This window comes from Solanum tuberosum, unplaced genomic scaffold (assembly GCF_000226075.1).
Source record: "Solanum tuberosum cultivar DM 1-3 516 R44 unplaced genomic scaffold, SolTub_3.0 scf00013, whole genome shotgun sequence".
Classification (NCBI taxonomy): Eukaryota; Viridiplantae; Streptophyta; class Magnoliopsida; order Solanales; family Solanaceae; genus Solanum; species Solanum tuberosum.
In genome coordinates this window covers 3,052,983-3,125,071 of record NW_006238940.1, presented here as the reverse complement: position 1 = coordinate 3,125,071, position 72,089 = coordinate 3,052,983, and the positions used below count along the sequence as shown (strand labels likewise).

At 36.8% G+C, this 72,089-nt stretch overlaps 1 protein-coding gene across 4 annotated transcripts; it reads left to right on the top strand.

Moving 5' to 3' along the window:
- Positions 1 to 13,330: 13,330 nt before the first annotated feature.
- LOC102580668 (ATPase GET3) lies at positions 13,331 to 44,593 on the top strand. Of its 4 annotated transcripts, none has more exons than XR_001475002.1 (12): positions 13,331 to 13,615; positions 21,254 to 21,453; positions 21,580 to 21,642; positions 21,818 to 21,928; positions 22,196 to 22,270; positions 22,369 to 22,437; positions 22,511 to 22,576; positions 23,145 to 23,222; positions 23,308 to 23,406; positions 24,014 to 24,166; positions 43,606 to 43,785; positions 44,176 to 44,593. XR_001475002.1 is itself a non-coding variant. In XM_015314298.1 (12 exons), exons 1-11 carry the CDS (start codon positions 13,480 to 13,482, stop codon positions 43,749 to 43,751), a joined length of 1,188 nt encoding a protein of 395 aa, XP_015169784.1. In that variant the 5' UTR covers positions 13,334 to 13,479; the 3' UTR covers positions 43,752 to 43,795; positions 44,176 to 44,593. The 4 variants fall into 4 exon arrangements, 3 of the variants coding, with proteins under 3 accessions (XP_015169784.1, XP_015169781.1, XP_015169786.1); XM_015314298.1 differs by having other exon boundaries at positions 13,334 to 13,615; positions 43,614 to 43,795; XM_015314295.1 differs by having other exon boundaries at positions 13,337 to 13,615; positions 43,614 to 43,785.
- The last annotated feature ends 27,496 nt before the right edge of the window (positions 44,594 to 72,089 follow it).

The following is a 72,089-nucleotide window of genomic DNA, read 5'->3' as shown; positions in this document are numbered from 1 at the left end:
TTAGTTCCATAATGTTCTTTAGACCCTTGACTCGAGTCGTTCGTGCTCATAAATTCTGCATGAACTCCATACATTGCATATCTTCAAGAGGAGTAGCATCTTCCAGTTCTAAGTCTTTTAGCATTGAGTTCCTAATTCTTTTGAGATTATATTCCTACTTATGAGACTACTACATGTTACCCATGAAGCCCTTGAGTTGAATTGTTCATGTTCATAATTCCGCATGAACCCTATGAGCCGAGCAGTCTAGGGAGTTCTTAGAGTCTTTTCAAGAAGTCTTTTACAAATGCTTTAAACTTGTTTTAAGACTTGAGCTTTGAGTTGAGTAAGATGTTACAAATGAAGTTCTTTTTCTTCAAAAGAGTATATGGGAACTAAGTATTCCCAAAGAGTAAATGTTTTCACATTTAAGCAAGAGAGGAAACACCAATTTTCAAGAGAGCCTTTGAGCTAGTTTTTGAGTAATTATATCAAACCACAGAAAGAGTTATGTTTTTAAAGATATGAACTAGTTACATTTTGGGAGAAGTATTGAGCACTGATTTGGGGACGAGCTTGAGTTCAGATAATTCATAGTCTCCATAAACCATGTAGCCAGCATGGGTAGAAAAGGGTCATACTTTTTAGATGATTTCTTAGTGCTTTTTAGCATAGACTAGTGGATCCACTTAGTAGTTAGGTTTTATACCCCCGACAAGGTATAAGACGGCTCTGGCAGTGTGAGGCAAGACGTTGTATCATCACATAGCTCATAGTGATGGTTGTCGGTTAGAGAAACTCCCACAGAGATATTTTGTATTCTTTAATACAAAAAGATATTTTGTATTCTTTAATACACATAGATATTTTGTATTCAAATACACAGAGATATTTTTTATTCTTTAATACACAGAGATATTTATATATACACAGAGTTTATTTTGTATTTTTGTATACAAACAGAGTTTATATTGTATCATTGCATACAAACTGAGTTATTATTGAATTTTTCAATACATTGAGTTGCTTTCTACTGTTTTAAAAGCTTTCCATATATTGCATCTGTATTGTTGCTTTATATTGAGTTGAGTACCCAGAGTCGAATATCTTATTGTTGAGTTGAGCCTTACTTCATTGAGTTGAATATCTTATCTCTGAGTTGAATATCTTTCTTGAGTTGAGTTTAGTGAGTTTAGAAGAGGTAAGTATGTTTCTTTTTTATCAAGTTCAAACTTATGTTATGCTTTAGAATTCCCTTACATGCTCGTATATTCCATGTACTGAGCCATTTGGCCCACATCATTTTATGATGTAGATACAGGTATTCAGGATCATCAATGAGCGTTTCGTTGGTACCACATGCAATTCGAGTTAGCTATGGTGAACCTCCTTGCTTCTGGAGGGTTCCACTTGTACTTTCAGTTATATCCGTTGTTAGGATGCCGTGAGTCGTGTCCCGACTTCCATCTTTGTCATTTAGAAACTTCATAGATAGACAGTAGAGCTTGAGAAGTCTGTTTCATTTATCTTATTAAATGTTTTAAAGACTTAAGTTGCCTATTTTATGGCAAGTTGAATATATTATTTTATTCAGAGTTATTCATTTGAGTTAAAGATTTGTAATTGAGTAAAATGAATTTTATTCAATTTTTAAGCTTTGTATGCTTGAGTTAGTCTTCCGCTTGTAGTCAGCCAGGATGAGGGTTCGCTTGGGGACCAACAATGGTTCTTGAGTGTCAGTCACGTCCAGGGTGTAGGCTTAGGTCGTGACACAAAAAGTGAGAAAAGATAAAATGACCCTTATTAGAAACCGTCAGAGGCCATCTAGGAGGGTATCTACAGACTTAGTTCCATCTACAGATTGTAGAAATAGAGGAAGATTCTGTGTTTTTGAACTTTCGTACACGAGACCAATCTAAGGTTCATAGTCCAAATTACTGCTCGTATTGATGGCTTGTAAAAATCAGACTGGAATTTTAAATCTATGATGTTTCAGGGCTTTGGTTTATGAGACCTTCCATGACTCGTAACACCATCTAAGACCTGTAAACCTTCCCAACATGTTAGATTAAATTTCCAAGTTTTAATGATGAATCTATGACCCATAAAAGGATTTTACAACCCATAAACCTAACTCGTAGATCTAAGACTTAAATTCCTAATTTTTGAAGTCTCATCTATGAACCCTTTTCCACGAGCTATACTTTTATTTAAATTAGTGATAGCTATAACGTAATAGAGCATGAAAATAACTGCTTATTCGTGTAGATATTTACCTAGAATAGCACCATTAGGTAATTTATCACCATGGTCCAATGATACAAATCCATTAGAGAACTTCTGTGTTGAAACTTCATGGGTAGACTCATTTATGATCGTGTTGTCTATAAGGACAATTCAACTTCTTTATGCACAGAGGAGTAGTTGGGGTTAGCGCGATCTAAGCACCCCTTCACAATGTAGTAACTCTTGTTTGGCTTCAAGAAGTCCTTCCATGTTTCAATATTCTTATTAAATAGTGTTGCCTGAATCTTTATGCTCTATTAATAATAATAAATGGAGGGGTGGCATAAGTACACAAAGCATGGATGATAGTATACAAATGTAGTAAAAGTGTGAATGTTATTACCTCTTCGCAACTAATATTATCGTCCTGAAAGTCCCTTCATGCCTTGAATTCTTGTAAGGTATTATTGAACCCATTCGAATAACTATGACTCTTATCACCGAATCAACGAAGTGTTTGGTAAATTGTTTATTGGTACACTCTATTTTGCTAGTTCCATTTCAGTTATCATGTGGCCCGAATCTCGATGAGTGCAGGTACCTGAAAAGATGAGTGCAACAATGTTAACTTCAGGGGTAAATGTTTATTACTACCATTGATGAGGGTAGCATATGGTAATAGTATGCAAGAATTGGCAGTAATTTGATGCATAAAAAACATGATCCGTAAGATGCAACTTAAAGAGCGCATGTGTAAGATTAAAAGAAAAACATACATGGGAAACATGTAATTACAAATGCAGGTGGACTGTATATACTCAGTAGAACAAATAACAATCAGTGTTATTGTAGCCGCAAGGGGAAGAAACAAAGTGAATGAGTGGGTTGTCCTCTTAGGCAATATTCCATCTGGAAATGTGATTCATATTGTTCACTTTCAGAATGCCGTGAGTAATTGTACAAGCAGTAGTGGTAATGAAAGATTAAATTAATAAGGGGATAACTTACAAGTTGGTAAATAGCACAACAAATTCCAAGATGTTGTGTTTGCGAATAATTTGCGTGCAGGGAAAACAATTAAATTGCCAAAGGAAAAGGTTAGTTTACTAAAGTAGATTTTCAATGAGAGGGTGTATCGTTACATATATGTGCATCAACTGTAATTGTTGGGTGTTTGATGGGGATAAGCATCTGTGTTTATAAGTTATAAATGGTGGAAAGCGATGAATTACGTCTATTTGGGAATGGTGGAAGTTGGTGTTTGTTCAACGTGGTGGTTGAAGTGGTGGCGTTTGTGAATGGAGGTATGTAGCGAACGAAGGTGTAGGTTGAAGGTGCGAGGGGTGGAATGTAACACCCCGGAATTTAGTAGACTAACTAGGTTCAAGTGTGAGGGCAAAAAGCCAAGGAAATAGGGCAACGACCAAGGGAAGGGTCAAGGCTGCCCAAGCTTCCCAAGGCACTGCCCATTTTCCATGCAAGCCTTGACGGCTCGTGGTGGCCACCACGGATCGTGGTGCCACCCGTGGTGGTGAGGCAGTGGCTCCACAAGGCTGCCCCAAGTTAGACTCCCCCACATGAGCCACTTCATGGCTCGTGAAGGCCTAGACGGGCCGTGGGAGGAGTCGTGAAGGTGCCTTAACTTTTTAGGGGCCAAAGAGTGGCTGCCTAGCCACTGGAAAATGACCACAAGAGGGACCACGATTCGTGGAGCCCTTTGTGAAAGGAGGCAGTGCACTGCTAAGTGAAGGGTATTTTGGGACTTTCCAGTTTTAATTAAAATAAAGTGAGGTCATTTTGCCTAAGCCTAGTACACCTATATAAGTGATTTTAACCCTTTAAACTCACCATTCAAGTCATTTTTTCCAAAAACCCCAAAAGAATCCCAAAGTTCTTCTCTCAAATATTTCTCTCTCTAGAACTTGAAGAAGAATAAAGAGTTCAAGATAGGATCAAGGTAAAGTCTCCAATCCTCAAGCATTTGTGGGTATGGTGGATTTTCATTCATGGAGCCCCCATGATTTTTCCCAATTTAGAAGAAGAATTCCCCAATTCTAGTTAGGGTTTCTTCTAATGTTATGGATTTTGATCCAATAAAGTGGATTATGATTGTTTATTATTGAATTGATAGAATTACATGTTTTAAGATGAAATTTCATGTACCCATGCCTAACCCGTGTCTAGAAAAATGAAATTGATATAAATGGATTTTATGCCATGAAAGGGGAAATTGAGGATTTAGATGTAATCTTCTAGGATTGATGATATACAATGTAGATTGCTTGAGATTAGAGTATATAGACATGAATTGCTTAAGAGTAAAGCATATAGACATGAATTGTTTAAGAGTAAAGCATATAGACATGAATTGATTGAGATCAAAGTATATATGATGAATTATGATTTGTAAGGCTTTGAGATTAGAATTGTCTTGAGACTAAAGCTAATATGATGAGTTATGACTAGTATAGCTTTGAGAGTAAAGCTTACTTGATGAATTATGATGATTAGGGCTTTGAGCGTAAAGCTTATATTATGAAGTTTGATTTGTAGATAGAATTGTTGTGGAAGGATTTACCCACATGATCTACTCTTTTAATGTTTGAATGTATAAATGTGAAAGGTTTTCTCACATAGAATGATTCTAGGTTAAAAGGTTTGCTCACCTAAAATGAATCTAAGTCAAAGAACTATGAGATGTGATGAGGCTTGAGGTGATTCCCCAAGACCTTCATATGAGAGAGATGTAAGGTGATCTCTCATATTCCTAAGTTAGAAAACATTAGGTGATTACCCATGTCATGAGGTGATGAATGTAAGGTGACTACCCTTAATATATAACTTCTAGGGCAAGGCAAGAGGTGAATACCCACTAGCTTTTATATCAAGGATATGGAAGTGAATACCTATGATCCTTATAGAATGATGTGGAGGCGAATACCTATATCATATAGTGTTGGACATAGAGGCGAATACCTATGATCCTTGTAAAATGATGTGGAGGCTAATACCTACATCATATAAATGTGAACATGGAGGTGAATACCTATGATTCCCTAAAATGGACATGGAGGCGAATACCTATGACTATACTAATAAGGCAAGATGTGAATAACCATTAGTCTTTATAAGAGGCAAGAAGGTGAATCCCTATGTCTCTAAAAGAAAGCAAAAATAATGTTAATTATGTAAGAAGAATTAATTGTTTGGATTGTTGCTAGATTGGCCTTCCATGAGATGTATGACTAGAGGTGATGACCTAAGTCTTGACTAATGATAAGTGAGGTTAATTCAAGAAGTACTCCTCTTATGATATGATGATTTATGTGTATTGATTATGCTTATGATTTATGTTGTTATCTCTTATGCTTATAGATCATGTCTTATGTTGACTAATGCTTATGCTATGCCTATAATGATGATTTATGCTAGCCATCATATTTAGTACATGTTTGTACTAACAGATACTCTTGTCTACATTCTTACCAAATGTAGGGTCTGGCGATATCGACTTCCATCCCCGTGGATAGGATCATAGTAGAGCAAGATTTGAAGTTTTGGTGAGTCCTCATAGCATTCGAGGATTTGACCACCATGTCCTTATGTCTTTCATTTTATGTTAGAACTATTGTATGGGCTGCGTCCCAAGATATTCATGTTTTAGATGATTTGAGACAAAGTGTAATAGACTTCCACTTTGTTTTATAAAGACTTTGATTATATTGAAAATGTTTTAAATTCCCGTTCATTTCTATTATCTTATGTTATAATATGCTAAGTTGGCTTGTATGAGGCCTCTCGGGGTCTTGTACGCCTTGTTACATCTAGGGGGTACCCCTGGATCGTGACATGGAAAGTGGTGGCTTTTGCGAATGGGTGTGTTTAGCGTGGGGGTTATAGGGTAAGACATGGGTAATTTAGTAATTTAACATTTAAGTTAGGAGTTCATGCTTTTAAGGTTATTCAGGTATAGATTTTATCTTCTACATATTTTCAATTATAATATTTATTTTTGATATAATTGGCTTCTCAATATTGAATGATTTTTCATAGATTAGTCAACTATCACTTTCTCCATTATTTGATACATGTGCATGCAAAGTATACGATACTCAATTTGATGGATCATTATTTAGCCAATAGTAGCTAGTTTTCCTTACTCTTCCATGTCATTGTCCATAAACACCCCTAAATATGCCACAATAAATTTATCATGTGAAAAATATCAGCCCCTCGTATTCTTAAATGTGTGTTCCTTGATTATTCTAGAGCTAGTAAATCATAAAAAGATCTCAGTAAGTTTTTTTTAATTTTTTTTAAATGTTATTTAAAAAACTGAAAATATTTTGAAATATTATTTTTGAGAAAAAAGAACAACTAAAGAATTATGATCAAATCAAGTTACATGTTTGTTATTCTAGAGGGCACCATATAGGAAAACTATAGGAAATAAAAATAATTACAAGTAATTAGGAGAATCATGAAAGGTTACAAACCGCAATAGTTTTAATAAGTGAGTCTCCCCAATTATTTTCTGTATTAACCATTAACAAAGATAGAAAAGTAGTAATTGAAATATTTTAATTTTTCTGAATAAAGAATGTGGTACGTCAAGAAGTAATATGTGAAAAATACATGATAACATCTATCTATCTGTCTGTATGTCTTTCTTTCTGTTTGTGTTGAGACTTTTTCAAACACTTGTGACTTCTCCAATGAGTTGTGATATTTTGAAAGAGTTGTAACATTTCAGAAGGGTTGCGATTATTCCAAAGGGATGTGACTTTTCCAAAGAATTGTGACTTTTCTTAAGAGATGTTACTTTTTGGATGAGTTGTGACCTTTCTGGAGGGTTGTAAATTGAAGAGTTGTGCCATTTCTGATAAGGCACAATAAGCACATGTTCATACTACCTTTGTTGGCTATAAATAGAGGAGTTCCCTCACATTTTTTAAACTACAAATTTTCTAACCCTCACATTTTTACACTAAGAATCTTCTAAGTTTTATATTCCTATTTTTCTTACTCTTCTTAAAACACCCAATTTAGTACATATTCTTGTCACGCCTCGAGCCTACACCCTGGACGTGGCCGGCACTCGAAAACCATTGCTGGTCCCCAAGCAAACCCTTGACCTGGCTCATTACTCAGCGGAAGACTTACTCAACAATATAGGAACCTCAAATTAAAAACTCAACTCATAAAGATCTAAAAAAAAACTTATAAAGGTCTCATTACTATGATAGTTTAACTCAATACAATCTGAAATACTCAATAAACATAATTGTTTAAGTCAAAGTCTTTAAAACATCAATCAAGGAAATGGGTAAAGACTCCTTAACTACTACTATTTATGAAGCCTCTAAATACTATGATGGAAGTCGGGACAAGAACCACTACATCCTATAAAGCAAAAACCATAATGTGAAGCCCTCCGGAAAGCAATGAGGCTCACCAAAGCTAGTTGGAATGCGATGTGGTCAACGAAGTCCCGGTTGATGCTCCTGAATACCTATATCTGCATCATGAAACGATGAAGGCCAATTGACATCAGTACATTGAATGTACGAGTATGTAAGGGGAAAACTGAACATAGGGATACATATTTGAACTGATAGAAGGGGACCACATACTCACCTCAACCCAACTCAACTCAATATGAATGCAACAATAAAAGATGCAATATATATAAAGCTTTTAAAATAGTAGATAGTAATTCAAATGTATATAAAAAAATACAACAATAAACTCTTTACTCTTATTTGAGAGATTTTCTAACCGACAACCATCATTATAAGCTACGTGATGATACAATGTCTGGCCCACGTTGCCATAACTGTCTTATACCTTGCCAGAGTATAGAATATCCTCAACTAAGTGGATCCACTAAGCAATGCTTAAAAGCAATAAGAAATCATCTAAAAAGTATGATCATTTACCCATGTTGGCATACATGGTTTATTAGGATTTTGAGTTGTCTGAACTCATCCCCATATCGGTGCTCAATACTACTCCCAATAATATATAGAACTCATGCTCAAATTTATAAAAACATAACTCATCCTCAACTTGAGATAATTACTCAAAAGATTCTCTTAAAAGAGATACTGCTCAAAAACTTCTCATAGACTCGTTTAGAAATCAAGGTTTCCTCTCATTTTAAATGTAAACATGTTTACACTTGGGAATACTTGGTTGCCTTATACTCATTTTGAAACATGAAACTCAACTTTCCTCATCCTCTTACTCATTCACTCAAGTTTTAAAACAAGTTTTAGAAGATTGTAAAAGACTTCTCAAAATGACTCAAAAAGGTTTCTCGAACTTTACTCTTAATCTTTACTTTAATTTGAAATGAAGATTTGAGAGTTATGGTTAGAATATTTAGGATCTCTCAATGATTAATGAAGTCTTAGATAGTTAGTATTGAGAGGAGAACTTACATACCTCGTAAGAACTAAGTTCTTGGCCAAAATCCTTAAAGCTTGGAAGAACTCTTGAAAATTTCTTTTTTTTCTCCTCTTGAAAACCTTCTCTCAACCCTAAGCGTTTAGGAATGAATGAAAACTGATCTCAATCATTTTAGACCCTTAATTGGGTGAAAAAAATGTGTAGGCCTAGTGGGGTAGGAAAAACACCAAAATACCCCTCCTTAAAACGGATGAAAAAATGCCTTAACTAGAGTTGCTGCATTCAAGCAGGCATTTCTCCTTCATCCGAACTCAAAATTTAGCAAAATCGGCGACGTTGGAAAGAGGACTCAACGACCTTCGATTTGATACCTCATGAGCCACCTAACTCATCTTGTGCTGAGAGTTATGATCGTTTGAAGTTGACCCAAAATTCACAATTGAAAAGTAACTTGTATGACTCTCGATTTAGCTCTTTCAAAGTCTGAGGTGTTACAATTCTATATTTATTTATATTATAATTTAAAATATATTAAAATAAGAAACCTTTTCACATTGGAGGATTGTCACTTTTCCAAAGGGTTGTGACTTTTCCAAAAGAGTTGTAACTTTTCTGAAGGGTTATTACTTTTCCAAAGAGTTGTGACTTTTTCGAAGGATTGTGACTTTTTCCAAAATATTGTGACTTTTTCGAAAGGTAGTGAATTTTTGATAAGACACAATAAACATTTGTTCATACTACCCTTTTTTGGGTATAATTAGAGGGGTTCTCTTACATTTTTAAACCACAAAATTTCTAAGTTTTTTTTATCCTTCTTGTTAACACGCAATTTAGTACATATTCCATATTTGGGAAAATGTACAAGTACCCCCTAGACTATTACCAAAATTTTAGAGATACACCTTAACTAAACTAAGGTCCTATTACCCTCCTGAACCCATTTTTTTTTAAATTTTGTACACCTTTTCGACTTACGTGGTATCCAAATATCTCCCACGTGCTTGAACTGCGTGGAGTCACGAAATGTGCCACATAAGTCAAAAGGTGTACAAACTTATATAAAAGATGAGTTCAGGGGGTAATATGACCTTAGTTTAGTTAAGGTATGTCTCTGGGATTTCGGTCATAGTCTAGGGGGTACTTATGCCATATCCCTTCTATATTTCATACAATAGATAAGTATTAATACCAAAAGCCTTTGCCCAAATCCTACAAAATAATTCATACTATATTTAATTATATTGTAAAATATATTAAAATCAAACAACTTTTTACATTGATGGATTATGACTTTTCTGATGGGTTGTGATTTTTCTAAAGGATTGTGACTTTTACATATCAGTCAAACTTTACAACATTTTTTATATATGATTAATAAAACATTTCAACTCCTAGTAAAATATATTAATAGGTACAAGTACCTTATCAAGTTGTGGCGGAATTTATTCTCTCTTTGCTGTCTTTTCCTCAATTTTGATTCCATCTGCTTAAAAAGTTTTCATAACAAAAAACAAAAGTAATTTATTACAAATTCATAAAAGATAAACATTTACCGATCATTAAATAAAACACTAACGTAAGTTGTCGAACGAAGTGATAACAGAAGGGAAAAGTCCAAAAAAATTAGGTATGAACCATAAAATTGTCATGATTGTGATAAGTTGTTTATGAATTGAGCAATTGAAATTGTATTTCTTTTGAAATGTTGAATAGAGGAAATAACTGCAATGAAATTATAGTATTGTTTCATTATTTTTTTGGTGAAGATCCAAAGTAGACTTCCGAGGAATTAACGAAGTTTCACAAAAATTAGGGATGAAGTTTGTTACGAAGAAGAAGAAGAAACAACAACGAGTATTATTTGCGTAGTTTTTATAGGTAGTTTAATTATATTGTAAAATATGTTAAAAGTAGACAACTTTTTACATTGAGGAATTATAACTTTTTCATTGGGTTCAGATTTTTTTAAAAATTGTAATTTTTCTAAAGGATTGTGACTTTTTCATATCGGCCAAACTTTACAACATTTTTGAGATATGATTAATGCAATAACATTTCAACTCCCAATAAATATATATTAATAGGTACAAGTACCTTAGCAAGTTGTGGCAGAATTTATTCTCTCTTTGATGTCTCTTCCTCAATTCTGATTCCATCAAGAATGCTTTAAAATTTTCATAATTAAAAACACAAAAGTAATTCAATACATGAAAGTTAAGTTTTAAAGATCATTGAATAAAACACTAATGTAAGTTGTCGAACAAAGTGATGACAGAAGGGAAAAGCCCACCAAAAAAATAGGTACCAACCAAAAATTTGTCATGGTTGTGATTAGTTATTTAAGAATTGAGCAGTTGAAATAGTTTTTCTTTTGGAATGTTGAATAGAGGAAAAAAACTATAAGAAAATATAGTTTTGTTTCATTATTATATTTGGGTGAAGATCCAAAGTAGACTTCCAAGGAATTGGCGAAGTTTCACAAAAATTAGGGATAAAATTTGTCACGAAGAAGAAGATACAACAATGTGTATGTTTAGTTCCTGAATAGACGCAATCGAAGGGATACAACAATCTGAAGGGACACAAGAGTTGAAGAAACGGGTTTAAAGATAAAAATAAAATAGGGGTAAAAAACTCTAAAAGTACAAAGGAAAACATTAAAACAATTAAATTCTTGAATTCGAAGGGTGCCACATAGGCAAGCTTAGGATTCTCTTTATATATATAAAGATTGCATGAAACTTTTTAAATTCATTTTCTTCCTTTTTTTTTTTTTATCATTTTAATTTATTTTTTATTTCTGTTATTTTCTTAAAAAATATTTTTGTTATATACTTTCTAAAATTAAATTTTTCATTCTTTATTTTTTATATTTATTTTCTTCTCATTCTCAACCTTTACTTTTTTATGTGATTGCACTCAATTTTTTGTATTATTATTATTTTTTTTCATTAACATAATTTTGTTAGCATTCTAATTTTAAAATTAAGGTAGAATTCATTTTTGAGTAAGGTTATAGACTTACATTTACGTTATGTTGAAATTGGACATAAGAATATTATGTTTTTTTTTTGTTTGGAAAAATGCACAAGTACCCCCCTCAACTATACGCGAAATTCCAATGACACATCTTAACTATACATGAGACCTATTACCCCCAGAATTATTTTAAAAGTGTAATAAATGCACCCTTTCGTGCTGAGGTGGCACAAAGAGTGCGTTCACTCTCTTAGAGGCATATGAGATACGGAAAAAGGTATTAAAATATGATTAATATGGACACGTGTTCATTTTTAATTGAACATTTTTATAATTAATTAGTAGAGATAGTTAATTAACTTTAAAACTTAAATTGATATTTTTTAATAAAATTTCTTTTTTCTTTATGAAATAGAGTCAAATTTTATCTTTTTTCACAATATATTTAAATTGTCAAAGAATTCTTTTCAGTGTTTTAAATTAATTTGTATAGTATCGAGAGAATTTTTTTTCTTTTTCATTTTTTTACTCAAATACATTACTTGAAATTCGCTAATGAGAAAAAAATTGCATATTAGGAATTTAATTTAGGCAACATATAAAAGAGCATAATTTAAATTAGAGTTTTTTTTTTAAAATTTTTTTAAATAAATAATTTAACTATCATCCCCTCCTCAATTATCCATGTCATACCCCTACTCCTACCCCTACAACCAGCCCTCACACACCCCGCCCACACCCCCACTCCTGCCCCCCGCTTCAATTCTCCAACAATATGACATTCCACCTCTACCCCAACCCAACCTCCATGCCGCTTCAGTTCTCCATCAATAACACCCTCCCTCCTTCTCTTCCCTTCTCACTTCAATTAGAAAAAAATGACCCCAATTTTGAATTCTTCTCGAATTAGAGTTCAAAATTTAGGTAGTTTCTTCAAAGGAGATTTTGGACCATGTTTTATGAAATTTATTTGGATTATTTGGATTGAAAGAAAAATAAAATTGATAGTAGATATTGAATCCTATGGTAGTGATGGGATAAATTTGGTGGTGGGTTATAATTTTCATGGTGATTGTTAAGAGTTTTAATGGTTAAATAAGTGGGTTTAGTGGTTATGGACTGGGTGTTGATAATGAAGAAGAAGGAATCAAATGACATGAAATTTTATATATATTTTTTATAGATCTGATCATTTATTGACGTGGCGCTGACATAATGATGACTTGGAGGCGAGTGTAAAACACCTCCCATCATGTGAGTGGCTATATAGGTTTTAGGTTGTGTTAAGAGTGCGTTTAATACACTTAAAAATAATTCAGGGGGTAATATGACTCATGTATAGTTAAAGTGTGTCGTTGGGATTTCACGTATAGTTGGGGGGGATACTTGTACATTTTTCCTTTTTGTTTTGTAATGTTATATTTTCAGTTTAATTTGTTTTAGTATTATTGACTTGATATTTCATTAAATATAAGTTATTTTTTTATAATATATATTAAGAATATATCTTCATTAATTAATATATTTTCATAAAACAATTTATATCTCAAATATTCAATTCAGTATCATTTATAAAGGCTCTTAATTGTCATCTAATATTAAATTTTTTATTATTAATGTTACAATTGCACTTATGCAACTAAATAGTACATTTGTAAGTACAAATAAGTCATTCTGATTACTAGGGTAATACTGATTCCAATTCCAATTATGTGGTGCTTTCCAAACACACCCTTAATTTAATGACCCTTGACACCTTTTGGTGAGGTGTTACTCAATTTTCTGGCATAAGTTATAAGTAGTGTGTGTGTGCCCCTCAGAGTCCAAACTGGAGAAGCTAAGAGAAGATAGTGGAGACCCAAGATAGTGTTTTCATCTTCGGCAATGGAAGTTGTGGGATATGGCCATTCTTCTAATTCTCTCAGACCCTCACACCCACTTTCTCTCTTCAACTTCAGACCAACCTTCAGCTCGGCTACTTTTATTTCCTTCAAGAACCAGCCCATTAAGTGTTTGCAAGGTAAGTTTCTCTATTGAAGACACAAGATTTTCTGCTATTTGTTATTCTGCCAATCAATTGCTTTTATTTGAACCTTTTTTGTTTCATATGATTTTAATTTGTAAACAAGGAACGAAAATGGGAATCCCATTTTGAGGTGAAGAAGACAAATCCGGTCTTAGGTTTCCTTTTATTGATAAAGGGATCTTATTTCATTCATTATTTATTTCCGCCATTGAAAAATGGGGATTTATACCCTTGGGGGTGGCCCACTGCTTTGGGCTTAGACTTTTATGTTGGAAGTGTCAAGTTCGAAACCCCTTTCTAGCGAAAGCAAGAGGGGTAGCGGGATTTATCCTTCTGCTTTACTGATATAAAGTTTGATAGGGTGTTCAAAATTAAATGATTAACATTTTTCTTTCTGTTTTAAAGATTCCCAGTTCAGACTTAAAACAAAATAGTAATACAGGTGATGTCTAACAAATGATAACAACAATAGGAGTAAATATTACAACCAAACAAACCACCCTGAATGATTGAAACTTGGGTCTTGATCCTCTCAATTGACTCTTAGTCAAATGCCTTGATAGGACCCGAGTCTCTGGCCCAAATGTTTTCCTCTCAGGAGTCACTTGGTCTGCGGCATAAGAGAAACAATCAGGGTCATAAATTTTGTATTGAATTTATCAAGTATTTGGTTGTGCTTTCAAAATAGAATTAATTGCTTTCCATTAATAGTTTCCCTTGGGATGAAAGATCAGAGCCGGATCAGGAATTTAAAGAAGGCAGGTGCACCATTGCCTCTAAGTTCAATGGGATTTGTATTTGCTTGGTCTGATCAATTTTGAATCAATTTTACTTTTGACACTTTTTAAGTTAATTCCGTTCAATTGTGTGGTTTTAATCCTTTTAAGATAAAGCAGTGTTCATTTACTCTGTTCAGTTTGCACTATACATGGGAAGATTACCAAATGCTTGGTGAAAGCAATGTTGTGAAAGGCGATCGCTTTTTCGCCAATGGCGAGAGGTGAGGTGACCCTTCATCGCCTTTTAGCTTTATGGCGAGGCAATCTTCAAAAGGCGATGCCATGGCGAGAAAGGCGTCGCCTTTGGTATTTTCTTAAATAAAGACGACCAATTTAGGATTTTATAAGTTAAAGGGTAATTTTAGGGTTTTCTTTTCAAATTTGCACTTGACTGCGACTCAAACCAGTCGACTCGACTTCTCTTGTGACCAACCAAACTTTTCCGGCAACTCCAAAGTCCAACCAATACGTATTTCTTCTTTTCTTATTCTAATTTCTTCTTCTTTTCTTCATCAACTGTTTCTTTTTCCTTCTTCTCCAGACTTCAGATTTACTTCTACCTCTATTTCTTTCTCACTGTTTTGACTTTTGTTCTATTTTTATTTTTCACTTCAAGTCTGTACTCAACAGGAAGCGTAACAACCACCCCCGATGTCGATCTGCAGTATTAGTTTGAGAAAAACATACTTGCCCCATTAGCATGCATATAACGGAGCAACCAGCCCCCTTCAACATCTCTCATAATGTGTTCCACGCTGTTGAAAGCTAGATCCACATGAGGTGTGTAATGCATAGCTAAAAAAACGCCAGTCACTATCTGAATGACTAAACAAATACCCGCTAACGAACCGAACCCCCACCAATAACTAAGATTGCTTGGGGTTGGATAATCTATCAAATGCTGATTAAGTGTGGAGGATATAGGTTGTTTAAGAAGAGAGAGCCGTTGGTTCCTTATAGTCATTTCTTTTTTTCTCTTTTCTATCGTGACAACTCTTGTTCCCCCACCTTTTAGCGTTCTGGGGCCTACTATGTATTAAAATGTGAGTACCCTTTCTTCCACCTCCGAAGGATGGAGGGGGTATACAACGAAAAAAGCGTCGAAGGGGTCGGATCACCCCGGGTTACTGAAGAGTCGTCCGACTTCTCGGTGACCGAATAAGAGAGGTTTTTACCGCTTTCTCTTCTCTCCAGCACTCTCGGACTGATCATCTTGCTGCAACAAAGCAAGCTTAGGAATGAATCTAATGGAAATTTAGGTCTCTGTCCGCTTGGAAGATTATTCTTTCCTCCTCGGCTTCTAGACTTTTAGTATGTACTATCTATTTTCAGTTTTTTGAATTGAAATATTTGCTAATATGTTATTGCTGTTGATATTTTGATTATTTATATATGCAATTAATTTTTTTTTTTTTTTTGGTATTAATTGGAGCTGCACTTCAAAAAGGGGAGTGCCTTGCCGCTCGTCTCACCTTGTGGCGAGGCAGACCCTGGTCGCCTTTCACCGTCCAAAATACTAGGTGAAAGATTGATGAATTTTCTTTTTGATGAAGTAATTGTTGTATTGATGACATCAAAAAGATCCAGTAACAATACAAAAGAGAATAGGGATGGATCCTACATACAAAAACCTACCGATAGTTCATTGAGCCATTTCCCTAAGAAAGCAAAAAAGGGTTGGTTGTTAAGCCAAAAACAGAGAGCTAATGAAATCTACAAAAGGGATGACATCATTTACAGGGGCTAAATTACTCCAGCTGAAGAGATTCATCACACATTTAGATTTCAAAGAAGAGTTGGGAGTGAAATCTCATAAAACATTTGTGATTCCTTTCTGTCCAATACTCTAACAAATGCATGTTGATATCAACTGTTAGATTCTCCTGATACACCAAAAACTGACAGGAACATGTTCCACAAATCTGTAGCAATTGAACAATGCAAAAAAAGGTATTGACTGTTTCTAAACTATGCTGGCACATAAAACATCTGTTTGTTACCTGAAACTTCTTTCTGCAGAGATTTTCTTGTATCAAGAGTGCTTTTCTAATGGCTGTCCATGTAAAGATATGATATTTTGTGGGTGCTTTTGTTCTCCAAATCAGCTTTCAAGGCTAGTTTTTAGTCCCTTCATTTTGTGCACACAATTTACTATAACCTGCTTTCACTGAGTATGACTCCTTACTAGAACTGCCCCATCTTAGTCATTCACTTGTTTGGGATTAACAATGATGTCTTTTAGAATTCTGTAAAGATTAAAGATCTTTCCAAGTTCCTAGTCTTGCAAATATCTCCTGAGGTGAGTGTTCCATGAGTTCCCTGCTCTATTTGAGCTATAGAGGAATCAGGGTCCACTGCTAACTGCTAGAGGTTCGGATGAGAATCCTTCACGGGTTGGTTGTGAAGCCATTCGTCTTCGAGAAGCTCACTAGGTTCGTGTTTGCAACTGTGGAAGAGACATCAAGGAAGAAATCATCTCTAAGCTTGTTAATGTATTTCCAAGTGCCAACACCACGAGGGGATCTGTTTTTCCTAGTGCACCAATGGTTTTGCTTCCCATGTTTGGTAGTTACCAGTTACCACCTCTTCCAAAGACTTGTAGTTTCATGACCATAACTCCACCACCATTTTATTAACAAGCTGGTGTTGTGTTTAGATTAGTCTTTGTCTCTCTGATACCCAGGCATCCTAGATTTTTGGCTGACCTTTGACCATTTCAACAGATGAAGTTTATGTCCTTCACTATTGCCTTTCCATAGGAAGGATCTTCTTACCTTGTTTAGTTGCTTCTGAACCTTTGAGGACATGGGAAAAAGGAACATAATATAGGTAGTGACATTGTCTAGAACACTGTTGATTAGACTCAACATTCTGATGGGTGAGGTATTGCATTTACCATGTGGCCAATTTTTTCTCCACCCTTTTATAACTCCATTCCTTATTGTTGATGCTTCGTATTTTGCTCACAGTGGTAGGCCTAGGTAGGTTGTTGGGTTCAAGTGCAGCAAAACCAAGTACAAAGAAGAAGAATTGGCTAGTCTTGGTGGATAGAGTTACCTGGTACTATACCTCTTGCTGGTGGGAGGTGACAGATATCTCGTGAAACTAGTCGAGGTGAGAGAAAGCTGGCCCAGACACCACATCATCAAAAAAGAAAAAAAAACAATGTAGAAATAAACATAGCAACTAACAAGGGAAGTCGTGCAAAGGCTATAAGAAAGGAACAAGAACAACAAAATAGTGCGATAATAGCAACACACTAAACAACATATGATGATAGATACAAAAAACAAGAAGTACAATATTACAGCCAGTACAATGACAAACACCAAGCCTAAACCCTCGAAAAGCAAAACAACCCTCCACTACCCAGTCTTAAGATCAAAAATGTCAAAATGCAGCTTTTACTATCATTCAACACATAATTGAAGCAACAAATCATCAATTAAGAAATCACAGGCTTGAAAGAAACAGACAACAATCAATAAACATAAGGCAGAGGTTTACAATATTTCAGTTACACACCCAAACATAGTCAATAGCACAGGTTTTAAGGTCAACTTGGTTTCTTATCTGCTGTAAAGACCATCAAGGTGTCACAATTTTGACGGTCCTCCTACGAAAATCTCTTAAACAGTGGTATTAGTCCTTTGGGACTCAACCTGCTGAGAAATAGTGTAGGTGTGAAAGTTGTGATGTGGAACGTCGGTGGTATTTACCAAGTTGAGAGAGTTCAATTTTACCTAGAGTTATAGCAACACAACAAGGCCATAAGTAAGGAGCTGTAGAAGTCTTTCTTGGAATCAATTCTATGGCGTCTATGAGAAATTTAGATGTCCAAAGTGAAATCAACCCAAGATACTGAAGCGGACCTAGAAGTTGCAGGTTTTGAAGTCTCTTCTCTTCCCACTTGATCGATCTTCTCTAGTTCTTCATTGTTCGTGACCATTTGTTTCTGTTTGAATCTTCCATCGGCATTCTTAGTTGCCGAAAGGTTCTAGATTGGAAGCGATGGTTTGTCTACTTTCCTAATGGAGGCTTTATCTGCTTGTGTTTTGGGCCTAATCCTTGTTTCTTTTGGACCATGGTTTCTGTTTCTTTTTAATAAAAAGTGGTTATGGTCACTCCATTTGATTTTTTTTTTTTAAAAAACAACGGCTTCTCGCGGATTTTGCATCTGTGAGGGAAGACCAAAAAACTTTCTTGATTATAATTGTTAGAATAAGAATAGGTATATACAATCCTACTAAGAATAGGAATAGAAGCCCCCAAGGCCTAGCTCAAGTGGCAAAAGGTGGAGGATTTGTGGCTTAGGTCGCAGGTTCAAGCCATACACCATGCAAAGCGAAGCCCGGTATTTAAGTGGAGAAGGGTAGAGGGGGGGTCCATTATCCACCGAGTTTAGAAGGCTGTGATTGGTCCAAAGGGCGGGTCACAGACGGATTTCTCGGTTATCAAAAAAAAAGAAAAAAAGAATAGGAATAGAAATAGTAATAGAAATAGGAATAGTAAATAGTATCCTACTTGGTAAAGGATTGTATTAGTGTCTATAAATAGGGTCTCTATGTAATAAGGTAGATATAACAATTCATTAATATTCTTCTCCTGTATTTCTCACATGGTATCAGAGCCTCTACGATCTTGGTAGAGAATCAAAGAGCTTCTGCTGCTGACGGGCGACTATGACCCATATATGCCGTCCATCTGGCCAATGATTATGTTAACAAAAGTAGGGCCAATAATATATGCATGAACCCCATATTCAGGGGAAGAAAGCTCGATTAGTCAGGTCACCATGCATCAATTTCTAGTGACTATCTACGATTGTTTTGTGTCATCCCCATATCCGTCAGTTTTTGTGTAGCACTGTGTCATCTTTCTGGTGACTACTTTTTCATATTTAATTTATGTAGCACTGTGCCATCCTTCTGGTGACTACTTTTTCATATTTAATTTGTGTAGCACCGCGCCATCCTTTCGGTGGTTATTTTTTTCGTATCTAATTTGCGTAGTACTGTGCATCTCTCCAGACTACTTTTCATATTTAATTTGCATAGTATCGTGGATTTGTCTGAACTACTTTCTCATGTCTGAGTTGTATAGCACCGTGTGTCTTTTTGGTGACTCAGATTTGATTTGTGTAGTGCCATTCGTCTTTTCGGTGACTCTTCAAATTTGATTTGCGTAGGGTTGTGCCATCATTCCGACCCTACCCATATAATTTCTCTTTTTTAGTAGGGTCGTGCCATCATTCCGACCCTACCCATATTATTTCTCTTTTCAATAGGGTCGTGCCGTCAATCCAACCTTTCCTATATAATTTCAATTTCTCAGTAGGGTCGTGCCATTATTCCAACCCTACCCATATAATTTATTTCTCAGATTGTGGCCACTTTTAGCCATCAAATCTAGTAGTCTGGCGCATGGGCATTTTTCAGCTAGTTTAATGATTTACACAAAAAAGAAAAAGAGGTGATCTTGAGGAAGAAGTCTGTATGGAGCAACCACCTGGTTTTGTTGCTAAGGGGGAGTCTGGTAGCCTTGTATGTCTATTGTGTAAGTCACTCTATGGTTTGAAACAATCTTCTCAAGCTTGATTTGGGAAGTTCAACACTGCAATTCAGGAATTTATTACTCTGTGTTTTATCAACATTATGCATCAAATCCAGCATTTCATGAGAAGACCAAACAAATTGAGATTGACTAGCATTATGCATCAAATCTAGTATTTCATGAGAAGACTAGGCACGTTGAGATTGACTGTCAATTTTGTGAAGACGAGTGATCAACTTGAAGATATCTCCCCAAGCCCCTCATCTGTCCTCGTATTAATTACATTTGTAACAAGCTATGTACATATGACTTGTATGCACTAGCTTGAGGGGGAGTGTTAGAATAAGAATAGGTATATACAATCCTAGTTAGAATAGGAATAGGAATAGTAATAGAAATAGGAATAGTAAATAGTATCCTACTTGGTAAAGGATTGTATTATAGTGTCTATAAATAGGGTCTCTATGTAATAATGTAGATACAACAATTCAATAATATTCTTCTCCTATATTTCTGACAGTAATTTTAAGAAAAAAGGTGTGAAGTTGCAAGTTGTATATTAGCATATAGGTGACTGCACCATATTCCTCATCATTTAGGACCAACCATTCATTGAATTTTTTTCCCTTTACAATCGTCGAATTGAGTAATATCTTTGGAAGCTAGATAAAACTAAGCTAGTTTGCATTGACATAAGCTACAAGATTAAGATGATGGAGATGGTTTGCCCTTGCAGTCCCAGCAAATAATCTTATGTTAATCACTTTTTTTTTTAATTTATGAAATTGGTAAAAAAGAATTTGAAAGTGATTGATGTTAATCACTTATTTTAGTTAAATGCTTGAAGGTAATGCTGATGAATAAGAATGAAGAGAGACCCCAGGTTTAAGACGATGCAACCAGTGATATATTCAATCATACCACTACACTCGTTAAAATGAGGGTGATGGTTATGATGATATTAGCCTGATTACAATTTTAGTTTGACCATCTGGTAGCTGCTGATGAATTTGAGAAGATTTGTCCTTAATTTCTGTGTGGTGTAAAAGAGCCAGTATATGGTTGCAAATTTGACAGTTTTGATGTTTTGTCTAGTCTATATGGTATACTGCCCTGTAATCTTTTCATCCTCCGAGTAATTAAATATTGAGTGGCATATATTCCTTGTAAGCTCAATCAGATTTTTTTTTTTACTAGAATTCAATTAGAAACGGTAACCCAAGAGTGTTTCACTTCCTCCACTAGCCATGCCAATTATTATGGCCTTGTTAATGTTGCTAAATCTTTGTGCTAATGGCAGTGAGAGCAGTAGCTTCTCCTGCTGGATTTGATGAAATGGTTTCTGGGACCGAGCGTAAGTATTACATGCTAGGTGGTAAAGGAGGAGTTGGGAAGACAAGTTGTGCTGCTTCACTTGCTGTAAAATTTGCAAATAATGGTCATCCCACTTTAGTAGTTTCAACTGATCCTGCACATTCCTTAAGTGATTCTTTTGCCCAGGTATAAGATAGTGTTTTTTTTTTTTATTGCATTTCAGGCAGTTCTCTGAATTACTTTTTCGCTTTTCCTTTTTGGACTTTTTTCTTGTGTGACAAGATTCATTCAGTCTGCATGTTCTGACTGTAGGATTTGGCTGGCGGGACTCTAGTTCCAGTTGAAGGCCCGGATTCTCCATTATTTGCCCTTGAGGTTGTGAAAAGCCTCTTCCTACTTGTATTTGGTGATATCCAACGTTGAATCAATAACCCAGTATTGCAATGTTCTCCTCGCTGGAGGCCAGGGATGGGGGTGTCTGGGGATTTGGTACTAAATTAAACAGTGTCATGTTTAAGGCTCATTTTGAATACTATTGTCAATATGTCAGTTGAATCCTGAAAAGGCCAAGGAAGAATTTCGAAGTGCAACCCAGATAAGTGGAGGATCTGGTATCAAAGACTTTATGGATGGTATGGGCCTTGGAGTGCTTGCTGAACAGGTAGAATTCTTTTCCCTAAATTAAATCAAATCTCTGTGAGTTCTCTTCTTTAATAAGAGTGATAAAAGTGGGAAATAAGTCTTTTAGCTAGCCACATAAAGCTTAGGTTTGCACTAACGAGAAGTAATGAAATTGAAGTCCTTTTCTTTTTTGTTTGATTCTCTCTGCCACTTGCGTGTTCAGTTTTGACCTTCGATTTTCTTGACCAAAATGGAGTTGATTTCACTTGTTTCACTACTAACTTATTCCTCTTCTTGCGTGTGCAAGCTTGGGGAACTAAAGCTTGGAGAACTGCTGGATACACCCCCTCCTGGTCTAGATGAAGCCATTGCAATTTCAAAGGTGCCATAACTTTTTATACTTAAAGTTTGTGTTCATATTTTCCATCAAAAGTGTTAATGTTTTCCTTCAACCTAACTGGCTACAGATCTTCTTGCCAGGTTATGCAATTCCTTGAATCGCAGGAATATAATATGTTTACTCGTATAGTGTTTGACACAGCCCCGACGGTGAGAACGGCATGATATGTCCTTTAAACTATGTTTTGGTAAGACATTCCTAATAGTTATTAGTTCCTCTCAGGGACATACTCTACGGCTCTTGTCCTTGCCAGACTTCTTGGATAAATCAATTGGAAAGATTTTGAAGGTAGCAAATCTGTTCAATTCCATATCTGCTTTTGATTGGAAAAGAAAATTTCAGGAATGCAAAAACATGATATGGACGGATTTTCTCTTTAGGCAACATCTTTCTTCTGTCATGTACTTATTGATCAGTTGTTCTGTCAGAGTAAATGTGTGAAAAAAGTGAATGATATATTTAAACTAGTAAAATTCCCGGTACTGACAAATAACCAACCTGCAATGAATAGGGAAGGTATAATAATGCTCAAGGAATGCAGAAAGACCTTCATTTGTTGTGCTTAAAGCTTCTCATCATCATTCCCTGTATTGTGTTCCCAGTGTGCAACTACTTGGTTCCTTGGTTATGCTTTACAAATTGTTTTCTGCTTAAAATTTCTCTTCCTTAATGAAGGCAACTTTTTGGCTTATGGTTCTTAGTTGGACAGCTAGTTTCTTTCTGCAACAGAATGAAGGCTCTGGAATTCCTTTTCTCTTCCAACTGCCTGTTATCATATATTCATAATTAAAGTATTCTTGACCTGGTTTAACTCTGTAATCTACTTTTGTTCTACTCTGGATAAACTCTTTTTCAGTTGAGACAGAAGATAGCTTCTGCCACTTCAGCAATAAAGTCTGTCTTTGGCCAGGAAGGATCGCCCAAGCCAGATGCTGTAAGCTTTACATAGTTAGGAATATGTACTGCTGGGTATTCATGTGCATAATCTTGTCAATCTCACATATTTCGTATGTGTGCAGGCAGATAAATTGGAGCGGTTAAGGGAGAGGATGATAAAAGTAAGAGAGCTTTTTCGTGACACAACCTCAACAGAATTTATCATAGTAACAATCCCCACGGTAATATTTTCTGTCTGGTGTTGTGCATGTTTTCCTAAATCTGCCTGATTAGGATCTGTTAGTATAAGGCAGAAACCACTGTATACGGGGTAACTTCTAAGAGGGGGAGAAATCACCTATAGTGTGTTTTGTTTCTGCTAAGATTTGAACCGTGGTCTCCAAGGTTTGCATCACACAACTATTATATTTGTCTCACATTTGAGCTTAAATTAAAAATTTTAAAAACTGAAGTGTACTTCTTGAAATATCAGTCTCAATGAATTTTTTTAGCTATTGGTATGTTTTGTTTCATTTTTTCGAATCCAAAAGGATTTCAAGGCAAAGAGGCTAAATTCCTGTACAGAGTAGAACTAACTAAACTCTAAACTGCCCCACCTAGAAAATAAAAACCTACTCCCTAGTTAATTGTCAACTACATCAAGTCTTAAAGTTCAGAAAAATTGCCTGAACCTAACATTTTGGATTACGAGAAGTTTGCAAATAGAAAATGTTAGAGAAATACAATTAGTGTAGACTTTTATAGTGCTAAATACCTTGGTTTTGTTGCCATATGAAAAATAGTGAGCTGCTTGTTGACTCGTGGTTCTCACTCTGTTTCCGGTGGGAGTCACCATGTGCCCTTCAGGTTATGGCAATTAGCGAATCGTCCAGGTTGTGTGCTTCCTTAAAGATGGAAGATGTTCCTGTCAAGAGGCTTATTGCTAATCAGATCCTCCCGCCATCAGCCTCAGATTGCAAGTTCTGCGCAATGAAAAGAAAGGTTTGACCATCTTATTCCCATCTCAAATCTTTTTTTAATGAAGTGAGAAGTGTATTGTAACAAAGTGTCCAGAGGATGCAAGATTTACAAAAGTAGGGGTAGTCAGCTCTAGAAAGGGAAAAAATAAAACCTATCATAAAGAGAGCTGAAAATATGTTACACAAAGACCCTATTTATACAATATAATCCAATCTTTTACCAAGTAGTATACTATATACTATTTCTATTCCTATTCTAAGTAGGATTGCATATTCCTATTCCGATTCTAACACTCCCCCTCAAGCTGGTGCATACAAATCATATGTACCTAGCTTGTTACAAATGTAATTAATACGAGGACCGGTGAGGGACTTGGTGAAGATTAATGCAAGTTGATCACTCAATTTCAATTTTTTTTTAACATTATCTCCTGAGAGCAGAGGCAAACCTAGGATTTAAAGATTTTGGGTGTACCAATATGAGCTCTAAGTAAAACTTAAAATAAAAACAACAAAAAAGGGTTTTAGCTGGATTTGAACTCTGGTCTCAAGGGTGATTCCTCTGGCTTATACTAGCAACAAAAGACACTCCTATGCTCCTTATGGGTACACTGATAATTATATCCTAGTTTATGTCAGTTTCTCAAGATAGATATACATATATACACATGATTTTTTTCGAAGTTAGTGGGTGCATGTGCACCCCCCAACTTTGTATGTGGGTTCACCTCTGCCGGAGAGTATCTTTTCTCTGACAAAGTGACAATCAATCTCAATGTGCTTAGTTCTGTCATGAAACACTGAGTTTGATGTGACATGAAAGGCCACTTGATTATCACACACAAGTTCCATATAACCGGTTTCTCCAAACTTTAGTTCTCTCATCTCTCAGCAACTGTTTGATGCTTTGCTCAGCTCAGCTCCTAGAGATTTAGGTGAACCAGGTTCATTAATATTGCTGACCTATTCTATCCCTCTTGTCAACTTCATATCTTGTTCGAGTTCTTGTTTTGTGACCCATGTGATCCCCTTTCAACCAAATTCTTTTAAAGGTCTTGCGATGGTTATCATCATAGCTCTGTGTGATCCCAATTTCAACATCATCATCATTATCCTGTGCTCCTCTCTCCTTCAGGCTGTCAGATTCATCAAAATTTACATGAACACTTTCGTCAACATATGAGGTCCTCTAGTTGTATACCTTGTAAGCTTTATTATGTGATGAATATCCAATAAAAATTCCTTTGTCACTTGTTGCATCAAACTTTCCTAGAGCTTGTTCCATTGTTGTGGAAAAAACACTTGCTCCCAAAAGCTACAAGATGAGTAAAATTTGGCTTGATTCCCTTTAGAAGTTCCTAGGGAGTCTTCTTTAGCAAAGGTCTATCATGCATTTGCTGATTACAGAGCATGCAATGTTCACAACTTCAGCGCAAAATGACTTTGGAAGATTACTTGCTGTGAACATAGTTTTTTCCATGTCTTCCAAGGTCCCGTTCTTCCTTGAACAACACCATCTTGCTGTGGAGTTTTAGGTTCTCAGAAGTTGTGATTGATCCCCATGATGTCCACAATATTCTAGAAAACTAGCATTCTCAATTCAGTACTATGGTTAGATATGATGCTAGCCACTTGAACATTCAACTTCCTTTGTAGCTCCTTCACAGATATTGAGAATAGATTGAATGTTTCATCCTTGGAGACAAGAAACAATGTCCATGTGAACTTGGAATAATTGTTAACAATCACAAACATGTATCTCTTACTCCCTCTGTTTTGAACCCTCATAGGTCTACATATCTATGTTTAACAGCTCTAGTGGTCGGGTTGTACTTACCATCTTCTTTGATTTGAATGAGGACTTGATATGTTTTCCTCCGGCATGTGCATCACACACCTTTTCTTCATAACATGGATTTTGGCAACCCAAGAACCAAGTCCTTGATATCAACTTGTTGAGTTGAGAGAAGCTTGCATGTCCTAGCCTTCTGTGCCATAATAGTGAGTCATTCTCATGTGCACCTTAGCTTATAGCTTAATTCCTCAACGGAGCCATGACGTCAACTGTATGTACATTTTGGTGTCTTCCTCCTCAAAGAACCAGGTTCTTGGTTTTGGAACTTGTAACAGACTAACAGTACAGTCATCTGAGGTGAATACAACCTGGTTCCCTTTATCACACATCCGTGACACACTCAATAGGCTGTGCTTTAATGCTTTGACATGATGTATATTCTCAATTGCATGGGAGTGGGATTTTTCAATTTTTCCAATCCTAATGATGTCTTTTTTTGCTTTCCAAATTCCACTCTCTCCTTGATAGGCTTCTAGTGAAAGAAACATTTCCTTTTCTCTTGTCATGTGTCTAGAACAAGCACTACCGGCATATCACATGCTTCTGTTTTCACTCACCTTAGCCTTTCATTCTTCATATTCAGTGGCTAAATCATATTATCAGGTTCTTCCATGGTCAGTAGGAATTGATTGTCCTCTTCAACATCATCATCCTCATCATCACTTGAGGAGTTTCCATGGAAGCTAGTGCTTTCCTTACTATTTGATCTATTTGAGTAGTTATCCTGCTTCCAGGAACTTGAACCCTGTTTTCTTTGTCAAGAGCATTCCTTCTCCACTCAGTCTCTCTTTCTGGAAACTGCTGGATAAAGTGGTGAGGACTTCACATCTGTGGCATACCTCAGAGTTCCCCCTATCAAGTGCTCTTGAATTTGAGATGCTACCTCTGTTTTAGAGCCCTTCTCTCCTGATAATCCTTTGGAACCTCCAGGTTAGCATATCTTCTTCATCAACATCTTGATTCTGGGTGGCTTTAAGGACCAGGTTCACTTCCTTTCTTGGTGGAGCATTCTTCTGATTTTGGAATTTCTTCATTTCAAAGGTCTTCAAGTTTCTCACGACTTCATCTATAACATTGTCTCCAAATATTGCCTCCATTATTGTATTGACCTTGCTTTCCCAAGAGTCATGCAAGATATCTAGAAATTTTTCAATCTTCTTCCTTCAAGGGATGATCTCCAGGAGAGTTCAATTCATTACTGATGTCAATTAATCTATTCAACATCTCTTGAAGAGTTTATCATTTATTCATCTAAAAATGCTCTTATTGCCTACTGAGCAATGCAAACTTTGACTTCTTAACTTGGCTTATCCCTTGTAACACCTCGGAAGTGCCTAACTCAGATAAATCAGAAAAGTGTAGAAAAGTTGCTGAAGTTTGCAACATTTACTTCCACGAGAGAAGTTCACGGACCATATAAGCTTTCACGGTCCGTGGAAGCCAACTTCAGGGGTAGTTGGGTCTTTTCCTACTCTTTTAATTCCTATACTATGTCGTTTTGGGTTTATTTTGGAGACTATAACTGATTCCTAAGACCCCTAACCTCCTTATTCTCTCATTCACTCAAAATCAAATTCTTCTCCCCGAAGCTTCTCTCCCAAGGCAAGAACAAGGATTCCAAAGGTCCAAGTCTTCTCTAATTTCACCTAGGGTTTCTATCAAGGTATGTGGAAACTTCATCAATGGGTCCTTCTTCACCCATTGAGTCCTAAAGAAACCTCTGTGAGAAATATAAGAGAAGAATATTATTGAGTTGTGTTGTTATCTACATTATTACAAAGAGACCCTATCTATAGACACTACAATATAATCCTTTACCAAGTAGGATACTATTACTATTACTATTCCTATTCCTATTCCTATTCTAAGTAGGATTGTATATACCTATTTCTATTCTAACACTCCCCCTCAAGCTAGTGCATACAAATCATATGTACCTAGCTTGTTACAAATGTAATTAATACGAGGACCGATGAGGGGCTTAGTGAGATATCTGTAGGTTGATCACTCGACTTCACAAAATTGACAGTCAATCTCAATGTGCGTAGTCTTCCCATGAAATATTAGATTTGAGCATAATGTCGATAAAACACAGAGTGATAATTACAGTGTTGAACTTCCCAAACCAAGCTTGCACAAACTATTTCAGACCATAGAGTGACTTACGTAATCGATATACAAGTAGACTGAACTTTTCACAATGCAATAGTCGCCGGAAAGTGTTCAAAATCTAGTATAAAGTATATGGATCGTGTTGGAATGAATAGACAAGTCGATATTAAATAAGAAAGTCACTGTTAGATTTGATGGCTGAAAGTGGTCACAATCTTAAAATTAAAATTATATAGGTAGGGTCGGAATGATGGCACGACCTAACTAGAGAATAAAAATTATATAGGAAAAGTCAGATTGACGACACGATCCTATTGAAAAAGAGAAATAATATGGGTAGGGTCGGAATGATGGCACGACCCTACTGGAAAAGATAAATTATATGAGTAGGGCAGTGTTTTGGATGGCGAGAGGCGACAAGGGCCTGCCATGCGGCGAGGCGAGCGGCTTTTTGAATTGAGGCGCCAATTAATACCAAAAATTAAAATATTTAATTGCATATATAAATATCCAAAAATCTCAATAGCAATAAGTCAATAACATATATTAGCAAATATTTCAATTCAAAAACTAAAAGTAGATACTAAAAGTCTAGAACTTTAAAGACCCAATAATTCAAAAGACAATACTAGAACTCTGAAAGTCTATTCTTCTTCAAAACTATCCAACTCTTGAAGATCAACATCCTCTACATCATTATATTGCTCCTCATCTTCTTCCTCCTCGTAGTCTTCATCAATTAGTGTCCGAGTCCTACTTGAAGTTGAACTTGTAGATGTAGTTTCTACTCCTTTGCCCTTGTCAAGTGCACTTGATCTTGAAGAAAGTCCCCTAAGAGGATAGATACTCTCATCAGCTCCAATTGCCGTAGCAACACTACCCCAAGTAAGATCATCATCCTCATATACTAGTTCATCTTCTTGATATTCGGGGAATCCAACTAACCATTTATTTGAAACATCAATGTTATCCAAGCGAATTGGATCAATGAGATCACATAACGACGTTTCAATGTTCTATTGTACTTAATGTACACTAGATCATTGAGACGCGATAGTGCAACCCTATTCCTCTTTTTGGAATGAATCTACGCATAAGTTATAGATATTAACTAATAGATATTGATAATAATATAATATGGAAATTAGGATATAATTATTTTACTTACGCGTTCAAACACACTCCAATTTCGCTCACATCCGGATGAGCTACAAGTTAGGCTTAATACTTTCATGGCAAACTTTTGCAAGTTTGATGTTTCACTACCAAATAGTGACCACCATTCAACTATAATAAAATAAATTTAAAGGTTAATGAGTATAAATAAGTCAAATAATTTAAGTAAGAGCTAAATCAACCCGGTGACCTTGTGTCTCTAGCTTTTTTAGCCGGACCACAACCAAATAGTCCATCAGCCATTTTGTACCTAGGAAGCTCAGCGACTAGTAAATCTTGTATTGCTGAATTGGGGATCATCTTCTCAACACATGCATAATACTCAGTCCACAGACTCTGTAGTAAAGTTCCCTCTTCTTGAGCTTTATAGTACAATCCTGGGTTCAAAACATGACCTGCAGCATGCAAAGGCCGATGGAGTTGGTCTGACCACCTTGCATCAATAATTCTAACACTTTCTCATATTGCTTCTTAACTCCACGAAAACCCCGTGCAATAGTTTCTTTGGCTCTATCCATTGCTTCATAAATATAGCCCATTGGTGGTTTTTTCTCCCCATCCACCAAACGAAGCACTTTTGCAAAGGACCACAAACTGTAAGTGCTCGAACAACATCATTCCAAAAGTGGGCAGAAATAATAAGATTGGCAACTTCTTTCCCCAAAGTTTCCTTTGCAAATTTACTTGAAGTCCATTCGGTTGAGAGGACTAAAGTTCTCAAGTTTTTTCTTTGTATGTAGATAGCTCTTAAAGTCAAGAAGGCTGTTGCAAATCTTGTCTTGGCCGGTTTCACCAAATTTCTTTCCTTGGTGAATTTTCTCATCAAGTTTAACAACAATGGCCTTTGACTAATGTAAGAATGGATTCTGATGGCCTTCTTAAAAAATTGTTAAAGTAAGATTATATTAATTAGTAGCTAATGAGTATTAAAATTGACTAGAAAGAAAGTTAGAGGATAGGAGAGTGATATTACCGGAAGCATATGGCTTAACCTTGAATATGTCACCAAACATCAAGTTGATGCAATAAGCGGCACATGGAGTCCAATAAATGTGTGGGTACGCACCCATCATCATGCTTCCCGCTTTAACATTCTCACTAGCATTATCGGTGACAATTTGTACAACATTTTCCGGTCCAATTCTTTCAACAGTGCTTTCAAACAACTTGTACATTTTGGTGGAATCGGTAGATTCACTGCTAGCATCAACAGAACCAAGAAATACACTACCAATTGGAGAATTCACCAAAATATTGATGATCATTTTACCATTTCGTGCCGTCCATTTGTCCATCATAATGGAACATCCAAACTTTGTCCATTGCACTTTAAGCTCATCAACAATTTTTTCCACTTTCTCCACCTCTTTTTTTAGGTGAGTAACTCTAACTTCATGGAATGTAGGAGGCTTTGTTTACATCCCTACTCTATTCAAATAGGGCAAAACGTCGCGGTGACTCAAAAAATAATGAATTAATTCAATTTTAAAAGAATTTCAAGAATAAACGAATTTTAAAGGAGTCGCCACCTAATTTTAGGAAAAAACTAGGAAACCATTAAGTGATCTACGAAACCAAGATTCTAGGTAAGGGGTTCAAGTTATTCTGAAGGGAAGGTGTTAGGCATCCTTCGAAATCCACAACTGTGGGTCCCGACTGAATTCATTTTTTTCAAATTGAGGAGGAGGTAAAAATAGTATACAAATATAACAAACATGCAATATACACAAGTAATAAAGCAAACAAGTAATATGAGAAACGACCTAATATTTGCCTATCGTCAATAATATACACAATAAATAATAAAACAATATAATTCGAACTTTGTTCGAATAGCTCTAATGGGAAGCAGCTCTGGGTACCTGTAAAGACATTTAGTAAAAGTGTTAGTACTAAATAAATATGAATAAAAATAAACAAATTAATAATAACTTAAAAATAAAAACCCGTCTTATTAACATGGGAGGCCTTGCCCTCCAAAATCGACGGAGAGATTTTCTCATTGGCCATTTTGAACTCGTAATTTCCAAGCATAAAATTATATGAAATTAACAAAATGAGATGAAAATAATACATGTAAAAAATCAAAAATTAAAAACCAAATGAGAACAACAGTACAAAGTAATAGAAACGCATAACAACAAAACAAAATAAAATAATAATAATAAGAAGAATGACCAAATAGCAAAAACATAGTTGCTTAAATTTTTAGTAAAAGTGCACACAATCATGAATCAAAAGCGACTACACATACCAAAAATAGAACAATAATGAATAAATAAAGCAAATGTAAGCTCAAAGCAATTGACAAACTAAAGATAAAATAAAGTAAAACAATCATATATATATATATATATATCAATATTCAACTGTAACAACTGTAATTAAGGAAATCAAACAAAGTAATTAAGAAAGAGTAGCGCCAGTCTGTAAATAGGCCATTTATAATTCAAACATCACTGGCAAAAAAGAAAGAAAAAAAAATGAAAATACTCAAAATGAACAAATCAAACCCATCATTAAAATAATCAACAGGTAACACAAATAGTAACTAAACTTGAACTAAAATATAAAGATAAAAGATGGCTGGAGTTTGAACCCTTCCGGCCAGATCTAAAAAGAGGAACGAAGTGAAAAACGTTACCGGAGATGGAGCCACACCGGTGGTTGCCGGTTGTTGTTGTTGCTATTGTTGGAAACGACTGAAGCTTTGAGCTTAGTCGGAGTTATTTGGTGGAGATGTTGGATTGAAGCTGCTGGTCGCAGCAAAAATGGTCTGGTTCCTCGAGCTTCGAGCTCACTAGTGTGCTCGATTTCTAGCGATTTGGAGTTGATTTTGGGTTGTTGTTCGCCGGTCGTCTTCTCCGGTGGGTTCAGCTTCAAGTTCACTGATGGGGCCCTGGTGTTCTGCTGGTTCTTGGAGCTTGAGGATTGGTTGAAGCCAAAACACCTGTAAAAAAGAAGAAGAAGAAAACGTGAAAGGGGAAGGGGAAGGGGACTGGTTGCAGGCCATGTCATTTTTAATGACTTACAAGGAAATCAGAACACACATGTAGGCTTCAATCAATTCTTCGAAGTGCTGGTGAACACTGTTGATTTAGAACAGACGCATGCACAACTTCAACTCACAAATTCGACAAATGCCTGGGACAAGGCAATATCGAATTTAGTAGAAGCAGTGCAAGGGGGGACTCCGCAAGGAATCTCCGTGATGGAGAAAGCAAGGGAGGAAAACTCTAACGGAACACTGGAAATTGAAAGCAGGATCGTTGATTCTGGACAAAAGTCAATGATTCCGGCTGAAATTCTAGAGATTGAAGAGGTGGTACCTCTTCACATTCATCAAGAACAAGCTATCATCGAAGAAGAGAGGGAGACATCAGCATGGGTCCAACAAAACATGATCAAATTGAGCAAATTACTGGGGATAGACTTCCAAGGACATGAAGAGGAGGCCTTAGAATTACTTCTACAGGTTGATAGTTGTAGACAAGCAAGAAGGATGGAATCTGTTGGCATTAGTAAAAGGAGTAGATGCAAAGGGGTGCAAGAACTTAAAAGTCTTGTCACCTTTGATGTTAAATTCAAAGATAGTGGATGCAGAAACAAGGGGAGAAAGTTGCTAAATAGTGACCCATGCAATTCAAACTAGTCTCGTGGAATGTCAGGGGGCTGAACGATCGGGATAAAAGAAGATTGGTGCAGACATTGGTAGTTGACTGGAAAGCAGACATAGTATGCTTCCAGGAGACTAAACTGGAGGGGGAAATTACAAACTTAGTTAAACAAATATGGGGGAAGATGGATCAAATTTGCCTACCTTGAAGCAAGTGGTACTAGAGGAGGTATCATGATGATGTGGGATTGCAGAGCCTGGAAGGGGGAAGTTTTGGAAATTGGGGCCTATACATTAACATGTAAATTTGAGGCACAATTTCAGAGCTTCTCTTGCCATATAACTGGAGTCTATGCTCCAAACTGTTATATTGAAAGAAGAAAGGTATGGGAAGAAATTGCAGATGTCAGGGGTTTAATGGAAGGTCCTTGGGCTATTTGTGGTGATTTCAACACTACAAGATATGTCTCGGAGAAGAGAAATTGCAACAGGAGATCAAGAGGGATGATAGAGTTCTCAGATTTCATTGAAGATATGAACTTAATCGACCTTCAGCTGCAAGATGGCAATTATACTTGGTTCAAGGGGGACAATCACGACACAGCTTCCAGGATCGACATATTCTTACTCCCAGAAGAGTGGGATGACTGTTTCAGCAACATAAAGCAGTCCCCTTTGCAAAGGTTGGCCTCTGATCACATTCCTTTGGCTTTACAGGGTGGTTCCTGGACAAAAAGAAGAATTATTTTAAATTTGAAAATTGGTGGCTTGGGACTGCAGGCTTCAATGACAGGATCAAAGGGTGGTGGAATTCCTTTCAGTTTTAAAGGCAGGCCTGACTTTGTGCTATCATGTAAATTGAAGGCACTCAAACATAAACTGAAGGACTGGAGCAGGAGTGAGGCTGGCAACCTAGTGATCCAAAGAAAACAAACTTTAGAACAATTGGCTGAAATGGATATGATACTGGAATATAGACCTTTGACAGAAGAAGAATCAGCCAAGAAAGCAGATTTTAACCTTAGAATTGGAGGGTCTGATTAAAAATGAAGAAGCTGCGTGGAGGCAAAAGTCAAGGGCCTTATGGTTAAAGGAAGGCGATAGGAACACCAAGTTCTTTCATAAAGTGGCAAACGCTCATAAAAGGTTCAACTACATAGACCAGCTAATGGTGCAAGGTGAATTAACCGAGGAGTCTACAAGAATAGAAAGTGCCATTATCGACTTCTATCAAAAGTTGTATACAGAGACCACTCACTGGAGACCCATCAACATGCTCAATAATTGTGCAACTCTTTCAGTGGAAAACAAGGTGAGATTGCAGGAAAACTTCACTGAGGAGGAAGTCTTAAGGTGTCTGAAACTGTGCGCAGGAGATAAAGCTCCTGGTCCAGATGGTTTCTCCATGGGTTTCTTCATTAAGTGCTGGGAGATTGTGAAACAGGACATTATGAATGCCTTTCATAACTTCCATGAGCAAGAAGTTTTTGAAAGAAGCTTCAATGCAACATTCATAACTCTTATCCCTAAGAAGAAAGGTGCTAAAGAATTAAGAGATTATAGGCCTATTAGCTTGATAGGAAGCATCTACAAATTATTCTCCAAAGTATTGACAGAGAGGCTGAAAGGAGTGATCTCCAATCTGGTGGATGTTCAGCAAATGGCTTTCATCAAAGGCAGACAAATCATGGATGCAGTTTTAGTGGCAAATGAAGCAATAGACTCAAGAGTGCAACAAAAGAAGCCTGGTATCCTATGCAAACTAGATATTGAAAAAGCATATGATCATGTAAACTGGGAGTACTTGCTACGCATGCTGAAGATGTTGGGCTTTGGGAAGAAATGGATACATTGGATTAAATTTTGTATATCCACTGTTAGTTATTCTGTGTTGATTAACGGATCACCTGCTGGCTTCTTTAAGGCTCAAAGGGGTCTCAGGCAAGGAGATCCTCTGTCTCCTTTCTTGTTTATCATTGCCATGGAAGGACTGAATACTATGTTCAAAACAACTAATTTGTATGGATGGATAAAGGGTTTTGAGGTAGCTAGGGCTGGGAGTGATAGCCTAGAGGTGACTCATTTGCAATACACTGATGATACCCTCATATTTTGTGATGCTGATAGAAACCAATTGAGACATCTCAGAATAATCCTAGTGCTCTTCGAAGGCATCTCAGGCCTTCACATAAATTGGGGTAAGAGTTTTCTTTATCCCATTAATGATGTGCCCCACATGATTCTGTTGGCATCTATTCTAGGAGGAGAGGTAGGGTCTTTGCCAACCCTTAGTCTGGGAATGCTTTTGGGGGCCAATTCAAAGTCCATTGAGATTTGGGATACTGTTATTGAGAAATGTGAAAAGAAATTAGCAAGATGGAAGGCCCAATACTTGTCAAGAGGAGGTAGACTGACTTTGATCAACTCAGTCCTTGATGCTCTTCCAACATACATGATGTCCTTATTTCCCATTCCAGCAGGGGTCATCAAGAGATTGGATAGAATTAGGAGGAACTTCTTGTGGCATGGTGACAAAGAGAAGAAAGGCTACCATTTGGTCAAGTGGAGCTCAGTCATTTGTGCAAAAAAATGGGGTGGTTTGGGCATCAAGAACCTGAAAATCCAAAGTACAGCTCTAATGATGAAGTGGTTGTGGAAGTTCATCAAAGAAAACCACTTATTATGGGGAAGAGTGATTAAAGCCAAATATGAACAAGAGGATAGCTGGATGACCAAGGAAGTCAATACTCCATATGGGTCAGCCTATGGAGGTCTATCAGATCCCTCTGGAGTGAGTTGAAAACTCAATCAAGAATCAAAGTGGCAAACGGAAACAAAACCAGATTTTGGAAGGATAATTGGCATGAGGTTGGTATCATGGAACTGGTCTTTTCGGATATCTTCAACCTAGTCCTTCACCAACAGAAAACTATAGCTGAAATGTGGATATCTGATGGGTGGAGCTTGAATTTTAGAAGACATTTCAATGATTGGGAGGTTCAAAGAGTGGCTGATTTCCTCAGCAAACTTGATCAATTTCCTGGGGTTCAAGCTGGTGAAGATCATTTATGGTGGCAGGGCAACTCCAAAGGCATTTTTAAGGTCAATGCTGCATATAAAATTATGAACCAATCCAACCAGCAGATAGCAAACTGGCCATGGAAGCAGATTTGGAGGATAAAAGTTCCCCACAAGGTATCAATTTTTGTATGGTTACTAGCAAAGGAGGCCACTTTAACAGTGGACAACTTGATGAGCAGAGGTATGACACTGTGCTCAAGATGCTTCCTGTGTAAAGAAACAGCTGAGACAGTCAACCATCTATTTCTGCATTGTCCATTCACAGCTCATTTGTGGAGAATCATCCTAAACCGTAAGGGTATAGCATGGACAATGCCAGGCAAGATAACAGAGGCTCTTAGCAGCTGGGAAGGAATATGTTCACATGCAAAGGATAGGAGTAGATGGAGAATTGTCCCAGCTTGTATCTGGTGGACAATTTTGAAGGAGAGGAATTCCAGATGTTTTGAGAGCTTAGAGAATGATGTGCAGAAGATCAAGTTGAACTTCATCTTACTGCTATGTTTTTGGTGTAATCAAATTTTTTCTAATGATACTGTGTCTATCATAGATGTTCTAGATTCTTTATAGCTATAAAGGAAAGACACTAGAGCTCTATTGTAAATATGGTTTCAGTACTACCCAAGTACTGTTTTGATCCTTGAAATGATACAAAGTTACTGATTTCAAAAAAAAAAAAAAAAAAAAAATTACCTATAGTACAGTACCATTTTTTTAAAATTGTGCACCAAAATCACTAGCTTTTAAAAATATCTGTGCATGAAATCTTATCCATATTCGAATGAATTTCTAGGCTGTGCAAAATATCAAAATTAATATTAACAAATATAACAAATAAAATGATTATTAAAAAGTATAATGGACGTAGCTAATGACATGTAAAAAATGCAATTTATCAGAACTAATGATTTAATCAAAATGAATAAATATTTGAACGTAGTCAACTGGTTGTGACAAGAAATAATGTAATTAAAATTAACTGATAAAAAAAAATCCTACATTTTGATAAATAAGAATAGTTATCGATAAACTTATTTAAAATTATAAAAAATGTATTTTGAACTATTAAATAAATAAAACTTAAAAGTTACAAAATTTTAAAATGTTAGGCCAAAATTGGGTGTTAACAGGCTTCATTCCGGGGCCATGTAGTCCTACTGTCTCAATAAATTTATCAAATGATTTGTGATTGACACAATTAAAAGGGAGCCCCGCATCTACATCCATATTGCAAAAGCACTTAACGCACGCTCTCTTAGAATTTTCTTTATTTCATCAATTCCTCCTCCTTTTTCAAAGCCTCCTTTTTTTTTTTGAAACTAGTAACATTTGTATTTCATTTAGTACTTAGGTAGTACTGAAAAACCATATTTACAAAAGCAGAAAGGAAGTATAATCTATCCAAAAACTGAACCAAATCTAAATGGATCCTAAAACATCTATGATTGACTCAGTTTCATTGGAGTAGACATTTGTACACCAAAAGCAGAACAAAATACACTTAAGCTTTACTTCCTGCAAGTTGTTGTTCATATTATCAAAACATCTCTCGTTTCTCTCCCTCCATATAGTCCACCAAATACTAGTAGGGATCATCCTCCATCTTTCTCTGTTTGTAGCCCCAACTCCAGCCATCTCCCAACTGAATAGAGTCTCATCAATCTTGCTAGGCATACACCAAGATATGCCTCTGAGATTAAGGAAAATCTGCCACAGCTGCTCAGTAGAGTTGCAATGTAAGAAGAGATGTCACTGTCTCATTAGCCTTACCACATAAGGAACATCTGTTGCATAGAGAGATTCCTCTCTTGGCCACATTATCCAATGTCAAAACTGCTTCATTGGCTAGTAGCCATGTAAAGCATGCCACTTTGTGTGGCACTTTGATCCTCCAGATTTGTTTCCAAGGCCATTTGAAGTCTTGAATGCCACCAGGACTTATCTGTTTGTATCCTTCTTTCACCTTGTAACTACCTTTGTTGTGCCCCTGCCACCATAAATAATCCTCACCTGTTTGTATACCTTGAAAATTCTCCAGAACCTTAAACAATTCAAGTATTCTGGGAATTTCCCAGTCATTCAGATTTCTTCTGAGGATCAGATCCCAGCCTTGTTGTGTCCACATTTCAGCGACAGTCTTCTGTTGGTGTTGAGCCAAAGTAAATCAAAGCCTCCTTTTTGTGTTGAGTTCTGCGGAAAATAGAGATTCATAGGGCCTTTCGTCACATTCCGCGCGGTGGATGATGCATCTCCACTAGAAGATATCTTTGGAGTTTTGGAGGGAGGCATCATTTCCGCATATTCATCATCAAGATCATCAATATCAATATACTCTTCCGGCTGCCTCAATTGAAATTTGGGATTATTAGCGATTTTATTTTGCATATAAGCCCTTACTTCTTCTCTAATCGCCAACGGACAAGCTGTACATTGTTTAACATTCTTGAAACTACCCACTAAATGTTGCTTGTGTCGAGTTATTCCACCATTAAAAGTACTCCCACAAAAGTTACAATTAACCGAATCTTTCGTTGCTCCTTGAGTACCATAATTCCATCCAATGTTCCTCTTTTTGCTAGCATCCGCCATTGAATTCAGTCAATTCACTGTTTATGGACAAATGAATAAATAATTATAGAAGAATTAAATTTTTTTTAATAAATTATAGGCAGTAAGCAGTGACAGTGAACTGTGAACAATAAAACAGAGGAAAAAAATAGAGCAGTGAAGGCAGCAAGCTACTGTATCTCAAAAAGAAAGAAGAAAGAGAAACGAAGAAGAGGACTGAACTCTGAAGAGAAGAAACAAAAAAAGAAGGCAAGAAGAAATCTGAAGAAGAAGAGAACTCAAGAAGAAGAAGAACTGAAAAGAAGAAGAAAAAAAAGAGGTATACCTGGCAGCAACTTGTGCGATGAAGAAGGAGAAGAGATGCGAGGGGAAGAGGAGCAGCGACTCGAGCGACTGAAGGTGGAGAAGAGATCGCAAGGAGAAAACGCGACTGAAAGTTTGAAAATAGAAAAAAAAAACCCTAATTTTGACTAATATTATTAAGTCAAATCTTTTTAAAAATTAAAAAACCAAAATGGCGCCGCCATTTACGTCGCCTTCTGGTCGCCTTTTTGATATCACCGCGCCTCAGTGTAGAATGGTGAGAATGGCTCGCCTTGCCTTGCCATATCGCCTTTGGCGAATGGCGCTCACCATTCATAACACTGGGGTAGGGTCGGAATTATGGCACAACCTTATGCAAATCAAATTTGAGGAGTCACCAGAAAGACAAATGGATCTATGCAAATCAAATCGATTCACCAAAAAGACACACGGAGCTATGCAACTCAGATATGAGAAAGTAGTTTGGAAAATTCCACAGTACTATGCAAATTAAATATGAAAAGTAGTCATGCATAGTGCTACGCAAATCAGATATGCAAAAAAAGTAGTCACCGGAAGGATGGCACGGTGCTACACAAATTAAATATGAAAAAAAGTAGTCATCGAAAAGATGGACGGTGCTACACAAACTAAATATAAAAAAATAATCACCAGAAAAGATACACGACGGACCCAACTTTTGCTAACATAATCATTGGCCAAACGAGCGACATATATGGGTAATAACTGCCCGCCGGCAACGGAAGCTCTTTGATTGTTTATCAAGATCGTAGAGGCTCTGGTACCATGTGAGAAATATAAGAGAGGAATATTATTGAATTGTGTTGTTATCTATATTATTACATAGAGACTCTATTTATAGACACTACAATACAATACGATCCTTTACCATTTACTACTATTTACTACTCCTATTTACTAGTCCTATTCTAAGTAGGATTATATATACCTATTCCTATTCTAACAACCTCAATTTCTCCAATTTATGATTCTTCTCCAATTATAGGGTTTCATGATTTCTTATGGGTTCTAATTGAATTTCAGTTTATTCTTTATGATTGATCTTATTATGCATGATTTGATCATAATTCAATGTTTTCAAAGGTATTTTCATGAACCCAAGCTATGTAAGTATTTTTATGATCATGAGTCATGACTAAGCTATGTCTGTATGCATGCATTATGGTATGAAGGTTTTCATGAATTAAGGATGCTTTCATATAAAGTATCATTCAGTTTATATGATTATCATGCTTTAGATGCTTTAGGATAAAGTCTCTCAGATTATGTTATGTATCATAATTTTAAGGAACTATAATTATTAAATTCTCCATGAATGATTCAGTATTATCAGATTCTTACTGTTTCTATGATTATGCATGTTTTCTGTTGGGAGGTTACTTAGCATCGAGTGGACCTTGGGATGAAGGCTCACCTGTTAGTAGAGGCATGAGACCTTTACTAACAATCCCTTTGTCCCAAAACTACGTGGCCCCATAGGACTAAGTCTTTACAGACTTTTGCTAGTGGATCCAACTTATCTCAGGCTCGTGGTCCTTATCTTGGCAAGTAGGACACTCTCTTTTCGGTGTGTGAGCAGTACACTAAGCTCCATGTTGTAGCTCACATGGTTTATATCGGTTAACGGTATCTCCCACATATGTTATGATTTTCAGAATATTGCATGATCTTGTACTATGTTTTCAGAATCAGATCATCAGTTTTCATATTATGTTTACTTGGTTATTGTTCCATGTTTTACAAACTTATCATGTTATAATGTCATGTTTATGCATTTTCCCATATTTAGTACATTCCGAGCACTAGTCGCATACTTTCTTCCTATATTGTTTCATAATATAGGTTCTGATGCATCTTATCAAGTATGTGCTTAGTACAAACTCTTATCAGCTTAGCACTATTTTGGTGAATCCTCATGGTTCGGGGACATACCACTTATAAGTCCTTATGTTCATTCAAACTTTACTCTCAGTTTTCAGATTATTCAAGTGATCTAGAGACTTGTCCTAGCAGCTCACTTATGTTAGAGGCTATTTCAGACATTAGTATTTCGCACATGTGTCTTGTACTCGGATCTCTCTTTTATGCTATGTCTAGGCATTTGAGAGTTTATTCCGCTTTTCATGTTATTTCAGTTATGCCTGTTATCTCAGGGTCATGCTCATGTCATGTGGTTAGCTTGGGGTCACTCGTGGCTCTAAGTACCATGTCATGTCTAGGGGGTAGTCTTGGGTCGTGACATTCCTTCATGTGTAGTTTGCAATGTATAACATACTTTTTTTGCATTATTGCATGAAGACTGACTATACTCATCAGGTCCAAAGCCACAAATAAGAACCTTTTTGGCTTTGACATTATTTTGGACTGCCTTGATGTCTTCATTAGTGAACTCATCCCTTGTCTTGGGACCAGTTTCTCTCCTGTTGTCATCCTTGGCCATTGAGATTTTTGGACCTTGTTCAATAATATTCCATGGCTCTAGGTCCTCTCCAACAATAAAGTCCTGCATCCCGACCTTCCACCAACCGTAATATTTTCCATTGAAGGATGGTGGCCTTGTGGTCGATTGTCCTTGAACTCATGGTAGTGCAGCCATCTTTAGTCTTTCAAGGTGTTAGCCTTTTGAAAGAACCTGCTTTCGTACTAATTGTTATTTTATGTTTTCACTTATGTATTGAATAAGCAGGTTCTTCAGTTACTATTCAAGAAGTAAATGTGGAACAAATAATCAAAACAATGGTTTTTACATGGAGAACTTCTCGCTCCCGGGAGTCAACAGCCATGACCTACCCCGTCGGCTTTTCTCCCAACTTTCCACTAAATTTGTTCTACTTTTTAGGCTACAACTTTATAATCAAGGGACTGCTTCATAGACTTTCCCCCCTACAAATCTCCTAATTGTAGCTACTTGTTTCTATACTCTACCAGTCTTGAACACCCTTACAATTCAAACACCTAATACAAATTTTCTATGAATGTAAAAGTTTACAATTTAAGCTCAAAGAATCAAACTTGAGTAACTGTAATGATAAATCTTGATGGGAATTCTTCACGCTGCAAGTTGACTCTTTCTGATACGAAGTCACTCAGAATAAATTCTCTCTTTAGGTGTTCTCTTCTTGCTGTGTGGTTGTCTTCAATAGCATTAATGCAATGCTTTGTATAGGAGTAGGAATGACCGCTTCTTGTTCTCCTAATCCTTGAAGAATAACTTAAAGAATCGAAGAACCTAATCCAAGTTTGATTTGGTTTCCATTTGTGCGTCGGCCTCTTTGTTTTCTCCTATTTTTGATGCTCTTTCCATGTGTGCAAATATGGTAAAATTTCCATCTTGATTTCTTGTTTTTTTTAATTCATGTGATTTAGCCAAAATCCCAATTCCTCAAGGGAATCCTTCATACACTTAGAATCTGCTTTGCGCCTGATCAACAGTTTTCAGTTGTCTACTCTGAAGGACCTGGTTTCTTCACTTCTCGCAGTGTACTTATATAGTTAGCTCTTGCAGTAGACATGTTAAGGAGTTGATTCTTCAGTAGTTGTTTGTCATAAACAATACCTCTTTCTTATTTGAGACGTGTAACATCTGGTTCTAGCATCATGTTTGTTATTCTTGTTAATCATCAAAACTCCATATGTGGTTCCTAGCTCAACAGATATATTGACGAGTACCTACTCTACGTACAATTTAGAAACTGTCTCCATTTATCATATCCAACGGGTTCGTACATGTTCCCTGTTCTCTTTCCAATTCATATTGTGCAAATTCCAAGTCTCCTTTCTTTTATTTACTTTTTTTCTTTTAATTTATGCGGTTGATTCTCTTATTTATCAATGAAATTTAAGTTTTCTGCTGTACAACACAGCTGAAACATTTTTGACAACTTCCAGTTGCAGTATTTTTTTTTAAATGAATAAACACTTGTGGTTTCATGTTATAATAAATTTTTAAATATATATAATTCTACAAAGATTTACTAGTCAACAATAAAAACAACTAATTATTTTTTACTATAATTCTCTTTTATATGGTGTGAACAATCTTTTCACATTGAGTATAGATTATTAATTTTTGCAAAATTTGGACAAGACCGAAGAAGTATTACTCTTTACTCTTAGTTTCCAACTCTTCTTGCCTTGTTCCATCTTGGAATTGCTTGGACTTTATTGTTGTGGTATTCTTTCTTTTTTCCCCCACAAAACTGATTTGATTGCCATTGAAATCTGATTACATATGAAGGAGGGCTAGGCCTAGCCTTCTATAGAAGATGTATACATATGACAGAAACCAAAAAAGTTGGCCCAAAACAGTGGGAAAGGAAAAGCTTCAAGGAGGCTCATATTGGAGCCTTCTCGATTTTCTCATCTTGACTCGAAATGATGGGAATTGTCATCTTTCGGTAGTTAGCAAACCTCTGGTGGCGGTTGGTAAGTCTCTATACTGATATACCTTAATTACATCAGTGTTATGCCTCATTGAAGCCAGTTTGTCCGCTACTTTGTTAGCTTCTCTAAATCAGTGCCTAGTAATCACTCCATGGTCTATTACTTATTTCTTTATCTGTACAGGAAGCAAAATAGAACTAATATAATAATGTTACTGAGAATTTTCTTCATGCAGATGATCACTTCGTTTTTCTTTAATATGCATCTTAATTAACTTGCTGGACTTTTCTATGTAGTTCTAACTAGGAATAACTGATGGTTGAAGTATCACAGGACCAAAGTCGTGCTCTGGATATGATCCAGAATGACCCAGAGCTCTCTAGCCTGATGTTGGTCCAGGCACCCCTTGTTGATGTAGAGATCAGAGGTGTTCCAGCTCTTCAGTTTTTAGGGGACATTGTCTGGAAATAAAGAAAAAGAACTAGACACTGCATCAGCTAATCAGGTACATTCTTGTAAGTTGTATTGACTATCTATTTCGTGTGATTTTTCCTGTTCACCCATGACGTTAAAATGTTACTCTAGAAGTTCAGGCAGTAACCTTTAGATAATCTCCTCTGCAGCTTACCTTAGTTGTCTCTGGGGATTATTGCTAATTTGACACAGCACTATTGCATTGGGTCTTGTCCTTTTATTCTTTCTTTGAGATGACTGAGTGGACATTTCTTTTATTTGTTGTATGTATAAACAAAGTATTAACTCAATGATGATATCCTGGAATTGTGATGGAAGTGTCAAATGGATGCGCATATGCTACAGCCTTATCATTTCTTTTGCTAATGTTTGTTTTATTATAATCTGCATTTATACAAGCTTCTTTTTCTGAATGATACAGATGTTTCCAGTCACATTTGCCAACAAACTGCATTGATGGACTATGAGCACCCAAGTCTTTTGATGGTCTTGCTCTAACTAATGAACAGAAATACATGCGATACTCGTGTTATTTTACTAAGGTACAGGAAAATACAAAGTGGGAGTTGTTGAGATGAGTCAACAAAAAATGGGCTGAAAAGAATTGTTTGTTTTCATATTAGTGACTTGACATTTGAAATAAAAAAGAACATGGCAAAGCACTAGTGAAACAAGTAAACTGGATGTCAATCTCCCGTTTATTTTCTTTTTCTTTTTTGCGGACATAGTGAACTTGTTTTGTTGTATAAAATGGGTTGTACGATGCTTTGTATTTTGTGGATTTCGAAACTGCTAAGAAAAGACTTGTGACTGTGCGTATATAGATATGCTTCTGCCTTTATGTTCTGTCAAACTTGGTATACTAGATTTTTCTAGTTCTAATAAATAAGTAAAATATACTACAACGCTTGCTTTACACCCTAGACCCCTCTCCCCTCTGCCTCAGTTTTTTGTCGAAAGGCATTACTGTAACTTATGACTCGGTTGACTGAGAGAGAGTTCTCTTTTGCGTTGTTTGAATATAGTAAAATTTATTGAAAATTGTTTTTGGGTCTGGAGATCATTTCATTAAAATCAAACAAATGGTGGAAGCCCAGTCTATACAAAAAGAAAGGATAGCAATGATCTGGCCCAAAATTAGACTCTATCCAAAACAAGGAATACGAAAGATTTACTAAACAAACCAAATATCTGAGCTTTGTACTAGCGTATTTGGTACTCTCTTCTTCTCCTCGCCTCCACTGTTTGAAAATGTTTCCACCACAGGTGAGCTTGCATCTTCTTCTTCTCCTCTTGTGGGTTTCCTTCCATTTTGATCCCTATTTGTTTAGCTATTGGCTTTGTCTATCGTCTTCACTCTCACTTGGTAAGTGTTCTTCCATCACCTCCCTCTCTTTTTCCTTCCTTTGAGATGATGTTTCACATTTCTTCTTGGGTGGTTGTGTTTGTTACTATAAGGGACGGTAGAAACACTTCAGCTCAGATTTGGCTCTTCCTATAAGCATTTGTTATCTCATATTTGTCTTCTTCGATTTACTCTGCTCTTCTCCTTACTTCTCGTGTTTCTTCATGTCCCTTTGCAGGTGATGTTGAGTAGATGTTGCATTGTCTTCTTTAGGATTCACTTCTGAAAAGCTCCAATTATGCAAGACCCAACGAAGTTTGGTAGCAAGTTTTAGTGGGGCGTTGTGAGGTACATGTTGTTTCCCACTAGAGCTGACAACACACTTGCAGAGGATAAGGTGATTTTCGTAGCAAGTTTGATATCAGGGTTCTCAATAAACTTTAGGAAACTTATTGCAGAAGAGATAAGGCACAGAGTGACTAAGTCACCTACTTCTTTACTTTTCTTCTACTTAATGACAAGGTTATGTAAAGCAGAAGAGTTGCTTATTCTTGTCAAAATTGATGTGGAAACGCTAGTAACTAAGAGGTTCGACATTGAGAATATGAGGGATGAGTCGAGACTTGAGATGTGAGATTCACAAACTAGTGCCACAAGTATCTGGTATAGGTGCACATGCAGGAGCCAGTGTTGGAGGGCGTCCTATGACGTCCACTAGCACTACTATACCGACTTTTACACCCTCTACATTAGAGGCAATGAGAGCACATGGTGTAGAGTCTACTGAGTTTATTGAGACTGCTTCATCATTATCACAGCTCTAACCATATGCTCTTACACCGACAAATTTCATGAGATTGGTAAATAGGGAGGATCAATATAAGAAGCAGAGGAAGTTACTTGTTGAATAACTAGGTCTGTTCGTTGATAGGGCCATCACAGAGGCATTGGGGTCGTATAAAGACTTACATGCCCGAACAAATGATATGGTGTCACACCCCGAGGCTACCCCCTGGACGTAAACACGGGATCTAGAATCACAAGTGACCCCAAGCTAACCCTGAGCTGGCATATCATAGCATACTAAGATAAAATGACATGAGAAATACTATGCGGAAGCCAAAAACCATAATATGACTGAAGTGGGGAATACCCAATACTGTTTGAATAACATACTGAATAAGAGTTTACAATACTAGGTTATAACTCAAAATACTAGAACTGATTCTAACTATGTCTAAATAAAAGCCTCTAACTGACTAGAGATGCTGGGACATGCCCCAAACTAACTCTAGCAACATTGAAACTAAAAAGGAAAGACTGATTAGGAAACATGTCAATCGTCCTCGAAAAATGAGGACTCACCATTGGTACTGCTGAACTAGAGATCGGGAACCGATCTATGCATGATCTGAACGCTGAGGACTTGAACCTACATCACGAGAAGATATAGCGCAGAGTATGCGTCAGTACTTGAAGGGTACTGAGCATGCATGATAGGATAAAGCTGAACAGCATATACATAACTGAAATAAAGCATACTGATCAATGATATAAGATGAACATGAAGAATATACTAACCATGTTGAATATGAACTAAACTGAATGCAATGACTAAGTTCATAACATACTAAAACTGAATACTGAACTGTAACTGATAACTTGGTCAATGCACTAGAATCTGACTGTGGGAGCTACTAATAACTGATATAAAATCACGTGAGCTAAACGTGGAGTCCGATGTATACACCCCATCTAGAGGACCCAATATACCTTACTAGGGATATAAAGGCATGACTGACGTGATCACTAAATATGATGCCCACATAGAGGACTTAACCTACGGGGGCACATAGTTCTGGGACTATGAGGGTGACTGACCTTAGTCCAACTCGATATTAAGCCTACTCCCAATAGAATGTATGAAATACAATATAACTGACATAAACTGGATAGCCCGAAAGTCTGACATGCTAACTGAAAATGCAACATTAAGTACTGATAATGAAACATTTAATGAAATATTCTTAACTGAAGCATGTATATCTATGTAAACTGACCTAGCAAGTGTAATTCATGAACTAAACGAATCTACACAACTAGGGTACTGAATTTCATGCGAGAATTAAGTAACGTAGTTACGAAAATGAAATATTCTGATTAGGATTAATCTAATAGTTAAATATCAACAATAATATAAAGTTCTAGAAACCCTAAGTCTAAACATAATGAAGGGAATCAAGAATCTGACTAAATTCTAGGGACCTAATGGGCGAAAGAAACCCACTAGTGAAATCCCACATACCTGGTGACGAATTCCACAGAGAAATCTTTCGATTTCGTGAATGGAACTGAGGAAAACATGCTGCTTTCTTGCAAAGGGCATGGTCGATGATTTCTCTCTCCTTTTGTTAGGTTTGATCGATTTCTTTGAGAATGAATGGTTAGGGTAAGTTCTGATTAAGTTACTAGGCTTAAACTGACCAAAACGACGTAGTTTAGGTGTCCAACGCATAGGGAAAAGACCAAACGACCCCCGACTTAAAAGCTGTCGAGGCCAACGACGGGCCTGATCGATGGACCGTCGACTGACCTAGGGTCCGTCCTGGTCAGTCGTCGATTGGCTTTAGAAATTGGGATCTGGGGTTCTGAACCACGGCCTAGACCACAAACCTTGGTTTGACCTATTAGTTGAGATTTTCTGGGTTTCTGGGGAGGGTTGCAGGTGGTCAACCACGGACCCCACCTACGGTCCGTGGGTGGTCCCCTTTAATTTCTGATTTTCTACAATCTGGTCTTTCTAGCATATGGGGTGTTACTTTATCTCCCGCTTGGGAACATTCGTCTTCGAATGAAGACTAAACTAGCTGAATATGGAGGGAAAGTACTGCAAACCGTACCACTAAGTACTAGAAACTGAAATCTGACTAACTAAGTTCCAAGAATTTGCAAATACGTTGAAAATGCAAGTATAACTGAAGGAACATGATAGTAAGATTGAATTTACGCATGAGTAACTGAAAGACTGGAGAGGAACTATTACCTCAAGCTGTAATGGAATCGGAAGGAAAGAGATGAGGATACTTGGCCTTCATGGCTGCTTCTGCTTCCTAAGTAGCTCCCTCTACGGACTGACTCCTCCACAATACCTTAACTGAAGCGACTTCTTTATTTCTCAACCTTCGAACCTGACGATCAAGAATCTCAACTGGCACATCCTCATAAGTGAGACTATCCTTCACAGCCACACTTTCCAATGGTACTATAGATGCTGGATCACCCACACACTTTTTGAACAACGAAATGTGAAAGACCGGAGGCACCGCTGCTAGTTCTGATGGCAACTCTAATTCATAAGCCACTTTGCCAGCTCTTTTCAAGATCCTATAAGGGCCTACATATCTAGGATGGAGCTTCTCTTTCTTGCCAAATCTCATTACCTTCTTCATAGGTGACACTTTCAGGAAAAACCAATCATCAATTTGGAACTGCAAGTCCCTTCTCCTTACATCTGCATAGGACTTCTGACGATTTTGGGCTGTCTTAAGTCTATCCCTGATGAGCTGAACGTTTTCCATAGCATCATAAACCAAATCTAGTCCTATCAAGGCTGCTTCACCTACTTCAAACCACCCAGCTGGGGATCTACATCTACGCCCATACAATGCCTCATAAGGGGCTATCTGGATACTGGAATGGTAGCTATTATTGTACGCGAGCTCTATAAGAGGAAGGTGATCATCCCAACTACCCTTGAAGTCGATCACCCAAACTCTCAACATGTCCTCTAAGGTTTGAATGGTACGCTTTGCCTGACCATCCGTCTGTGGATGAAATGTTGTCCTGAGGTTAACCTGAGTACCAACACCTTTCTGAAAGGACTTCCAGAAGTGAGAGGTAAACTGAGGACCTCTATCTGAGATGATAGTCATGGATTTAAACCTGAATATCTTATTAATGTAAATCTTGGCGCAGTCCTCCACTGAATCTGTAGTCTTAACAGTAAAAAAGTGAGCGGACTTAGTAACTCTGTCTACTATCACCCAAATGGAGTCATGCTGTCTGCGAGTACGTGGTAAACCTGTAATGAAGTTCATGTTTATCACTTCCCACTTCCATGTAGGAATGTTCATCTCTTGTGTCATACCTCATGGTTTCTGATGTTCTACCTTCACCTGCTGACAATTAGGGCACTTAGCCACAAAATTTGCTATATCCCTTTTCATGCCATTCCACCAAAATATTTCCCATAAATCATGGTACATCTTAGTGGCGCCTAGATGAATAGAATACCTGGAGTTATGGGCTTCTGAAAGGATATGTTGTCTCAACTCACCCACCTTAGGAACACATAAATGACCCTGGTAGCGAAGCACACCATCTCCCCCTTGGGAGAAAACCTCAACTTTCTGCTGATGAACGACACCCTTCAATTGAAGCAATATAGGATCACTGTCTTGTTTTTCCTTAACCTCCGCTACCAATAAAGATTCTGGCCCATTCTGGACTGTCACACCACCATATGATATGCTCATAAGGCGAACTCCCAGGCGAGCAAGCCGGTGAACATCTTTTGCTAATTCCTTCCTTTCTTCCTCAACATGCGCTACACTACCCATAGATAGTCTGCTAAGAGCATCATCTACTACATTAGCCTTACCGGGATGGTAAAGCACATTCATATCACAGTCCTTGAGGAACTCAAGCCATCTCCTCTGGAAAAGATTCAACTCTTTCTGAGTGAACACATACTGGAGGCTCTTATGGTCTGTGAACACATTTACGTGAACACCATACAAGTAATGTCTCCAAATCTTCAGGGAAAATACTACGGCTGCAAGCTCGAGGTCATGAGTCGAATAGTTCTTCTCATGCACCTTAAGCTGTCTAGAAGCATAAGTTATAACCTTACCTCGCTGCATCAATACACAACCTAGGCCGCCTCTGGATGCATTACAATAGATCACATAACTGTCTGAGCGCTCTGGTAGAGTCAAAACAAGAGCTTTAGTCAACCTAGTTTTCAGTTCTGCGAAACTCTTCTCACACTCATCTGACCACTGAAACTTAACATTTTTCTGAGTTAACTTAGTCAATGGCGAAGCTATAGATGAAAATCTTTCCACGAACCTTCTGTAATAACCAGCCAAACCCAAGAAACTTTTGATATCTGTAGGAGAGGTAGGTTTGAGCCATTGCTTCACTGCCTCTATTTTCTGAGAATCCACTCGGATCCCTTCGCTAGACACAATATGCCCAAGGAAAGCAGCAAATTGTAACCAAAACACATATTTGCTAAACTTACCGAATAAGTGGCGATCTTTGAGTATCTGCAAAACATCCCTCAAATCAGTCACATGTTCTTCCTCATTCCTAGAGTAAATGAGGATATCATCAATAAAGACGATAACGAACAAGTCCAACTACTGCTTGAACACCCTGTTCATCAAGTCCATGAAAGCTACACGAGCATTGGTTAGTCCAAATGACATAACTACAAATTCATAATGACCATACCGAGTTCTGAAGGTTGTTTTCGGAATGTCACTATCTCTGACTCTGAGTTGATGATAACCAGATCTAAGGTCTATCTTTGAAAAATGACTAGCACCCTGAAGTTGGTCGAATAAGTCATCAATCCTGGGGATAGGTTACTTATTCTTGATTGTGACTCTGTTCAACTGTCGATAGTCAATGCACATCCTGAGAGAACCATCTTTCTTTTTCACGAACAACACTGGTGTACCCCATGGGGAAATACTGGGTCTGATGAAGCCCTCATCTAGAAGATATTTCAACTGCTCTTTCAATTCCTTAAGCTCAGCTGGAGCCATTCTGAAAGGAGGAATAGAAATAGGCTGGGTATCTGGAAGGAGATCGATTCCGAAGTCGATTTCCCTTTCGGGAGGAACTCCGGGAAGATATTTTGGAAACACTTTTGGGTACTTATTTACTACTGGAACTGACTCAAGAGTTGGGGTTTCGGAGCTTGAATCCTTAACCCGAACTAGATGATACAGATACCCCTTGGAAATAATCTTTCTGGCCTTAAGGTAAGAAATGAATCGACCCATAGGCACTGAGCTACTACCCTTCCATTCTAAGACTGGTTCGCTTGGAAACTTAAAGCAAACGATCCTAATTCTACAATCGATTGAGGCATAACAAAAATGTACCAATCCATGCCTAGAATGATATCAAAATCTACCATTTCTAAATCTACAAGGTCTGCCGAGGTGACTTTCTGGGAGACTGTGATAGGGAAATTTCTATATACCCATCTAGCTATAACTGGGTCACCAACTGGAGTAGAGATTGAGAAGGGTTCTGAGAGAATTTCTGGAATGACATCGAAGTTTACTGTTATATATGGAGTTATAAAGGAAAAAGTAGCCCCTGGATCTAACAAAACATAAACATCTAAGTGAAAGACCGGTAACGTACCAGTAACCACATAAGGAGAATCTTCTTGGTCCTGGCGAGGCTCGATTTTTTTCTTTAACACCACTTCCTAGGAGTGATATTTAACTTGTCTGCATTAGGCACTCTTGCAACAGTGAAATACTGTTCCATATCCCAGATGAAGTTTGCCAATTCTTTAGCACTTCTTGCGCCACCAAAGGCTTTTGGTTCTGGAATTTTAACCTTGGATGATTCCCCACGAGTTGAACCTAACGCTGCCACAACCCGACATAATACAATGATCTCTGCACAAAGGTTTTCATTATCCTTCTGCAGTCCCTCCAATTGTAATGTTGTTGCCTCACGAATATTCAAGTTTTCAGCCATGTGCTCGTCTACATCATTTCGATGCACACCGATTTCACCTTGAAATTTGTCAGCGTCCAGTCTCAAATTGATAACCTGTGTCAAAAGATCCACCAATGTTGGGTCGTCCATCCTTTCGTCAGTGATCCTAACGAAGGCTTCAATTCTGCGCACCATTTCCCGAAGTTCCGCGTTTGTCACCATCGTTCAACCGCGCTTTGATAACAATTGAAAGAGGGTCAATTTTTTTTTCTTTAACACCACTCCTAGGCAGTTTACAACTCTTGCAAACTTCAGCCTTACACTCTTACGAATTTGACTAATTATAGAAATACTTAACGTAGTTTTTAGGCAAACGAATAAAAGTAACAACACAACCAATGTACGGGAACTCTTCCCAACCTTTACTAATATCAATATTAATATAGGAAAAAAGTTTCATGAATTTGTCTAAGGCCAAAAATAAACACGGGACAACAGAGCTAACATCCTTTCAACACCCGGATGACCAGCCCAGGTAGTATCATGCGCTTCCTTCATCAAGTCTTTGCGCAGTCCGCCACCATTTGGTACAACGATTCTCCCCCTTTTAAAATGAAGCAGATCGTCCTCGATCTAATACCGTCTCATTATTCCATCTTGCACTTGACCCATCCACTTAATATATAATGAGTCGTTCGCAACACACAATCTGATTCTATCAAGGAAATCAGTTTTAAGTTTCAAAATTGAATATACAGCAGCAAATACCTCTTTTCGACTCAATACATCAGTAACCTGGTTATGTTTCCCTGGCTTATGCTCCCACATGAAGTCATATTTTGCCAGAAATTCCTGCCACCTTGCTTGTTTTGGACTCAACTTTTTCTGTGTCTTGAAGAATGTATTAGCGACATTGTCAGTCCGCACCACAAATCGAGTTCCCAACAAATAGACTCTCCAAACCTGCAAGCAATGTATAACAACAACAATTTCCTTTTCATGAGTCGAATATCTTTGACACCCAATTTTGGACCTCCACAATATAAATTAATCATGCCGAGCTTCTTCAATTTCAAACGATTTAAAATAATTAGTTTTATAAAATTTCAAATAATAATAATACTATAGTTTGCAAGTTATTTTAACTAGTTTGGTCACTTTTTATAATTTTTAGATAATATATATGTTTTTCATAATTATGTATATAATTAGTATATTTTATGATTATTCGAAAATCGTCTAAATTTTTTGTTTTAATTAAATATTTGGTTAATTAGTTTAGTCATATAATAGTTTATATTTTAAAATTAATTAGTTTATAATTAAGTTTATTATTTTATTTCGTTAAGATTAAAGGGTTCATTAATTAATTTATGATAATTCATTATATTCAAGTTTTAACTGAATTTGGTCATTGTTTAATTATAATTTTCCGCCAACCTCTTAAATCCATCAAAAGAACAAGTTTTGGACCCTTTTGATGTATTTTCAGACAACCCAATCTCAGCAACCCACTTCTTCTCATAAAATTTTAGCCCAATATTCAACAATAGTCAGCCCACCGTTTAATTCTTTACAATTGCATACATTCCAACAACCCAACTCAATGCAAATGACCCAACCCATTCCTTTTCACAGTAACAATACAACAATACAACGATCCAACATACAGCAAACGCGTACAACCCACCCCAATCGGTACGCATTCTTCTTCTCCTTTCACGCGAGTAATGCGATGAACCCAAAACCAGTCGCGAGCAACCCAGAAATCCAGCAGTGACGTGTCGCCATCTCGTGCACCCGCTCGTCCTTGCTCGAAATCAAGCGCCCAGATCGTTGTTCTGTAGAGGAATTGTACAATTTCGTACAGAATCCCAACTGTTGGAACCTTATCCTCTAGAGAGATTTTGAATTTCAAATCTCAAATTCTTATCCTTTTCTGCCCGATTTCCCTCCTAAATCTACCCCTATATAAACTCTCCTCTTATTCTTTGTAAGGGGTTGGGGGAGGGAATTTTTAACTAAAGCATAGAGAATAGCTTAAGCAAATAGATATAAAATACATACAAAAATACATCCGAAAAGGGGAGAGAAGAGTTGGTTCGGTCAGAGTCTCATTCTTCTATCTTGTTCATCATTTTCCCCTAAGTTGGTTCGAATTCGAGTTGCTGCCTAAGTCTCTCGTTTGCTGTTCATACTCAACTTTTGTGGTGGTGCTGCTCTGCTGGAGTTCGTTGTCTCAGTTCACTGCCCGGAAAGAGGTAAACTCTTTCTTAGTTTTGTTTACTTCATAGTTCTTTTATGTTTTTCTATTCATGTGTTCTTATCTTTCTTTTAGTTTTCATGAGCCAGACTTTGGTTTGATATTTGAGTAACTGATAATGTTTCTGTTGTTCATATTTTGTTATAAATACTCCAAGTTTCTTTGATGCTTCGTTCGTATTGCTCATCTGGTTAGTTCTAAAGATTATTGTGTATCTCAGTTCTAGTCCTTACACTTGTTCCTGGAAGTGTTAAGCATCTGATTTCATGTTTATGCATCTAAGAAATGTCACCTGTTTGGTTCGGTTTCTCTACTAAGAGTTATTGTTCCCAAAATTTATTTGTTTATTTTCTAACATTTTCTTCTTTAGGACGATAGTACACCCTTGCTCATGTTTTCGTCATCATCAATAATCGTTCAAGTTTAATTTGCTAGCAACCTGTTTTTTTTGTGATAGTTTTGAGTCGATTTCAGTAGCTGTGGCTTTTTTTTTTTTTTAAAAGAAGATGATTTTCTAAATCCATGAATTCCTTAGTTTTGGTTTGAAAATATACCTTCGTTTAGCTTAAAGTTAATCTTGTTCTTGGTTGATGCATATGCCCTTGTAATTTGGTATTTTCTTTGAGGCTCGTGGGCTGTTTAAAGTTCTCTTCTCATATTCGTTTGAGCTTCTGTCTTTTGCTATGCTCATTTTGGTTTAATTTGCTTCTCATCTAAATTGGGTCACTACTTTGCCACAAGCATAAAGGGGCTTGTTTTAGTTTAAATTGGATTTCATGAGCTTATCAGATTCTTATTATCTTTAGTTCCTAGTTTCGTAATCGTTGTTGTATTCTTTGTTGTCCCTAGCACTTGTTGCTCCACAAGGAGTATTGCTTTGATCTTAAAAATGGACAGACTTGTCGTTTTGCCTCTTCATTGATTTTTTAAGACGCTTTTCTAGTAGATTATTATTTCCATGCCTTTGCTTTCTCCATGTTTCACTCATGTGTTCCTTGATTAAGTTAGATTTTGTGGTTAGTTCTTCACTATTCTTCTCGCTGCATTACTTAGTTCATTCTATTTTTTAGACGAGTGTTTAACCTGTTTTGGCGTGGAATTACTATCTTTTGGTTTTTTTTTGTAGCATCGGCAGTTGCTTTATGCGATAGAATTGAGAATGTTTTATATTTTGTTTGCCAAAATTGATCTCTGTCCATGTGTGATTTAATTTAATATAAAATAGAGATAAAGGCTAATGCACCTCGAGTTAGTTCTCTTCCCGTTTTTATTTATTTTATTTGAATTATGTCAATGCTAATTTATTTACTGGTTCCTCTGGTTTCTGTTTTCTTTCGAAATACGGGAAAATTGTCGGAGCTTTGTTAAAGTAATCTATGCTTTATTCCTGGGGTTCGTGTTCAATGTCTTAAAATGTTTCAAAGTCTGTTTGTATACATGGATCAGCTGCTGGTTGCTTTCTTGGTGTTAGTCATAGCCTTCACATATCTCCTATGTTATGTAAATTAGTCCAGTTGCATACTTAAAACTAGATAGTTAATTACTTTCCCAGTTCTTGCACATAATGAAAACATGAATCAGTGTTTCTTTGCTATCCAAACCATTTCTTTCCTAGAAGTTCATTTAGAATTACTCTTACATATTTTCATTGTCATGTTTAACTTGTATAAGATGGTAAACTAAAATTTGAGCATAAAATGACTTGTTTCGAATTTTAGTTCACTGATTTTATTTATGTCTAGTTAGTTTCTTTCCATTTTATTCAACTGTTATCCCTATTTGTGTATTATAAAATGATGCCTTAGAGTTCTCCATTAAACTTTTCTTCAACTTATATGGGGATTGCTCAAGTTCTGCGTCCATTTCGAATTAAGAGTTCTTTTCTTTTATTTATTTATTAATATGTCAAGAATTCTAGATGTCTGCCTTGTTTGATAGCCAAGCGTATTGTTATTTAGATATGGTTACTTGTATAAGATGTCTACTTATCCTTTTCTTTTCTTTCTTTTACATGAACACACTCTCGTTTGAGTCCAATTGGACGCCCCATCTCTTTGATATCCACCTCTTCGAGTCAACCTCCTTTAAGCCGACTGAAATGGAAGCTATTTTCATTGGGTTTGAGCCTGAAAGACAGCAACAAAAGGCCGAAAATGAGTGGCAGAAATGGGCCAAAAGTCCAAGTTTTGTATTTGTGTTGTAATTGGGCCAAAGGCCTATCTTTTAGTATTATTCTGCTAGTTTTAGGACGGGTGTAAGGTGGGTCAAAGGCCAAAAGTTGAAATTAGTCCCAAGTACTGGCCCAGGCGAACAAAAAACCAGACTTGGGCTCATATCTCTCTCCCTTTATTACTTGTGTTTTTAAACTTGTTTACTTATTATTTGCATACTTGTCCGTTTAATTAGTTTTAAGGTTGTCATAGTTCAATTTCCCCAAGGATAGCCATTCCGAGTTATTTTTTTTCTAAAATCAAGTAAGCATTCACTTTTTACTTGACTTCAAAATATATTTGCAAAAGATATTTTACTTGAGTAGTATTTTAATATTTCTCTGTCCCCCTTAAGATGACTTTAAACTTTTTAAAAATTGTTTATTCACTTAATTTCAATTAAGTTGCTTATTTTAAAATCAATTAGCCAAATAGTTAATTACCGGATAACCGCAAGTTAGCTGACATTTTGGGTGCTTTCAAGCCCTTCCCGAAATGTTAATAAGAACCTCGAACCCCCTTAAATATTTTTCAATTGATTTCCTGTTTTAATCTTTTGAAAAAGTAATTTTCTTAATTTTTCTTGAAAATTAAGTGGCGACTCTTAAACCAGTCCAAATAATTATTTTTAAATAAAACAAGTTGTTTACCTTGCTTAATAGGATTTCACAAGGTAACCCCGAGTGGAATGGAGGATGAGCTAAACCCGTGATACAGAAAACTGCTGGAATCTTGGAGGTAGATGCAGTGACTGCATTAACTGCACAAATTGCTGCAATGTAGAACATGATGAACACTCACTTCAGCAACCTCTCGCTGGGACAACATCCATCTCAGGTGAATCCAGTCCAATAACCACCCACTTGGTGTGAAATTTGCGGAGGAGGAGATCATAATGGAGAGGTATGTGGTGTGAATCCAAATTTTGTAAATTTTGTAGGAAATGCAGAACGTGGAGGAAGTCATCAGAATTATAAACCTAGGCACTGGATGGGAGGCAACCCATCGTGTTTTCACTAATAGGTGTTGTGCTTCAAATGTGCAGGAAATAAGAATTGACACCCTGTGCGCGTCGCAGAGCTGGGGTAATTTTTGCCTCGATAGGAATTAATTTTCCAGGGTGAGGCAGAACCCTCCGTAACGTGCATGCATCGCAGATGCTGCCTGGATTTTTGGTTCTACGAGACGTAATTTTTTCATCAAAAATAAGAAAGCTTTGTAAGGGAGCCGCGTCGCGGAGAGGCACTCAAAATTTGACTTTGTGGGGAATTTAAGTATTTTCGCGAGGCAAAGGACTCTGTGACGCGTCCGCGTCGCGGAGCTTGGCGATTATTTTTTATTCCACTGGGACTTAATTAATTTCACGTGGCATAAGTGTCCGTAGCACAGCCGTGTCGCGGACCAGATGAGTAATATTCAATTTTCATTAAAACAAATGAGTTTTACCCATTTTCTTTACAAAAGACCTGACCCAAGTCTCTTTTAAACCCCAAATGTCCGTCCCCAAACCCCCATTTCTCCCAAAATTCCTTTCTCCTATTGCGCACAAGTTTCCCCATCCCCTTCTCCCTTGCGATATTTTTGGATTTCATTGGTAACGCGGAGTGGATTTCACCTATTCATCGCCCAACTCATCTTCTTCAATCTCATAGGTACGTTTTGTGTTCTCCTTTTGCTTAATTGATGATTGATGACATGGGTTGATGCAATTAGTTGGTTGACATTTGTTAATGGGCGGTAGAAGGTGTGAGTTGTAGCGGAAGGAAGTGGTGTGGGTTTTTTTGGAATGGGGCTTTCGAATTCTTGAGTAGAAATCGCCTTTTGTTGATTTTATGCGGGTTTTTTGGGTAAAGTTTGCTTAGATGAACAAAGTATGTGCTGGATTCAATTTAGTGGACTGAATCAAATTGTTTGTTTCATGGATTTTATGTAGTATTTTGAATTCTTGAGTAGAAATTACCTTTGTTGGTATTACATGAATCATGGGTCTAGTTTGGTTGTGTGAATATAGTCGTGTGAATTCTTGAGTAGCACCGATAGTATCTCATATTATGAAGTTGTGAGTTGTGCCATCTGGAACCTTGAATGGAAGTTGTTGCACTTGATTACTAATTTGGTGCTTGCATGAGACATTTGAAGGGGTAGTATGGTGTTCTGTTGTTGGTTTGTGTGTGTCCTCCTTTGGGAAGTCTGAGTACCTAGGCTAGATAATGCTCTGAAATAAGTGTGAGGTGGTGTTTGCACACCACCCATGTTTATCACTGTCCTGTAATTTGCTTAGGCTGAATTGTATTTTGTTTGCAGGCAATCATGTCAAGCACCCAACAACGAGGAAAAAAAAGTTGCAACCTCGAGCCAGAGGAAGTGTGTTCGCAGTGGGGGAATGTACCTCCCGCACCTGCAGTACCCAGGGGTCAAACTAGGCGATTCGGGTTGCGAATCGTTGTCAAGGAAGGGAAGTTGTGGTGGAAGAAGCACATCGAGGCTAGATATTTCTCTGATGTGTGTATTGACACTGATAGCTTGGCACGAGAGTTTTCCAGAATCCTGAGGCGTATCAAAGAGCTTGCAATTGAGTGAATTTTTGTGGAGCTGAGTGAGTGCAACTTTCACATGGTTTGACAGTTCTACACCGATTGGCGACGTAATCGAGATCCCATTTTGTAAAAGTGCGGGGAGTGGGTGTGACTCTCACTCTAGCTGTTCTGAATAGCATAGTTGGTACGTCACCGGAGGCCAATCTACTGGTGCTCATAGGGATGAACATTCGCCCACCTTACCGGGCCATTCCACACATTTTGTGGCCCCCAGTCCATGGTGTAAAAGACTAAGTACAGCGCGAAGAGATATCACAAATCTCTTTCTTACGCGCACATGCTCAGAGAGGCTCGAGTCTGGCTCAAAATTATGATGTATTGTTTGATACCGAGGCTGCATTACACAGACATTACCCGGGATAGAGTATGTTTGGTCTACACTTTGATGACGCCCACGGAGTTGAATATCGGGGCTGTGTTGAAATCGGCCATGAGAAAGGCCCGACTGCATAAAGGGCGCATGTACGCATTTGGTGGTATCATCACTAGCATTTGTCGTGCTGCAGGTGTCTCGGAGGAGAGTTTAGATTATATGGCACCACTGTTCCCAGCGCCGATAGTTATCACGAAGACAAAGGGGCCCAACAATGAGTTCGTCCCAACACTCACTACCGTGGATCATCATAGACGTGATGTGCAGATTATGGCCCGAATGTATGGGCTTGATATGTTGCGCCACCAAAATGGCTACCGGCCATCGACTGACGTGCAATTAGGGGAAGTAGAAATAAGATACCCGCTGAATGCACATGTTAAGGCCCTACTTGTCATTGGTCTTGCTTTTCATGAGTCGGTGGACTATGAAATATGGACCGATGAGGATAGGTTTCGCACTGGCTCGGACGTGGACTCCGATTATGATAATGGGGTTGACCCTGCTCAGGCCGGTGATGAGGCCGATGGGGGAGATGTTATGCAGGACTGATCAGGGAGTGATTCACCTTACCTCTATACTAATTTTTGTGATTTTGTGATGCACTGGGGACAGTGCTAATGTTTAAGTGTGGGGTGGGGGTGAATTTATCTCTGGTTTGTAGATATTAGTGAACACTGGTAGTGTCATATGTCTGTCTTTTATTTTATGTTTTTATTTGTGTTCCTTGGAGGTTGTTTTTTGTTCTTTGTCTAAGGAGAATCCTTTTGAACCGTACAAAATACAAAATAAAAATTTTCTTTTAAGGATCGAGTCAGTCGTCGTAGTTGAGTCGCATTTCCCTATGATAGATGGATGACGACCGTCTTAAGGGAAAATTTCGTTATTGAGTCTTAGGTTTGGTATGTGTTGAAGCTTGAAATTTCGTAAGGAGATTGTATGAAAGCATGTTGAAAAATTGATATATGAATGCATTTGAACTCTTGTATTTGACTTTAATGATTACAACTTATGCTTAAATAGAACCTTTGACATCAACTGATTGTGTTGCATGTGACTGATCCATCTTGAGTAGAACGTGTTCCATGAGCGGGGAGGTATTGTAGTATCCAAGTAATGCATCTGAGTCTAGAACTTGCCTGACATGTTATTGAAGCGAAATAAAAGGTGTTGCTTTGTTTAGGAGATGATAATAGGCTTTCTTTGTTTAGGAGATGATAATAGGCTTTCTTTGATTTGTATGGTAAATGCTAGCCTTCTCAGATAAAATATCCCTAGTATAACCCCATTGAGCCTTTTAGCCTTGATTTTGTTCTAACCTACTTAATTGAGCCGAATCCCTTTTATTGATACCGTCAGTTTTGATCATAAAGTAATCCCTAATATACTATGTTAAGATGAAAAAGTGAAAACAGCGGTAAGAGTAAATAGGGTGGAAATGTTTGGTTTTGTGGGGAAGAAAGAAAAGAGGTAGAAAAATGATTCCCCATAAGTTCTTAAATTTGTGATTGGCCCTGGTCCTTTGGACATTGTGCACTTCGACTAAGGTTGAAAGCCTAAGTTGAAGGTGGATATCTCGAAGCGTACCTTAATAATGGCCCTGGTCCTTATGAGGACAATGTGCACCTCAACTCGAGAGAAATCTATAAGTTGAGGGCGGCTATTGTTCAGTGTCAATATATATATATATATATATATATATATATATATGGATGTGTAGAAAATAAGGGAGAGGTTGGAAGTACTAGTGGGAAAATATGCAGAAAGGGGGACCAAAGGAAAGAAAAAGTTGTGAATGTAGAAAGAAAATCGAAACAGGTGCATTAGGGAGGATAAGTCACTAATTTTACCTAAATGTATCCTCCCTTACCTCAAGCTTACATTACAACTCGTAAAGTCCCATTTGATTCTGGACAAAGCATGCTTAATTAGTGGAGATGTACATAATGGGCAAGCTTATGGTTCTCAATGCAAGCATGTATGATGTCTTTGTTGAGTGAGAGCGTGTTATGTTTGTAAAGTCCTTAAACTATATTCAATTTGCTGAGTTGAGTGTGCGGACTATTCTTTTGAGTGAGGGACACTTATTGTATGAAATATAGGTGATATGTAATGGTGCACATGAAATTGAATGTGTTGGTTGCAAAAAGTTGTCGAGTCAGTACTTGAGTTGTACGATGTATGAAAAGTGGGCAAGGCCTATTCTGAGTGAGAACATGCTTGTTTTAACTGATTAAAGATCCATAAAAAGGAAGTGGTAGATACACAAATACCAGAGTAGGGAGTCTAGGTCTAGGATTAGTTAGAAAGTTGTTCGAGGACGAACAAAACTTTTAGTGTGGGGTAGTGTTCTTAGGCATATTTATATGCATAGGAACCAAATAATACCTGCATTCAAACCAAGTTTGGAATCGTTTTAAGTTAATTTATAGTCGTGTCAAGTCCAATATGATTAGTTGTGTAGGTGAGTTAAATGAAGTAACGAGCACTAAAACAGGAGTTGGGAAATATGAACAGATCCAAGCTGAAAATAATGAAGAAATATAGATCAAGAAGGATTCATATCCTCTACGCGTCGCGGAGAGGGATTTTACTATCAATCGAGTATTTGAAATGGAAACATAAGGGTTCGTACGCGGAGAGGGATTTTTAATTTTGGTCGTGAAGTAGTATTTGAGACAGAGTGGTCCGTGGAGTAGCCGCGTCACGGAGATAAGTTGATTGCCATAAAACGAATCTGAATAGCAGCTCCGCGTCGCCCCTTACTTGCCAGTTTTGGCCATTTCAACTTAATTATAAATAGACTCAGTTCTTTTTTATTAATTATTCTTTTTCTGGGTTTTCAAGAACAACGATTTGGAGAGCTATTTCATCTGTTTTTAGGGTTCATTCCTAAACTCTTCTACTTTCGATCTATTTATGATATTTAAACTTTGCTTGATCAAAATTCCTATTATGAGTAACTAATTTCCCCAATTCTAGGGCTATGGCTACAAGATGATTGTACATAATTGAAGTTTTATGGATTGACATTAACTATCATATGAATCACTCTTGTGTTCTTGGTTTTCGTATTTCGTGCCTAATCACCATTTAAATAAACATCTTGTCTGAATTGAACTCAGGAGAGGAATAAAAGGATAGAACGTGGGGCATGAGGAGCATGATTTTCTCTTAAGAATTAGAGTTAATTTGTATCTAGGATAGGGATATACCTAGAGACCTTGATTGGTCATTATACAGGAAGAAATCGTAATGCTCAGTAATTGGTCCAACCTATCCCTGCTCAACGATGTAATTAGGTTGCCTTTTATTGTAGGCGATTAGAGGTCGGGAGATAAATCATACATTTAACCCTGTGATCATTGATTCTATAGTTGATGAATATCCATTTTACAAGATAATGTGCATGATTCTTGATGTGAGCTACAGCTCTGGACTTCACCCAATCATTGTTTCAACCCTTAGAAATTGAATCACTTTTGTTTAGCTTTTACTTAACTTTTAGATTATAAAATCAATAAATCTTGTAACCTTGATAACACTTGTGTTTAATTGAAAGTATTGGAAAAATCAAATCATTCTAATCATGAGTCTTTGTGGGTACGATACCTGGCTCTTAATAAGAGCTACTTTAATACTTGAATGACCACGTACACTTGCATGTGCGATTGGGCGCAACAATAGTCAACATGGTCTGAAGTTTCTAAAAATCCTTTTCACACTCATTCGACTATACAAATGGAACATTTTGCTTGGTCAAATTGATCAGCTAGGAAGCAATGGAAGAAAATCCTTGACAAACCAATGATAGTAACTAGCTAAACCAACAAAACTCCTAACCTCTGAAACATTAGTGGGCCTTGCCCAACTCTTCACTACTTCAATATTATGGGGATCCACCATCACTCCATCCTTAGAAACCACGTGCCGCAAGGACGTTGAATCGAGTCAGAACTCGCACTTGGAGAATTTGGCATAAGCCTTTTCTCCCTTGACAATCCCAATACAATTCTCAGATGCTCTTCATGTTCTTTCCCGCTCTTTGAATAGATCAGTATATCATCAATAAATACAATAACAAAGAGATGCAGTTATGATTTAAAAATTTCGTTAATCAAGCTCATGAAAGCAGCATGGGCATTCGTAAGACCAAAATACATTACTAGGAACTCATAATGCCCATACCTTATTCAAAAAGCAGTATTTGGCACGTCCGTTGCCTGTATTTTCAGTTGATGATATCCATATCTCAAATCAATTTTATAGAAGACACAAACACCCTATAATTGATCGAACAAGTCATCAATGCGAGGAATAAGGTACTTGTTCTTAATAGTCTGTTTGTTCAACTGCTTGTACTCTATGCACATCCGAAAACTACCTCCAAGGAGAGACACTCAGTCTAATAAAACTTTGATATAACAACTCCTAAAGTTTCTTCGGAGCGGAAAAGGACGTGGCCAAAACATATAAAGATCGGCGTAGTCGCTCATAGGGACATATCTATCCGGATAGAGGATAGTCTAGGCCGATTCATAGATAGATCTCTCTCCATATAGATAGGTATCTCCGTGGATAGAGATAAAGATAGGGATCCATCTAGATCTTGATTCACTATTTCCATATTTTTTCTTTTTTCTGATTGATTGCCTTTTTTTTGACGACAAGTTTTCGTTTTCAACTCACTAAACTCAATTAAGGCCATTCTATAAGGTTGAATGGAAACGGAGCGAATCCCCAACTCCAAGTCAATACAAAAATACATATCCTTGTCTCGTGGCATACATGCAGGTCTGCAGGGAAAACATCCACAAATTCACGCACTATCGAAACAAACTCAATCGAAGGTACTTTGAAAGTATCATCTTTGAGATGTGTCAAGAAAGCTGAACAACCCTTACTCACCAATCTCTTGGCAGGAAGAAAAGAGATAATCTGAATTGGGCAATAATATATTCACCCTCCCACACCAGCAGATATATCCCAGGCTTGACCAAGGTCACAGTCTTAGCAGTGCAATCTAAGATAGCAAAATTTGGAGAAAGACAAGTCATATCCAAAATTACATCAAATTCAACCATCTCTAGAATAATCAAATCTACATAAGTTTTCTCTCTCCACAAAAGTCATAAGCCAAAACCTATACATCTTCTCAACTAGCACAGACTGACCAATAAGAGTAGAAACACTAAACTTGCCTCCCTTACGAAACTTCTTGAATGTTGTCACCTTGGCGAAGTCATCTGGCTTCACCCCCTCTACCTCAATCACAAAATCAACCACTTTCTGAAAAGATTTTACTGAAGCAGCCACCTATAAAGTTAGAATCTGCAAATCTAACCTCAATCCCTTCACAAATAAATGAATCAGCTCTTCTGGACTGAAGCTAAGTTGAGTAGCATACCTGGATAAGGCACGAAATATTGCCTCATAGGTTGTAACAGACATCTTTCCTTACTCTATATTCAAGAACTCATCTCTCCTCATATCCCTCAAAGTCTGAGGGATATACTTCTCCATGAAGAAGCTAAAAAATGTTGTCCAAAGTCACATGTGGTGCCATTTTTTGTTGGTACTCAACATGAGGCCGCCACCACATTTTGGCGTCTCCCTGAACTCGTATGTCACAAACTTAACACCAAATCGCTCCACTATATCCATCTTATGAAGAAGTTCATGACAATCAACAAGGAAATCATAAGCATCTTCACATTCAGTACCCTTGAAGACCGAAGGTTTAAACTTAAGAACTTAATAAAGAGATTCATACTTTTTACTAATCATTATAGGCCATGTAGTCAATTGGGGAAACATGTCTATTTCCAAGTAATCATCCTTTCTTGTTGGTATTAATGTTACCACAGTTGTTGCTCTAGATCTTACCATATGTGAATTATAGTGAAGGAGGTCAGATACCAATGTGTATCACCTAGATACTAATTGGATTCAAGTAATAGCACGAAAGAAAGAAGGAAATGAGTTTTCCTAAAGTCTTATAGTCTCTCAAAGAAAAGTATTGGTGTCCCTGTACCGTTCCACAAGAGTCTACTAGACTTGTTCTTGTGTGAGGAGATCACAGAACATAAAGCTCTGATACCAAATTTGTCACGATTCAAAATGAGTCATGACTAGTGTCACACCCCTATTCTTTCCAAAATTATTTTGAAAATAGAGTTTTTCCAATTAAAGTGACATTTCGAAAAGGGATAATTTATTCTATAGAGTCGCTACTTGAAATTGAGTTTTGGTGTTCCAAGTCACCTTATTTAGATCCCTAATCAAAAGGAAGTTGACTCCTTTTTTATTGGTCTGCGAACTAGAAGTCTAAGTAAGGAATTTTGTTGACTGAGGGGAAGGTGTCAGGCACCCCTCGAGTCTCGTGGTTCTAGCACAGTCGCTTTATCAACTTGTATATGACTTGACTTAATTTTGGATATATTATACTTATAAGCTTAAGAAATTTACTTATATCCTGCCTTCTTTGATTTATTTTAAACTGCTTAAAACTGTCTTATCTTTATTAGTGTGTAGTGCATTGGTAGCAGCACTTTCCAATCTTTACATAAATTATTTATTTATTTATATTTCAAAAACTAATATTAGTTTAAAATGATTTAGATCCTAATATTTGCATGTTATTATTATTATTATTGGTCATGCAAAAATACTAAAAATAATTTCAACTTTAAAACTTTTCATATGCCACATTTTGGCTATATCTTTAATTCTTAAAGAAACTTATAAACTTTTTTTTTTTATCAAATATTTTTTCAAGACTTCCACGTTAATTTTCGAAGATTTTACATCTTGGCCACTATTTTATCACTAGAATATTAAACTTTACGTAAACGTAAACTAATACTGGCTCATTTAGCACACTTGACTAGCCATCAAATAAACAAGCATGAAAATGAAAAAAGTTATTAATTCTTGTTAGTATAACTATTATCAAACAGTAAATCGGTGATGCTAAAGCCAAATATGAACCCAAACAAATAATATTTAAACATCAACAAGAGAGAAATATGCGAATCAATCAATGAAAGAAATTAAAATTGGACTTTTGAGTGTGCAAGAAATAAGCATTTGCTATATCAAATTTAATCTAAATTTTGACATATAAAAATCTCAACATATTTCATATTATAACATTAAAGTTAAACACAAAAAATTTGAACAACTTTATAACATTGGAGTCATGTCTTATATAATTGTGAAATCAAATAATATCATGAAGATCAAGTGTTATCTTTTGTGAAAAATAATTCACAAAGAAAATACCACAACATGAATTATGAAAGCAAACCTCGAACTCAATATTTACCGTGTTGTTTTCATCTTTTCGCAAATGTATCGTCTGTTGTAGTATAGATGCATGAGTTTTGTATGTGGGATGGGTTTGATATTGCTTCTTTTTTCTTTTTTTTCTTTTCCCCTTTTTTTTTGCAGATTGTTTTCTTTATTTCTTTTTTCCGTGTGGTTTTTTTTTTGTTGTTGTCATCTCTTTGATTGTGTGTGTATTCTGATGTATATAGGAACGATATGTGAGGGTGAGAGTGGTGTAGTTGTGTTGTTCATGGGGAGTAGTGGGATAAAGGTTTTAGGGAGTTGGTAGGTTTTAGGTTTATTTTTTTATATATAAATTAAATGTATATAAAAATTATAATAATAAAAATATGAACTTATTATTTTGAACTAATAAAGTATAGGAAAAGCGAAATAGCTAGTACAAAAATATAATTATAAAAACACTAACTTATTTATTTAAATAAAAATAAAAACATATATTTTTGTTAAAAAATAATAATCTTTTGAATGAATAGAAAATAAACTTAGCCTAAAATTTGATTCAACTTTTTTGTTGTTTTTCAATTATTTTTTAAAAAAATGAACATATTAAAATAAGATAAAATGAAAAATGGATAATTTAGATTCAAAGTAAATATTTAAATATTAAAGGTATATCACTTTGGGTTTGATAAAAAAAATAGGTGTTCACGGGATGCCCCTTTTTGCTTGGGAACATGAAGAGTTTTCCAGCAAAGAAATGAACAGTGTGCCTGATTTTTGGCCTACCATTTATTAAAAAATAGAAAATAGATCAAGGAAATGAGTGTGACCGAGCCCTAGCTTTGGGCAACTTACATATCTCGGGTTATAAGAGAATCAGGTCACGTGTAGTTCAAGTGGGTACAAAGATGAAAAATGTCTTGGAGAGTTGAGTGATATCCCGTCGAGATTCCAGTTCGTGGCTCCTGTTATTACATCGAAAATGATAAGACTAAAAGGAAGAATACAAAATCATATCTACTCTGCTTGTCTTGAATCTCTTTCTTCAAGTCTTCCTTTGGATCTTCAGTTATCACCTCGCCTTCTTTTGGCGGGTACCTTAATCTCAAAATTTGATCTTTGATCGAGTTGTTGACACTCCCCCAAATGACAGTTTGTAGAATACTGTTGAATTTTGTTCTCTTGATTAGAATGATGAGAAAATGATTCCTAATATGCTGAGTTGTTACATGGTTCGAAAGAGACTCTAGATTTCATTGATATCTAACATTCTTCGTTTCTCTAATTAAATTATTCTTGAACTTCATATTTATGTACTTTATAGAAACTTGTATGCCATGAAAACAAAACAAACCAAATGAAACAAAATTTTCTGCCCCAGTTTGCACTAGGAAATTTTTTGTGAGTTATTAATAAAAGCTATAAAATTCTATATGGGGCTTAAGAATAATATTTTGTGCCCAATAAAGACGTAATATAAAAATAAAAGGAAGATGTATGCCCTAAAAGGCAATCGGAGGATAATGTATCCTATGAAGAAATGGAGAAAAGAGAAATAAGGGTTATTGTGCCCTAAATGAAACCAAAGGTTGTTGTACCCTGTGAAGACATAAAAATAGAATAGAGGTTATCATGCCCTATATGCAACCAGGAATTGTTGTGCCCTATGAAGACATGAAAAATAAAATAGGGGTTATCGTGCCCTATATGCAACCAGGGGTTGTTGTGCCCTGTGAAGACATGAAAAATAAAATAGAGGTTATCGTTCCCTAAATGCAACTAGGTGTTGTTGTGACCTGTGAAGACATGAAGAAAATAAAAAATAAAAAATAAAATAGGGGTTATCGTGCCCTACATGCAACCAGGGATTATTGTCCCCGTGAAGACATGAAATAAAATAGGGTTATCGTGCCCTATATGCAACCAGGGGTTGTTGTACCATGTGAAGACGTGAAAATAAAATAGGGGTTATTGTGCCCTGTATGCAAATAGGGGTTGTTGTACCCTATGAAGACATGAAAATAAAGTAGGGGTTATCGCGCCCTACAGGCAACCAAGGGTTATTTTGCCCTGTGAAGACATGAAAATAAAATAGGGGTTATCATGCCCTATATCCAACCATGGGTTATTGTGCCCTGTGAAGACATGAAAATAGAATAGGGGTTATCGTGCCCTATAGGCAACCAGGGGTTGTTGTAACTAGTGAAGACATGAAAATAAAGTAGGGGTTACCGTGCCCTACATGCAACCAGGGATTGTTGTACCCTATAAAGACATGAAAATAAAGTAGGGGTTACCGTGCCCTACATGCAACCAGGGATTGTTGTACCCTATAAAGACATGAAAATAAAGTAGGGGTTACCGTGCCCTACATGCAACCAGGGATTGTTGTACCCTATAAAGACATGAAAATAAAGTAGGGGTTATCGTTCCCTACATACAATCAGGGGTTATTGTGCCATGTGAAGATATGAAAACAAAATAGGGGTTATTGTGCCCTATATGCAACCAGGGGTTATTTTGCCCTGTGAAAATATGAAAAAGGATTTTTTTCTATATAAAAAAAATGACAATTTTGATCATTCAGAGATATGAATCTTGCCATAGCAAAAATCTGTTATAACATAGTTTTAAACTTAAAATTGTTCTTTTTTTACTTTGCAAAAAGACCTCTTCAAAAAAGAATTAATTCATGATCGACAATGTCTTGACTTTAGTTAGTACCCACTATTAGTATTATACATATGAATCAGCTTAAACCACTTTCAGATAAATTTGAGGTCAACTTTGAGTAATCTAATAATTTCAAATGGTACCTCAAACATACTTAGGCATTTACAAGATCAGTTCATCTTGCATAAACTAAGGGGTTAAATTATTCATATCCTCATATTTCAAGTGCCCTCACAAAAAATGCAGTCCTACTCTAAATAATAGAAGTATTCTGATCTTAGGACGTTTTAGAATTCACTCACACTCAGAAAGATGTTCAATGCATGGGATTGAGATACCATATGCTTGGCCCTCGTGTAAGTATCCACTAATGTGAGAACATAAAAAATGGGATCAAATAGGACTTGTCATTGTCTTGAAACGTAGGATTAGGAAAGATAGGATATTCATTTGGGATAAAGTGTCACGCCCCGAGCCTACACCCTGGGCGGGACTGGCACTCAAGAACCATTGATGGCCCAAAGCGAACCCTTGGCCTGACTTAAATCTTCGCGGAAGACTTTCTCATGATAGAAATACTTTAAAATGTAAACTGAACTACTCAATAGTTAACTTAGAATGTATTAAATAACATTCAACTTAGCCAAAGTGGCAACTCAAGATTCAACATAAGCCAATAACAAGATAGTGACAAATGAACTAACTAACTATCTGTGAAGCTTCTAATAAATGAGATGGATGCCGGGACAAGACCCACGACATCCTAATGAACTAAAATACTGAAAAGGAATAAAAGGGGATCATTTGGAAGCAATGAGGCTCACCAACAAACTCTGAAGCTCAACTAGAATCAACGATACGTTGGATGATGATCCTGATTACCTGTATTTGCATCATAAACCGATGTAGGCTAAATGGCATCAGTACATTAAATGTACGAGCATGCGAGGGGAATAAAAAATAAGACATGAGCTTGAAAAGGGAACTGAAAGAACAAACCTGGTCTCAACTCAACGAAACTAAACTAAACTCATTTCAATATAAAGCAATAATATAAATACAATATAAAGAAAAGCTTTTAAAACATGGATAACAACTCTGTCTATTTAGAAATACAATAGTAACTCTGTATGTATGCAAAGATACAATATAAACTCTGGAATGTATATAAAAATACAATTTACATCTTTGTATATAAGAATACAAAATAATGTTATGGGAGTTTCTCTAACCGACAATCATCACTTAAGAGCTATTGTGATGATACAGTGTTTTGCCTCACGCTGCCAGGGCCGTCCTATACCTTGCCGAGGGTATAGAACCTGACTACTAAGTGGATCCACTAGTCTATGCTAAAAATCACTAAAGAATCATCTAAAAAATATGACCCTTTTCTACCTATGATGGCTACATGGTTTATGGGGGCTGAGAGTTGTCTGAACTCTCCCCCATATCGGTGCTCAATAGTACTCCCAAAAAATAATACTAGCTCTTATATTTAAAAACATAACTTCTTTCTGTGGTTTAAGATAATTGCTCAAAACTTAGCTCAAAGGCTCTCTTGGAAATCAAAGTTTCCTCTCTTGCTTAATTGTGAAACCATTTACTCTTTGGAAATACATAGTCCCAATATACTCTTTTGAAGAAATTTACTTCATTCTTTACTATTTACTCTTTACTCAACTCAAAACTCAAGTCTTAAAACAAAGTTAAAATGTTTGTAAAAGACCTTGGGAAAACTCTATGAATTTCTCTTGACTTGACTCTTAACTTTCCTTGAATTGAATTATGGATTCAAGGCTCATGATCTTATGTTATGAATGAGTTCATGTTGTTTAGACGTACCTTAGAGTGTAAAAATCAACTAGAAAACATAGGTACGTTTCAAGGAAACTCGTACGGAAAGAAGTGGGAAAGGGTAGAACACCTGATGTCCCTGGCGCTCTAAGTGGCGCGGGGAGCCAGACCCATAACTTCAGACACTGGCTTGGGATGCACTGGCTGGCACAGCGCCCCAGAGGCCAAACTTCAGAACCCAAAGTGGGGCGCTCTGGCTGCCGCGGTTCCCCAGACCCCTGCCCAGAAAATCTCTGATTTTTCTTGGTCGTTTTTCAACTCTAAACCCTCTAGATTCAATTGGTTCTTTCCCCAAACGCTTAGATTTGACTACATAACCAAAATATGCAAGAATCTACTCAAAATTACATCTAATTTCATGAATTTAAATCAAGAAACTTCTCAACAGTTCAAACAATCAAGAACTCATTAGAAACTTCAAACAAATCCATCAAGAACTCAATTTCTATCTTTCAAGAATATAATTTCGCTGAATAAAATCATGCTTGGCGCGTGGGTGAACTAAACCAACGCTATGTGATCTCACATACCTCATAGGAATCAACCCTTGGGGAAATCCTCAAGCAATTCAACTTGACGATTCCAAGCTTCTTATCCTTTTTCCCCCTCTTCTTTTCTCTTCTCTCAAAACCCTAACTTATTTTTGCAAAGTGTAAACTGAATCCTATCAATTTAGACCCCAACATAATTACAAAAAATGAATTTAATTAATTGGGTAGTGAAAAGACCATAATACCCTTCTAAAATCTGGTTTTGACTTTGTCACGACCCGAGCCTACACCCTGGACGTGGCCGGCACTCAAAGACCATTGCTGGTCCCCAAGCGAACCCTCATCCTGGCTGACTACAAGCGGAAAACTGATTCAAGCATACAAAGCTTAAAAACTGAAATAAAAGTTCATAAAACTTAAATAGAAAGCTTTAACTCAAAAGAAAACTCCGAATAAAATAAATTATTCAACTCGCCATAAAAT

Excerpts from the sequence above, each read along its gene's own strand:
- LOC102580668 (XM_015314298.1), top strand. The coding sequence starts at position 13,480 with ATGGAAGTTGTGGGATATGGCCATTCTTCTAATTCTCTCAGACCCTCA. Across the intron at positions 21,929-22,195 it reads TTGGAGTGCTTGCTGAACAG|CTTGGGGAACTAAAGCTTGG; the intron begins GTAGAATTCTTT and ends TGCGTGTGCAAG. Across the intron at positions 22,438-22,510 it reads TGTTTGACACAGCCCCGACG|GGACATACTCTACGGCTCTT; the intron begins GTGAGAACGGCA and ends AGTTCCTCTCAG.